This window comes from Agelaius tricolor, unplaced genomic scaffold (genome assembly GCF_023055355.1).
Source record: "Agelaius tricolor isolate 1412-34295 unplaced genomic scaffold, bAgeTri1.0.p SCAF_4, whole genome shotgun sequence".
Lineage (NCBI taxonomy): Eukaryota > Metazoa > Chordata > Aves > Passeriformes > Icteridae > Agelaius > Agelaius tricolor.
Genome location: NW_027269264.1, coordinates 52,075,849 through 52,147,937, shown reverse-complemented (window position 1 = coordinate 52,147,937; position 72,089 = coordinate 52,075,849).

The window sequence follows — 72,089 nt, the reverse complement described above, 5'->3', positions numbered from 1 at the left end:
TGCTTAATTATTTCCTTCTTGATATATTCTGGAGTTGATACCAAGACCTGCTTGTCACATATACATTGTGTCTTATATATAACAGGGTAAATGAGAGTTGCTTTTGGACTTTACAGTTCAACCAAAAAAACTACCCTTATACCACCCTGGAATCACAAAGTTTTCCATACCCCAGCTTCTGTGAGGCGTGTGTACCTCAAAAATTCAAATCCATTTATACTTTTCTCTTATATATTGACATTTTATTTGGCCTTTTTTTCCTTCTTATTTTAGGTGGGAAATGTTGAAAAATATAACTGTGTATTTTTTTTTTTTGCATTAAGAGGAAAAAATAAACACCGTATGCAAATTTCCTATCAATTTTTTTTTTTTTGACAGTGGGGTTGGTGATAAAATATTGACTTCTGAGGTTTTATTTTGGGTGTACATGTAAGTGGAATCCAAATAAGTGCTCATCACATTCTGTGCAGCTCAATAAGATGCTCAGTCAGTCTAGTAGGTCTCACGTCCTGCACTGCATTACCATCTCTATTAAACATACCATTTTGTTAAAGATATGTATCCAAAAGAATGATTCCAATTAGGTAGTGATCATTATGAACGAGTGCCTGCTATTTTTTCCAGCAGTATGCATTTGTGTCACCTGAAGAGAGAGTTCCATCTCCTATTAATTTTTATCCCTGATCTTATCCCTGCCACTGCATTCAGGTTCCCTCATCCATTTTAGGTCCTTCTTATTCACACCAATACCTCTAACCAAAGTATGCATGGCTGCTAATATCACACCTTAATTGGGGATATTAGCAAGATAGCCCAGCTTTAGTCTTTTAAGCACCCTGGGTGAAATTTCTATGGGAACAGATTTGCAAATCACCACACGCTTGCCAGAATATTCTTTCTGAAAAGCACAAGCGAGCCTGAGCACACACACTTTCACACACAACCCCACACAAACTCCTCCTCAAAACCTTTCTTTTAAGGGACTAGTAATTTTTATTCATTTCAATAGCAAGTGTGAAATACAAGCTTGTCATCTCCCTTTCGCAGTACTGCAACCCAAAATTATAAATGGGCTGACATTTATGTGAGACCAAAATTTAGTGTCGCATTGGTAGTGGGTATCGAAAATGTTTTGATATGACAGATGAAATACCTGCTGCAGAAACCTTTGTTAGACTTCAGCTAACTACATCTGGCTAGAGGGTAAAAAGACAGGGCTTCAGGCAACTAAATTTAATGGTATTTCATTAGCTCCCTCCCCCAATCCCACCCCAAAATACTGTAGGATTCATGCCTTCAGATCAAGGTTTTAAAAACTGTATCCACTTGACAAGTATGTGTGAAGTCACCTCCTCAGTCTCCTGATAATTTCTGGTGACCTGTGCAGAATATTCAGTGTTGACTGAACAAGACAAGACAGGACCACATGTGGTAGATTGGATCCTGAGACTTCATTATCTGTTTTTCAGAACAGTCATGGTACTTGGTCAAAATCTATATCTCTTCACATGGAAATTGCATTAGAAAGATGCTGCATGTAGTGAGCTTCAGTCAGAATATGTTTGTGTGAAAACTGTCTTAAACAAAATTTAGTTACAAAGCTCCTGTTTAGTGTCTGCTAAATTAGGACTGAAGTGCAATTTAGTCAGTCAGTAGCCCTTAGCCCAAGTTTTCTTATAGTCAGAAACAGAATGCAAATACTCTCAAAACTTTTTCAGGGATATTTTTTCAGTTCCCTCCAGAGAATCAATGCAGCAGTTATTTTCTGGTGATGGTCATTTATTCAGGTTCTTACCTGAGCTGCCTCTATACTAGGAATAAGACTAAAAGTCTCATGGGACCAGTCAGAATCAAGTAAGGAAGTAAGGAAGTAAATTAAAATAAATCATAGCAAACAGGCGAGCTTTGCTTTACATTTGAGACTAGCTCAAATTTACTTTGAATATTGACTGAGACCTCTGAATACTTTTTTTTTTTTTTTTAAATCTGAACTCTTCTGCCACTACATAATCTTATAAACATATTTCAGAACTCTCCATACAAGGAAACAAGAGAGAGTGGTGTACATATACAAAGGCTGCACTTCATTAAAGTTACCAAGTTAATTTTCCTTGGAATCAAGGCAAGCTGGACATCTTTTGAAGATTAAGTTTGATGGAAGTCCAAATTTGTCATTATTAGGATGTCAGCAAAGCTGTCCTCCCCTTTTCTTTATAAACCTTAGCTCTTTACTATAAGTCCTTTCTACCAAAGAATTTTTGGAAACATAGAACTATGCTAATTATGAAATCAACTCAAGTCCTGCTATTAGACAAACCTAATCTGTCGATCATAGAGACATGGGGAATAATGAAGTAAAATAAGTCAATTCTATCTAAATAGATTGCATGTCCTAGATAAGATAACTATGAACACAAACTTTCAGCTGTCTTTTTCTGTCGAATTTTGCTTCTCAGAGGATTTGAGGTTTGGCTTTCTTTTTACACTGTGCTGAATTTCCCTGTCATAAGTTGTGGCTTGGGAAAATCCTACATGAATAACTGAGTCCCATCCCTAGCCAGAATATTTACTAAGTGAATGCTTAATTTTTGGAACATGAAGATTTCTCCATGCTTGGAAAATGAATTAGTGCTGCAATGTAAAAGGAGTAACAGCAGTTTAATAGTAGTAGAAGTGCTAGAACATAGTGGTAGTGATAGTAGCACTACTACTACTACTACTACTACTACTGCTACAACTACTACTACTACTACTACTACTACTTGGAAAACTAGTAACACAGGAAAAGGGTTGGAATATATTTGAGAAATCTATCCACCTCCCCTGGAGAAGTCCTAACTATATGTTAGCAAATATAATATCTTTTCTAAATGAAAAATGCCACAATGTCATGTTTTTGACAATGTCAACTTGCTCTTTCATCAAAATATCTCAAAGTCAAATATTAATACAAACAATAATTAGGCAGACGTGTTTTTTATGCTCAATCTTTGTACTTTCATTACCAGACGCAGCTATCAAAGACACATGGTGTTGTAGCTGTGGCAAGGTTTTGGAATCTAACTTCATATATTTGCTACAATGAAACCTGCCATCCAGGTCAGTCCTCTTAAAAAAACCCCAAAAACTCATGCACCTAATTAACAATTATTTGTGGTAGGATAATTCATACATTAGAAAGCCTGATTTCTCCAGAAAAGAATATTTTGGATTCTCAAAATAAGAGCTCTGAACAATTGGATGGTAGTCTAAATCCAAGTGAAGGCAGTCACAACTTAGGTATCCCAGCATGGCTGTGCATCTTCCCCTGTGAGTCCTGGATCTGTTCATTTGAGTGTTGTTTTTTTACCAGCTTTGTGAAGCTGACAAACTGTGGTGCAAAGCAAAGGCCTGATTCTGCACCTCAGTCTGTGTGTTTAAACAAAACCCTCTTTGGTGCCCCAACCAAAGGACATAATTAAGCTTGGATCTCCTCTACTCATGGACAGATTCATTCTTCAAATATCCCACACAGTATCCAATAAGGACCAGGAGACTGAGCAAGTACAGACCTATTTATCAGAGGGCGAATTTGCACATTTCAACTTTTCCCAACATTCTGTATTTCAGCCTCACAACTGCAGACACCCATTAGTTTTCTTTCTATCATTTTAAAGTTAATTGAACAATTTCCTTACACATGCCCACACATACTCAGAGAAATGCATACCAAGAAACAAGTTCATGTTAAAGTGTCACTTCCCACAGACGCAAAAATGTCCCATTAGTAAAAAGAATGGATCTTAAAAGCTGATTTCTTTCAATAGAGCTGTACACTTCAGCTTGTGTACAAATTACACATCACTGGTTAAAAAGAAGATGCACATAATGTAGGGAATGAACTGTTTCAACTTTTTTTTCCCCTTTCCTTGCTGCTATAATTTTTATATCTCATTTTACCTCTGTAATTAAGACAGGTCTGGTAGGTATTTAAATTAGCCTGGCTTTCATCTCTATCACACATTCATTTCAAAACTTTTATGAATATTTAATAGAGGTTTTATAATTCATGGTGATGTGATGAACAGCCTTTTGGCCGTTAAGTCAATTGACAGAAAGGAAAAAAAAAAAGGAAAAAAAAAGAACCCCTCTCTTCAGGCAGAAATAATAACGATTCTATTTCTGTTCCTAGATTGGTGATTACACAGTCACCTGTTTTCACATTAAACTTTGATGATAAATTACTCAGCAACCATGATAATATCAGAAGTTTTACTGGCCAGAACAAATTGCCAGTAATTGCTTGTATGATAAAGGGAAAGAGCTGTTTCGTAGTCCTTCTGTCCTTCCCCTTAGGGAATATCTGAAACCCCACAATCAAACTGATTCTCTCCATATATATTTCTTTTTCTCTCTCTTTTTCCTTCCCCTCTCTGTTCTCTTTCTTTTCCTTCCAGACCACCCCCTCTTTTTTTTTTTCCTTTTTTTCTATTTTTTTTTTTTTAATTTCAAATCACTTCAAAGGCAACTCTCTCAGCATTTTAAGAATATATTAACATTCCATTAACACTGTCATGGTTTTTGCATGCCTATCAAGAACACAGGCCAAGGAGGCCAGTTAAATTTCATATAAGTCTGAGTTCAAAACATGTTCATTTATTTATTTATTCACTTTTATTCAGTGCAGTCTATATATACTGTAAAACCATATTTGGATGGGGTACTGGCAGTAGATTTTCAAGCCTAACAAAAGATGCAGTCATGAAGCATGCATTTTGTACAGAATTTTTCACAGAGAACTAGCTCTTATTATTATTACCCTCATCATCAGAGATAAATCACCACAGTAAATCACCACTGCTGTTCTTATTGCTGTTATTGTTATCATTACTGTAATTTTGCAATTATTATGATTATAATTTTTCTTATCAATGTCAAAACTAGGAACTTTGTCAAGTTCAGAGCTCTCTTTATGATAGATCTCCTAAAAACAGAGGGCAGTAGCATTTCCCCACTGTGAATCACAATCACTGCATTCACCGCACTGAGAGAATTTATCTCTGTGCTCTGGGCAATAGCATGACATGGTTCTGCTTTTTGGGAACCCATAGGAGTAAACTGCAACCCTGGCAGCAAGGGACCTTCACTAGTGCAATGGTGGTCTTCCAGATCTATCCAAGATTTCCAGAACCTGTGGGTCTCCATCAAATATCAGCAGATAGCTGGGTCCCCTGACCTTTTATGTGCCTAGACTGCAAAGCAAACTACACAAACAACAAAATTTAATGTATGTGTGTTGTTGTACGTACTTGTATTACAGGGGGTTTTTCAGAGGAAGAACAGGCTGTGGGGCAGAAACCTGTCTCTGTTAATTTGTTGAGGGGAGGTTGTGCTGTTTTGTATTTGGGTTTCTTCCCCTGAAAGATTGACAATGTTTTAAAAGGGCCCAGAAACAAAGATCTTGATCACATTCACAAAAATAAAAAAAAAAAATGAAAAAAGGAAAGAAAAGAAAAGAAGAAATAGTTTTAAGGTGTTGGTACTTATTACTGTGTTACAACTATTCACATGTTTAAAACCACACACATGCAATGCTGAGCCAGTATGCATAAAACCAGAGGGGGGCCTGGAGTGCTAAACATCAGTATATTGGGCAGGTTTGTGGAAGACACAGAGAGAGGACAGACAAAATAATAAATAAATCAATAGCAAATTCACTTTCCTGTTATCCTAGAATATGAATTTACTGAGTAAAAAAGCATAATGGAAAAATGTATTCATTATTATTATTCAAAACCTTTTTCAGAGGAAGTCTGGGTTGTGCCCAGACCTGAGAACAAAGATCTCACTGGATATCTGGGGTTTGTACCCCTTTTCTTCATAGGTTCTGTGAAGATAAATGTTGCTCAAAATTCAGTAGATGGTGACCTAGAGATGATTACTTTTAGCTTAAGGGGTTAAATTAATCATCAATATTTTTATCTTAAAAATCCTTTCTTCCTTTCTCTTCAAAGGAATCTTCAGAGCTTCAGCTCCAAATAAAAAGGGGGGAAAAAGGCCTTGTCATGCAAACGTGAGCACATAAACATGAAGCCTTATTTCTATTGCTTTTGATGTGTGAACACAATGCCATTCTCTAGCTGGCATGTACCCAGATGCTTTCTTCTTTATTGCTGGCTGGAGCGCCTAATAGGCATAAACTAACTGCAAACAGGACCCACATGTATTTTAGCACATTTAGATCTTGAATAATTTAAATAATTTGATTTCAGTGATGTGAGATTGATTCAAATAAGCAAATGTTTACAGGATTGTAGATGTGGAAGACTATCAATCTAAGAATTCAGATTATTTCTCCTCCAATATTCCCTATTTCTTTTGATATTATAATCTTGATCATTGGAAACTTCACAGCTATTCCTATCTTTAAGGACATGTGTTTTCACATGTAATACAATCTTAGAATCTTATCAAACTGTGGCTGTACAGGATCACAAGATCACAAGATGCCATCTAATTAATCTATCTGTCCTATGGTCAGATCAGATCTGCCTTCATCATTTTTAACAGGAGGCTGTTCAAATAATTCTTAAAGAATTCAGTGGTGATGTCTCCACAGCTTTCCCAGCAACAGATTTCAATGCTTCGCTTCTCTTTCCATTGGAAAGGCTTTTGCGATTTCGAGAGGGAATCCTCTTGCTGAGCTTTTAAGCCCAATCATTATCTTGTACAATATACAAATTATCCTCTTCCTTATTCCATTTTTAACTTGAAGCCATTTCCATTGCCCCTCTCTATCATCTGTACACAGACAAAGCATTCATTTCAATCCATTCATTTAAAAAAAAGTAAAATTGAAAACAATGGATACCATAAAATAGCAACACTAAATTGTAAGGAGGTTGAGGGATGAGTTTATATGTCTTCTTTGCAAAACTCTGTTCCATATTTAATGCCCGTAACTGACTGTTCCCTTTCTTGTGATTGAGAAAATCACATATTTCATTGTTTCCTATGCAATATTTATGTAGCTTAACATGCTTACTTCAATGCACATATCCTCCTTGGCTGAGCATTTCTCCCTCCACCTGGGAAGGAATAACCCCACGTAACAGTACTTTTACTATTTGGGGAATAACCAGCAGAGAAATCCTGGATGGTCATGATGGCACCAAGGTATTAGCCAGCAGCACACCTTGGAGCAAAGGCCAGCAGCCACCTGAACTGTGTTAAACAGAGCCTTGCAAGCAGGGAAAGGAGATAACCCTTCCCTTCTGTCAGTGTGTGTCACTGGTATGATATTCCTGTTGTGATATTTCTAGATTTCAGTACCCAGAACTGGGCTACCCAGTAAGGAGAGACATGGAACTAATACAGAGGGTCCAGTGAAGGGTCAGACACAAATAGAGGACTGGAACATGTGTCATATCAAGAGAGGCTGAGACAGCTGGGACTGTTCATCCTGGAGAAGTGTCATGGGAGATCTTACCTGTAGGTATAAATATCTGATCTGAAGGAGTGAACAAGGCAGACTCTTCCCAGCAGTACACAGGGACAGGACAAGAGGCATCACACAATGAACACAAGTAGCGATGTACTTGTACTTGTCAGCTATTCATTCTTTCCTGGTATTCCTCTTCTTACAGAACTGATTGAACAAGTACTGGTGGGAAGTAAATGAACTGTTCCTGGCAAACTCAGGTGGTTGTGTAACACTTCCATGAATGCCAGGCTTTTACAAATTGCTAAATATTGTATGATTTCTCTTTTTCTTGGAACTGAATATAGCCTGACTAGGTTATTAGTCTCATCCTTCTTACTCAGTTTTATTCCTCTAACTCAGTTTCTAGAAGTTATTTTGCATCAATGGCAGTGATTACTGAGAAGTGATTTCGGAAAGTGGACTTTTTTGTGGCAGATTCAAATACCTTGATTTTCAAAAGATGTACAGAACATACCAAAAACCATTTTATCTTTTTCAAATGAAATACCTTCAGAATCTTTCTGGTTTTGAACATCTTCTCATGTTGTACAAGGATTTATTTTTTTTTCCCCACAGTAAAATCTTTGTTCCAATTGAAGTTAAAGGATTTTTGCAAATATATAGAGGGAAAAGATCTGACCTTAAGACAGTCCATACAGCATGAATTGAAGAATATAATCTCTGAAATTATTTTTTAAAAAGGGATATAAATTCAATAGGACATATACTATGTATTATGCCTTACTTTATAGCTAAAAAGAAATATATTTTCTTAATGTGAATGGGCATAGACTGTTCTACAGAAACAAATAAATATCTTGTTCAGGAAGTCAAGTCTATATTGTAAGGATTACTTTCTTATTTGCAGTGTTATAAAGAAAGGCATGTGGACATGTGGGTGCATTAACCCATTTCTGAGCTCTTCAATGACATGTTTTATTACTCTGGGGGAAACTTTTAAGGTCTCCTTTCCATTATTTTTCCATGGTGATATATTTTGACTCTACAGTGTTATTATGTTTTTACTAAGGTACTACATGGATGTATAAAATAATTTTCACAAAATGTGCAGGCTGTATTGCTCATGCACAGTAGCAGAATTCTCCCTGAAACACATAGTACGGTCTCTTCATCTGTTTTTCTGTGTTCAGATTTTTCTCACATTTACATATACATCCAGAAAAAGAGCCAACAAACAGCCAAACAACCAAACAACGCCCCCCCGGCAAAAAAAAAAAAAAAAGCTTTTTTTTTTAACAGAGTGATACTGAGAAAAACTGGAATTCCTAGTTATAGGCTTTTATACTGTAGGGGAATAGGTTTTTCTTTTCTTGTTGCTCCTCCTTTTGTCGTTTTCCCCCTGAATTTGCACATAGACTTTGTCACTGTTAGCTGTGGTGTTCAGTTTTTCCCACTGACTGCATGAACAGCCTAAGAACCTGAGGCTCTGGGGTCATTTCACCAGCTCCAGCATCCCATTCTTTTGAAAATCCAGAGTCTCTACTGAGCTCCCAAATAAAGGGGTTACAGAGAGGGTCCATAGCAAATATTGCAGTAACAGCTGGGAGAACAGGACATTCAATGAGCCAAGCAGAGACATAAAAGCACCCCTGGAAAAGATGGCAGTACATCTCCAGAGGATGCTGTTCTCACCCTTCCTCTCCTCCAAGTATTACACAAGTGGCAGCACCTCACTACTTCAGGGGACCCTATTTATTAGACACTTGTTTGACACACTTACTGTTTTTTCATCATGCAGAGACTCTTTCATCCCCAGTCCAACATGTTCTGGATTGATTTTCCAAAGATTGATACAAGGTGAGGAAGACATTGCCCTACAATATTTGTGTTATTTTACAGTAGTCGCCTTGAGACAATGCATACTGGGGCTTGGGCACCATTAACAAATATGTTAACTTTATATGACAACTGATTAATTTTAGTTTAAGGTTATGAATACAAAAGAAAGCATGCTGGTATATAACGTGAATTTTAATGATGTCACTGCACTAGTAAAAGATGAGAAAGATAATTTAATTTGCTTTCTCTGAAAGGTCAGTTCTCTTGAGATGATATTTTCCCTGAGGGTGTCAATGCCCCTCACTCTTCTTTCTTGCTTTTTCTCTTTCTTTAGAAAGTCAGCATTTATATTTAAACAGAGGAGTATCTGAGCTTTTTCTTCTCGGAGTTTTTTTTTTTTTTTTTGTTCTTTTTCTTTTTGAAAAGTAGTGTCAAAGGGAAAAAAAAAACAAACAAAAAACCCAAAGAATCCCAGATGTTTCATTTTGAAACTCGAGCCCATAAATATTTAGACAATGTGCTTCTTGCTATTTTAGTTCCTTGTGTCTGTGCATGTTGCACCTAAGTAGTTAAGTGTGGCACGGAATCTGGAAGCATAAATACAATAAGTTCCTGGAGTCATTTTACATTTTCACCTTGGAATGTGGCAGAGGGGAAAAAAGGATAACAGGGAAGGGAATCATTCAATTTTCGTATTAGACATGAAATATTTCATTTGGGAAGCTATAACCACCTCTGGCAAGTGCTGAGCTCTTTTTGTTGCCAGGCAGGTTGACCCTAGAATTCACTGTTTTGCAGCAAACTGTGGACACTTCAAACCCTAGGAATCAAAATTGCAATTTTTTTAGCCAATCAACAACACAATAAATTAATACCTAGTTAGCTTTTTTTGCCACCATTTGAATTTTGTAACAATTTTTAAGTTATAAAAATAATTTACCAATATCTTGGGAAAAACTGGCACTGGTGATTGGGTTGACCACATGTAACTCTGAGAAATACTTTCTCCTAATGATTTGTATTCATGTCATCAAGATAATGCAATTTACCTTTGTTCTTCTTGGAGACAGCATTTACAGACTGTCCTGAGATTTTCCATTTTTCATCTCTTTGGAAAAATTGCAAAGATATGTAATATAAGTTAAATAAGAGTCTTAGAAATGTGATGGTGAAAAAACAAATAAAACTTGAATCACCAGAACGAAAGCTGATTCAGCTGAAGCTAAATCAGAACCTAAAGAAACCATGGTTTATTTCAATTTCTACAGGATAGTTTCTGACAGATGAAGGGAAGCTGGTGTGCTAAAGAGATCAGGATCTTGAAAGAAGAACAACTCTGGAATTTCTTTCAAGCTATGTGGTCTGAAAAAAACCAAGAATCTATCTCCCTAGTACAGGGGTAAGTGAGAAAAATAATGACAATAGGTAGAGGTGCATTGAAAAAATAAGGATGTGAATAAGTATTTCAAGGGCTACAAGATTAATTAGAGAATGTAAAAGAGAACACTTACAAAGGAAAATGAACTGAAGTTGGCCCAACAGTGGAACAGGTCTATTAGGGTGATCAAAGCAATGGAAAATCTGTCAATGGAGACAGACTGGGAAAACAAGGTTTGTTTACTCAAGAAAAATGAAGACTTAGAAGGGTAGATGGTTGTCTATAAATAAATGAAGGGAGAACTCACCAAGGAGAGACATGAGCTATTTAGCCTAACACTAGTGTTGGCATAAGAATAGATTGGGTTGACTAGGAACAAATATAAGCTAAATAAGAAAATGCAGAAGATTTTAAGTTGCTAGAGCAGTGAGGTTTCAGAGGCACCTTCTAGTGAGGGAGATGGTGGAGAACAGTGAAGACATCAGTAAATTTATGCATATAATTATAAATTATACTGTACAGTCACTATAGGCACTGAAGTCTGGCTTTCTTTACTTTTAGAGAAAGCTGATGCCTGTGTGCTCATATGTTGCTAAAGTAAAAAGTAATGATAATTGAATAAGCAAAGACTGTGTGTAAATAAAATAACACTGGTCATATAAAACAGCAAAATTTTTATTAGTTAATAATTCAGTAATAGCATCCTAAATTGAGGAATTTTTTTCACTTATATCTGCTTGACTTGCACCTTTCACAACCTCAGTTTTTCAGGGATCTTTCTTATGTTTGGTATTTAAGTAATAAAACATTTAAAAAATTGTATAAAACAAGAAAACAAAGCTCACTACCATAAACTTGTCTTCAGTTTTAACTGCAAAATATCTTGTGCATTATATATTGACCACTCTTGTATATTTTTTTGTAATCTGTTCCTTGTACATGTTTATTGTAGATTCTGAGTCATATAAGCCCAAGGATGCAGAGTCAGATCCTGAACTCCTTGAGAGCCTTGCCTATCCAAGGTCTTAGTGAGACTGACAGAGTAGCATGTAAAGCATATTTTAGATTTCAGGTTACTTCACTCTGGGAATTTAATATAGATGTCACTTTTTTTTCTTCATGTCATTTAATGACATCAACCCATCCTATAAAAGATGTCCCTGCCCATGGTCAGGTATTTGGACAAGATGATACTTAGGGTCCCTTCAAAACCAAATGATTTTATAATTCTATGAAAAAAATGGCTTTGAGAATTACGCAGTAGAATAGGGGAAAAACCTCTAAGTCTTGATCAAAATGCAATATGAAAATTCAACTGAAATGCTTGCAACAATTTATCAGAAATATAGTCTTTGAGACTTTGATGTGGGTTTTGGAGGTGTGTGTGTGTGGGTGTGTGTATGTGTGTTTAGGTTAATCAGTTTGGTTGAGTTTATTTTAAATTTTATTTTTTAATGTTCTAAGATTTTATTATACAGAATATTTTCTTAAGTTCCTTTGGGCATTTCCTTTTAACATGTGACAAACAACTTCTCCATATGAAAGATCTATTCTTAGTTTCACAATGTCATCACTGTTTTAAAGGCATAAATTAAATATTAGTAGCAGTCTGAGAAGTGCACAGCTAAGTGTACAGCAAATGTCTTACATGCTGCCAGTGAAATCCCTCACAGACACAGAAAAGCTATCCAAGTTTTATGAAGCCGAGAGGAAATAGAAATAAGATAGAAAAAAACCTGCTTCTGACCATTCCTGGTGTTCAGGAGCTTGAATTGAATATCACATTAAATCCCACACCTTTATTTATACATATTCAACTCAGCTTTTACATGCCATGGAGGCAGGGTAACAAAATGTCTGTATGGCAAGGCCCAGAGAGTGTTAGTAAATGGAATTATGTCCAGCTGGTAGACAGAAACCAGTGGTGTTCCCCAGGGCTCAGTACTGGGGCCAGTTTATCTTTGTTGAGGATCTGGAAAAGGGGATTGAGTGCACCCTCAATCTGTTTGCAGAAGACACCAAGTTGAGTGTGTTGATCTGCTGGAGGGCAGGAGGGCTCTGCAGAGGGACCTGGATCCAGGGGCTGAGGCAAATTGTGTGAGATTCAGCAAGGCCAAGGGCTGGTCCTGCCCTTGGGTCACAACCATGTCAGACAACATTTCAGGACTGGGACAGTGTCTGGTAAACTGCCCAGCAGAAAAACACCTCTGCATGTGGGTCAGCAGCAGCTGGACATGAGAATGGTGGGCCAAAGTGATAATGCTATCCTGGCTTGTGTCAGCAATAGTGTGAGCACCAGGGACTGTCCCCCTGTGCTGAGGGCACTGGTGAGGCCACACGTCCTGGGCCTCACGTGACAGGGAGGACACTGAGGTGCTGAGCATGTCCAGAGAAAGAAACAGACCTGGAATCTGATGAGGAACAGCTGAGGGAGCTTCTTGGGCTCAGCCTGGACAAAAGGAGGATCAGGAGGGACCTTCCTGCTCTCTACAGCTCCCTGACAAGGGGTCGTAGCCAGGTGGGGATTGGTCTCTTCTCTCAAGTAACAAACATTAGAGTGAGAGGAAATGGCATCAATTTGTGCCAGACATGTTTAGATTGGATGTTAGTAAAAATTTCTTCACTGAAAGCATGGTCAGGCTGTCCAGAGCTGTGGTAGAATCACCATCTTTGGAACTGTTCAAAAGACATGGAAATGTGGCCCTCAGGGACATGGACGGCCTAGTGGTAGACTTGGCACTGCTGGACTTGATGATCTCAGAGGTCTTTTGCAGCCCTAATGACTCTATCAAGAGGACAGCAAAAATAAAGAAGCAATGTCTGATAATGCTCAGGCTTCAGACATTTTCAAAATTCAACTTCCTCCCTCTACCATGCTGCAGAGGGTTAGCAGTGAGAGAGGACTCAGACTTGACTTTGAGTAGCAGAATGTAATTCTTCTTTTAACAAATATGAGAGGCAAAGAAGGGGGTAGAGTGGATCAGAGGAATGGTGGCATACTGCAGAACATTTGATTCTTATAATTTTTCTGTACATTAACTGCTCCACAGCCTTTTAAATGCATATTTTAAGTGCTTATTCTTCCAAACTCATTTCAGAAATCCAGCCTTTCTCCCTCATAGTTCGTGGGAAAAACAGAACTGCTGTATTTAGTTTGGTGAGGAAAAAAATCAGATTGACTACTTCACGTTTAATGGCTACAGAAAGCTTTAATAATGATGTGTCTTACAATCTTATACTTCTAAAATAATAATTACAGACTTACTCACTCATTCACCATATGGTGTATTTTATGATTTTTCACTTCCCTTGCTCTGCCTCCTCTCTCCTCATGTTGTTTTCCATGTGCCTATATATTTTAATTTGGCCTTGCAACAGTTTTGCATGTGTCAGTCTCAGGTTCCAGGCATCTGCAGACATGAGAAGTCTGAATAGCAGGAGGTAATTATCCTTAATTTACAGACCAAGGTTATCCAAGATACATACAGTCTTGAAGATAACAGGTCTACAGGGGTTTGTGAGACCTTCTGAGATTGTTAAAGTCAAGATTTTAAACACTGCTGATCTTTCTCCTCAATAATCAAGGATTTGGACAAGGAATTGGATCTTGAATTTAGAATTTTCTCTTAAAAGGTCTGCAAGCCAACATGGCTAAAATAAATAGCTTGCATATTCTCAAGAGCAGTTTGTTATTTATTTTCCTCTGAAGAAATAGAAGAGGAATTGTGTTTTTCAGTTACGGCGTCACTTTGCTTTGCAGTGGAACAGGTGGAAAGATACCATAGTAGCTTTTCATTCAAAGCATGGAAGAGCTCTAAACAATCAACTGACACTATGTTTATGCTAGCAGAATGTGCCAAAAATCCCTATTCTGGCACCAAAGCAAACTGGCACAAATCCCCATTGTGCCTACTATTTAATATTTTACTATGCCAAAGGAACAGAGTTATAAGCAACCAGCCCTTTCCTTATCCAGTCTGGCTTTTAAATTTGAAGACTAAGACAGTGAATTAGTTGTTTTCATTTCCTTTAGATTTGGGTTTTTTTTTTTTAATTATCCTAATTTTATTTTGCAGCATGGAAACAGGAAGGATGCTAGTCCTTGTGGCTCAAATCCCAATTAAATTCCTGTCTCTAATTCAAACTCTGCATAAATCTCAGTACAAGCTAGTTTATTTTCCACAGTTTTCAAATGCTATAATAAAATGCTGACATAGGAATCAGAGTTCTCTTAGGTTCCTGAAATTGTCAGTGGAAAGCGAAAAGTATTTTTGGGGGATGATTTAGACCACAGGTTCCAAGTAAAGCAGCTACAACAAATCCAGGCCTAAAGTTCATGATTACCTCAGCTTCCTGTATGGAAAATTGTGAAAGTTTGCTTTTTATCATCATTTTTAAAAGCAGGGTAGAATCTATAAAATGTAGAACAGGTATTTTGGCCCTACAACCAGTTTCCAATTTAGAATAGTATTCCTGTTGTGGACATGAAACAAAGCTACCAAAGAATCACTACATGTCAAAGACTAAAGGGTTTCAAAATACCAGCATCCTGATCATAGCTTTGTCTTTCAGCTTATGAAATTGATAAAAGCCACCTAAACCAGACAAAGCTTGCTGCAGGTTCTTAAATACAATTTTTCTTCTTTATATAACTTAAAAGTCCTTATCCCGTTTATAAATTATTTTTATAAGCACTCTATATGTAAATAAATTCTGTTTACTACTGTAACTGATATCTATATATACTTTAACCATGTATGAATAGTCCATCACAAAAAAGATCTCCATGAAGAATGTTTACAGTCACTGGAGGAGAGAGAATATGTACTTTTTTTTTTTGTTGCTCTGTTTCTCTTCTCTAATACAGCACTTGTTCAGAAAAAAAGTATGAAGAAAGAAATGTTGAATGTGTGGATTGCAGGCAGCCTGTTCCTGACTGAGGTGAAGAGAAGCTGCATCATCTTTTCAACCTCCATCCTTACCACCCGCAGAGTAAAAAATGAAATGTTGTCACGCATGACAAGGATAAATTCACGCTTACCTTTGTCCATGAAAGGGAGGCAAGAAAAGTAAGGCCGGGAGGGAGGGATGGGGGAAAGAAATAAAGGAAAGAAACCTTCAACTAAATTTCAATTCCAGACATTACACGCATCCATAAAAGAAATGCTACCTCCCAGCAAGACACAGAGAGTAAGAGTGAGCAGCTAAACTTCTTGGCCCCCAAAATAAATGGAGTAAACAAACCTTTTCTTCCTAAGGCTGAGGCTAAACTTTTGAGCAAAGAGAGGAAAGACAAACCCCATCCCAAGCAGCATAAAGGTCAGGAGGATTCAAATTAAATATAAACAATATAAGCATAGACATTTGAGCTAGTTATCCTTTGTTCCCATGAAAGGCAATGAAGGGAAACAGATATTCATACACCAAACCCATAGTAAAGAAGTTTATATAGTTCTGATCCACAGAAAATTAGAAGGGTCAACATCTTTACTCTCTCTGCTAACCACGAAACTAAATTATATTATTAATCTACCTTGCAGATAAGATAAGTGAGTAACTCCAGTCTAGGATGTCTTTGCAGAAGAGCGGACCTGGATATATGCATGTCAGATGGGTCTTGGCTTAGTCCCTGCTCACCAGAGCTCCAGACAGACCACCAGACAGGTCTGTGCCCTGTCACCACTGGGATGATGGCTCACATCTGGTCTGTGCCCAGGCAGACGTCCAGGCAGTGACAATATTACGAATAAATAAGTCTAAAGACAAGCTTATGCCTGTTGCATGCTTATGCCTCTGCAACACAGTTCTGTAAACAGCACATAAAATATCTATATTCTGTTTGGATTTAACTCTGCCATTTCACATTTTTGACCAGTAAGATCAGTATGTCGGGACTGTGGCTTTTCTACAATATCGTGATATTTTTACAATAACTGCATTTAATTGGCTCCCCAGTTCATTTATAGATGTAATATAGCTAAAACCTTTGAAATTTCTGGATACATTGTTCATAACCCTTGAAATATAAATTTTTTATGGAGGTTTGGAAAATATCTTAGAAATATTTCTGCACACTGAGTGGCTCTGTAAGGTGCAGGTCAGGACCACATTTTAATGACTTTGACCAATCTATTTTGAAGACTATAGTCTGCTATTGTTTCCTCTTAGCAGAGTTAACTCAAGTGGTGGGGATCAAAGATTTTGTGTTGTAGGTATGAGATTCAGCACAGGCTGATGCTCTGTGATTGGAAACATTGCCTTCAGCATTGTGGAAGTATGAGGTTTCTGTCTAGTTGCATAACAGTAACCCTGTTTCTGTCTTTTTTTAATGACATCTTAACAGCTGGACTGATGTAAGTGCTTTTAGGGTGTGTGTGTGTGTATGTCTGTGTGTCATCTTTTTTTTTCTTAATTTAGCTCAGACTGCTGATATCTCCATTATTTGTATCATTTGGGGTTTGTCTTCATTCATTGCTGTAGCCACAATTTCCATTTCAATAATAAATATTACAGAAATAATAGCAATCATATGACAAGAAAAAGAATCCTGAAAATGATGAATGAAAATTAGTTGGGGAAGTACAGTAAAATTGGGAAGGGAAATTCTGGGAAGGGAAGGGAAGGGAAGGGAAGGGAAGGGAAGGGAAGGGAAGGGAAGGGAAGGGAAGACTAAATCAAGGATTTCTGAGGCTTGGTTCAAAAAATTAGCACATGTTTGTTATAACAGAATAGTAGAGTTTTGGCAGTTTTTTTTAAAATGTCTAAATGCTTTCTTACTATACATAGGAGTCCTTTGTTGGTTTTTGCTTGTTTGTTTGTTTACTGGTTTTTTGTTTTTGTTTTGGTTTGATTTTTTTATTTTCTTTTTCTTTCTTTCTTTCTTTCTATTCCTCTCCCTTACCATGTACTTACCCATTTTGCTTCATGCCTCATTAGGGTGCCGAGTCTAAACAGCCAGCTGGATGTGCCTGGCCTGTGTATGAGCATCCCTGCACCATTGTTCTGTTTGCTAACACTGCTCCCTCTCTCCCCTTTGAAGCTGCTCCAAAGGAACTTTATCCCTCTGTTCCAGCTGCCATTTCATTAAGCCCTTGCTTCACAGGATTTTCCACAACCGTTGACACATCAGAGCAAGGATGTAGCCATTAAAATAATGAAGGGGGGGAAAAAAGAGAGAGGGAAAAAGAGGAGAGCAGTTCTGAAGTGAAAATTGAAAAGGAGTACAAGGTTACTTTAAAAAAAAAAGGGCAAGGTAAAACCTTCCTTCCTTCCTTCCTTCCTTCCTTCCTTCCTTCCTTCCTTCCTTCCTTCCTTCCTTCCGCCACTTCTGCCACTTCCGCCACTTCCGCCACTTCCGCCACTTCCTTCCGCCACTTCCTTCCTTTTCTTTCTTTCTTTCTTTCTTTCTTTCTTTCTTTCTTTCTTTCTTTCTTTCTTTCTTTCTTTCTTTCTTTCTTTCTTTCTTTCTTTCTTTCTTTCTTTCTTTCTTTCTTTCTTTCTTTCTTTCTTTCTTTCTTTTTCTTTCTCCTTTCCTTTCCTTTCCTTTCCTTTCCTTTCCTTTCCTTTCCTTTCCTTTCCTTTCCTTTCCTTTCCTTTCCTTTCCTTTCCTTTCCTTTCCTTTCCTTTCCTTTCCTTTCCTTTCTCTCTTTCTCCCTGTCTTTATTTTTATCTCTGTTTATCAGTCCTTTATTTCCTCATTATTTAACTCCTTTGCAGACTTTTGCTCTTGTAGAAACCTCACACACACCTGTGGGTATAAACAGAGACAATCACAACTTCATCTTCTCTAGCAGTTGTCTGCAGACCTCCTTCCAAACCCTGTCTTCACATCAGAGATGCAGAGATGTCCAGAAGCAGAACTTTTTTCTTCCTATGAAGCTCAGTCTTCCCAAGGGGAAGGTCACAGTCCAGGTGAGGGTTTTTTTTTTTTTTTGTCAGAACCCAAGGAAGTTAAAAACAAAACCTGTTGTTGTTTTCTTTGCTTCTCTCAATTTCTTTTATGTCCTTGGAGGAAAACAACACACCTTGTAATCCATTTTTGAAAAGGACTATAACTCTATATGGGATTTTATCAGTGGTGAAATGTATTTTTCAGAGGTGCACCATGACAATCAGCATTTGCAAAGGTTTGTACTGCATATTGAAGAAAATCAGTTTTTAACCCTGAGTTCAAATCACCTCATCACTATTCCTATTTTAAATAAAAGAAGTTAGGTGAGAGGCAACTCACAGTGAAAAGCATCAGACTGTTTTCCAGCTCCTCCAAATTATATTATTTTATTTAATAATATAATAAAATATTTAATAATATTTAATATATTCAGCCTGAATAATTTTGTCATAATTGCACCCAAAGATCAGATTTTTTTTTTTTGCCAGTTTCAGTATATATTACCTCTAGAATTCTTCCTTAATCATTAGAAAATATAGGCAGCTCTGAAAAGTACAACTTAGTCCATATAAAATCTGAACTAATTATGGAAGATACCTTTTTCCACCCAATGACTAGAAAGAAAGCCACCTCTGTTTAGTTCTCAACTTAGGCACCTCAGTTAATTGCCTAAATTTAGCTAGGAAAAATCTAGGCCAGAGCAGATCCTGCAAGGTCACACAGCATGATTATGACAGAGCTGGGATTCAGATCACAGGGGTCCTAGTCCCAGGCAATGCTTTTACAAGACAGTCTTTCCTCCAAGTAATTAATTCTCATTTTGAAGGTTTCAGCTGAGGTAGTGGTACAGAGCCACTATTTGTCTTGGGTAATTATTCATGTTGCTATCCATAAAAACCTTAAAAATAAATTATGAATATGTTTATGAGCCTTTTTATTCTTAAATGTTTTGAACTTCAGCTTCTTCACATTTTTATTCACATATATATATACACAGATGTATGAATATACATCTGTGAATATACATCCTCATGGATGTGTCAGAGTATTTCTATCAAACCAACAGTATTATACTTATAGTTTATTTTTTTTATTTTGAGTTTATAAGACTTAATTTGTTACAATGATGATAAAACTTTTCCAAGTATTTTTTTGTCTTTTTTCCCCATATCACTTTTTTTTTTTTTTCAGAAGCAGGCACATCTGCCCTATGGATGAATTTATTTCCTCAATCTCATGGTACAATATTGCATTTCAGTTGTCACTTTTGATTTATCGTTACTTTAAACATTAAATCTTCCTTTGCATTTTTATTGGTTTCATTAAAAACATTCTGCTCGGCTTTTCATTTATAACCTATATCAAGGGAAAAAAAAAAAAAAAAAGAAGAACAAAAAAACCATCCCAGCTTCTACCTCCTCTCCTTTCTCCTCCTCTGTCTCATTCAGGATGCTGCCTTTCAATTCAGCCATTTTTCCAGGTGATAAAGTCAAAGCAATCCACTAGCCACATGTGAATAAAATAAATACATTTTAAACTTAGATTTTTTGTTACAAACAGAGTTTGTGAAAACATTTATTAAACTTAATAACTTTTGTGTTTAATGAAGCACAGAGCATATGTCAGAAGTATGGTGTCCAAAAGGCAGAAGCACTGAATAGTTTATCTAGCAAATGTGTTACACAAGGTTTGACCCTTAAATTGAGCACTGGGAGAGATAAATAGGGTAATCAAAAGCACTCCCTTACAGTCACATGAACTTGGAGCCATCTGGTCAAAGCAAAAATAAATCAGTAATGCAACTGGAAATTATCTGTAAAGACCTTTGGGGATTGGTTGAAGCATTACTACAGTCTCTTTTATATCAGAGAATTAGGAAGAAAAGAAAAAGAGAAAAAAAAATTCAACAAAAAACCCAAAACAAGAAAACTGCATGTAAAGATGATGAAAGTGACCCTAATTAACACAAAGGCCAAGAAACCAACAATGCACTCCTTCTTTCTTTTTTTTTTTTTTCTCTCTCATTTTGTTTCTTGGGGTTTTTTTTAGCCTGGAATGAAAGATTTTGACCCGACAAGATGATTCACAATTCCAACCAAAAATAAATTTTTTTTTGTATTCTCATGTTTTAACATTTGTTTTTGCTTAACAAAATTATAGAGAAAGCATTTCTTAGCTTAAGATACACCCAAAAATAAAAAGTTAGCTATCTTTCTCTTCTTTCTTTTTTTTAAGTGTTGAGTTTGTAAGGAAATAATTATTTGGTTCTTGCTAGTAAATAAATAAATAAATATCTTAGGTATAAGACTTCATCTTTGCTCAAATGCATGAAGAATTAAACTATGTAAATCCAGCCACTGAGATTTGATAAAAGGTAAAATGTTGTCTTTTTAATTTCTTTCTTGTCCATATTTGTTTTTCCCTTTCACCATCTGTACTTAGAAATACACTCTGTCCTGTCTAAGAAACAACAACCTCACCTCACATTTACTCATTCAGATTAGAGTGGGTATGTAGGGAGCAGAAAACTTCCCTGGTTTTCCCCTGAAAGGAAAACTGAAGAAAAGACAACAGAAGCCTTGAGTTAACGAGAAATGTTTGCAGGAATTAAGTGAAGGTGTTGTGACTGTCCTTGAAGTCATTACCTGCATTAACTTGCAGATAGCAAGATTTAATCAGATGACTGATTATTTCCTTTCAATCACTGCGAATGTTTGGAGGCGTCAGCAATTACAAATTTGAACTCAGATTCTTAGTTTGCAGGATTTTGTGCGGTTTATTTTCTCAGTGGTGTTGTGCTGCTGGAGAGGAAATGTCCTGTAAGGTTGATAGACTAAACCAGCCCTTCAGACTGAAGAGAAGTTAATTCTAAATAGGTGTAACTGGGAAATCCTCAGCCCAGCTGGCTCAGGTATGGATAGCAGCACAGTCACAGCAGCCTGCAGCTCACTACAAACTCTCTAGGATATGGACTCCATCCCAGAAGGGTTTTGTGACTCACTCTGGCCACACAACTGCACCACATCAGCAAATATGCTCAAAGGTGATGTGTCTATACTGTCTTTGGAGACAAAAGGGCAGACATCTTCTGAAAGACAAAGCATGTCCCAGTTTCCACGGTGGATGTCCCATCCTTCTCCATAGTGGCCTATTGCTAGTAACCTCTTAGGGCACCATTTGTCCATGTAAACTGCAATTCCTTGGATGATGAGTGTCTCAGACTATGCTTCTGTACAGGTTCTAGGATAGTCACACCTTTGACTCCTTTCTGAGATATTAAAATTGTGGCAATAAAGCTATGGAAAAGAAAGTAGAAGGTACGACCATAAAAAAAAAAAAAAATCATATATCCTTCCTTCATGTATAATGAACAACAGCTTCTGTTGGGGATTTTCTTTCCATTACTCTGCAATACTTTATTCTTCTGAATAAGCTTATTATGTGAAGATTGAAACATTAGGATTAATTACACCAAATGCTGGTGTAAACCCTAATGAAAAACATACATCTCTTGCACAGCCTGAATTCCCTGGAGAAATCTTGAAAATATTGACTTTGACAGTTTTTGCTGTGTGACTGATTGCATCAGTTGTATAAAGCACTTTACTAAGCATCATTTTATATATGTGTCTAAGTGTGCATATGAGTGTGTGTATGCCTGGATATATGCCTTTCCAGATAAGACAAAAGGATTTGTTGAGGCTAAATTAGAGCTCATGTTTCCAAAGAGCTTGCCTCTTTCATCATGATGCTTTTGTCTCGATTATCTCTGGATTCTCTCCCTCCCTTCTGCCACCCCCTTTCCCTTTTTGCAATAATGCCTGTGTTTGATCTCTATGTAAATAAACCAAGCATCAGGAAGAAACTAATGGATCCATCATGGGAGCTTGAAAATAAAGTTGAAAAAATTGCTTACACAGTTCATTCACCCAGAGGGTCTGTGCATTTCATTGCTGAAGGTTATGGAAATTTAGCGGGTGATAGAGAAAACTTCATAGATTACAGCAGGAAATTTTCAAAGACACAAAGGGGAGAGAGGTGCCCTGTTCTCCTTGACTATCAATGGGGGTTGAATGCCTCATTTACATTTGTGACTTTGAAACTTGCCCCGTGGATTCAAGGCCTGTAGGAACCATTATGTTCAGCTTGCCTGATCTGATGCATGAAAAAAGCCTGAGGATTTCATCTAAAAATGCCTGCAAGGAGGAGAAAAAGTGTGGTGGAACAAGACAACCTGGAGTGCAGCTCACATTTCATACACAATCTTGTTAATTAGTAAACAGACATGGTAACTGTACCTTCATTCTCTATCCCACTCCCTGGCTGAAATATTCCTCATAATAATACGTTCAGCCTCTTTCTTTGACCAGGTCACAATGTCCAATGGCAAAATTTCTCAATATGTGTTCATCTCACATTACTTTCCAACAGCTACTGAGAGGTAAAAGCATCTACGTAATTTTAAAAGCTGGATGAATAATTCAATTTGTATCATAGGTGTCATAAGTATTTGTTGTCTTATTTACATTAATATCATATTCTAAATTGGTGAAGCAGCAAGAAACACTGATAAACTTAAGTCTGAATGTATACAATGAAGAACTGTAGAATAAGATATTTTCTGTCTTGGTATTCAGAGGCCCTAAGAGAACAGAGAGGATAAAAGAAATGTTTTGGAAAGTTCAGTTCATTTTGGGTCAATAGTATGCAAAACAAATCTCTGCCTACAATTTCCTATCTGCTATCATCACAGCATAGAAGTGCCCATATGCTTAGAATATTTTCTTTTCTGAATGATCAGCTGATTTACGTATCTACCTATCTATCTGTGTAGTACGACACTGACTGGTGTCACTGGGTATATACACCATTGTTTCTGGGTTTGGTTTTCTTTTGTTTTTATTTTAAAATATATTTCTGTGTTCCAGTATGTCTCTCTTTTATTTGGGTTTATTCAAAGGCATTTTTCTCCTGCCTCATTAGAGAATAATTTTTGGAAAGGTACCATTTTTAAGACAAAGAGTAATACCCTGGAGTCTAAAAATGGGGAAGAGGAAAAGAAGCTGATTTATATTAAGGCATACAAGACTTGAAAATATACCCCAGGGTGAAATAAATATTACAATACACAATAATATCCTTGCTTTGCCTTGATGTACATTACAGTAATATTATGAATGTCTCTGTATGGTTCTGTACTCATTGGAGAATTCTGCCAGGGACGGGTTCCCAGAGGCCTTGACACACTCAAAATGGGACAATCTCTGCCCTGGGGATGGGTGGGAAAGAAAGTAGAGTATCAATAACAGTTTAAGGTCATTCTAGAAAAACAATATTGTACTTCTAAGTGGGCAGTGTAGATCTTCTAAACCCCAATCATTTTGTTATGATATTTTACCCATGAGGCTGTTATTCAGACCACCAGGCTTATTCAAAAGACTCCTGAAATAAGCATTCAAACCCAGAAACATGGCCAAACATCAGGCTAGCTGTTGACACAGTTATCTTGTCTAATAACAGCTAATGAATGCTGCAAGCAAACTTGTGGGGCTGGGGGATGGTGAAGGAAGGGAAAAGAGGGAGTTACGTTATGAGAAGGAAGGACTTTCATGGGAGCAATATGTCTTACAATCTAATTGCTCTGTGTTTTATAGAACTTGATCATTAGGGTATCCTGCTTATGATACCGCAGAGATGTAATGGTGAAATAAAGCAAGAGGCTATTAAACAGAAAGTTTAAATATAGCTACAGGGACAGATACTTCATGACAACTTGACAGATGTCTTGGAGTGATCACTGGTTCCTTCATCACTAATTACAAAATCATTTGTCTTAAGGAAAGGACAAAAGAGAAGTAATTATGAAAAACATGATTCTTAAGGGATAAAAAAGATAACATCAGTTTAAAACATTGAAGCGATCATAACCATTTAGAATCATTATTAGTTTGCTTGAGCCAATGACAGCTTGGATTTCGAAGCCAGTGGGAACAGAGCTTCCTATGCCGAGGAGAAGAAAACATTCAATTTCTTGTTATGCTAAACTTATCCTCAGACTCCAGAGATTTCTTTGATGAACAGTTCATTAAAATTTCCTACCGCAGATGAATTTGAGCTAAAATACACAAATGTTTTAATTATACATTCCTTTTTAATTACACTAATGACTTGTAATGTGTTTATGTTGGTTTAGAGTTTAATTTCTTCTCTTAGATTAGGTGGTTGACTTAAGGATTGTGCTTTTCAGTAAAATACCATGATTCATCAATGTTTGATCATGAGTTAATCCAAAAATATTAAAGCGTTGCAACCCTTGGAGGAATAGTAATGCACACACATACACAAGCAAAATTGTGTTTTCCTTTCATGTGCTTAGGGGCAGTTAAACCTTTCCAACAGTACACACACAGCAAGGCACAAGTGTCAGGAGACAGAAGCAACACTGAGAGAGGACTGCTGCTGTTAAGACTGAAGTTGGGAAAGGCATGGGAAGATAAAAAACTGATTCCTGTGTCAGCCAGGGTTGATTGGATGATTGGTACTCTGGAAGGAGCAACATCAAGAAGGACAAGATTTGCTTTTCACACTGTTTTGTGCAATTGTTTTTCTTAATCACAGCCAGTCTGTGCAGTGTGTTTAGAGTACGAGAATGATCTATAGGGAATTGCTAAGAGATTTATGATGTTTAAATTTAGGAATCTAAGCTAAACTCTTCCTGTGCACTTCTTCTAGTCCCTGGAAGTTCCTGGCACCTCCAGAGGATGGTACCCATCTATTTCAGGAATCCATATGAATCATGGTTAATCTGTTGTGGATATGAATTTTATGTCATGTCTATAGAAGATGACAAAGTTACTGGTTTAGAGATCATACCCCACATGTGGATGACTAAATTTGGGTAATGCAATCTTAACCTTTACTGGACTTCATGAATGACTAACAAGAAACGGGCCAAAATCTGAAACTATTTTAAAGCACTACCAAAAAAGAATGTTTCAGAAACAGATCACTTAGTTCACAGCTCTAATTTGTACCATAGATAACTGAAATATAGAGTGGCATGACTGGATCCTTACAGGTTCCCTTTCAATTTTAGTGTGTCTCAGGACCAGTCCAGTGCCGAGGTATAGTGGTTTGTACTTTTAAAGACAGTCACCTTCCAATACCCACAGCCTGTTTCTCATTCCTGCCTCCTCCCTTACTTTTTCACTGAACAATTTTCCCATGTCCTGTGCACCTCTAGTCATTGTCTGTCTATGGCTTCTCTGTTTGTGAAACCTCATGAGGTCTTGCAATTCTGAGAAATGCATCATGAGTTTCAGGAAGGAAATGAAAAAGTGGTAGATTCTAAGAAAGGATTAGGGCAGGAATGGTAGGGAAATTTCTACTTGCTCTTATGGCCATGTAGCTGAATCAGACAGGATGCTTAGTTAGGATGAGGAGAAAACATAATGATCATGAGCAGGATCATAAGCAAGCCTACTGGAATATATGGATAGTCCTGTGATAAATGGAAAATGCACAAATCTCTGCACTATTGAGTCCATCCATGTATTGTTTAGATTCACCAGTCCATGCTTTCTCTTCACTGACACATCACATTCCCTCCTGATGCTTCACAGAAGGATCAGTGCCAGAAATATCTTAGTCCTGGGGTGTTTGTACTGGCTGAGTGTCCATGTCAAAAAGTAGGTTGCCACATTTAAGTGAGAGTTGGGCCCACCGGCTCAGCCAGAATTCACTATCTCAGATATTAGAATCTCATCTAAAAATGCTCACAGCTACTGGGACTTTCTTTGAAACAAGTCTGTCTCCTTATCCTCTTTTGAATCCTCCTTTATTTTTCTTCCTTGGCTTCAAGGCCAATAAATAAATAAGGAAGCATGACAATAGTCTCATTGCCCAAGGGCTGCAAGTACAAGTATATTGCCAATTATGGAAATTGCTATCCTCTCATCATTTTCTTACAGTTTTCTTGCCTGTCTGCTGTCTGTAATGTCTTACAAACTCTTTGAGACCGAGTGACTTGTTTGGGTTTTTTTAAATTTTTTTTTTTTATTATAAAGTCTTAAAGGTGGTGGGAATTTTGCCCGTGGCTATTGATCATAATAACTTTTTTAAATAATAAAGGCATAGTCTGGTCAAATCTGAGATGGATGGATTTCTAATTTTATGATGATCCTTCAAAATCAAGCAGTATTTCTCAGCAACAGCAAAAGCTGCTTCTCCCAGGTTTCATATCTGTCACACATTTTAAGCAGAAGGAAATATAAAAGTGCCTGAGAAGTGACTGTGGCAAAGGGAGGAAGAAGGAGAAAAAGTTCTGCTCTAGCAGAGACTGTCTTCATATAGAAGGAATATGTTAGTGTTCTGCTTTATAATAAGTTTTTCATACTTTCTGTAATTCAACCATACTGGGCTCTCTTCTGCCCAAAAAAACCATGCCATTCACTAGAAACTAAGAGTTGATACTGAGTTGATGTGTTTAGGTGCTTGCATGAGATCTGCCTGACATTTGGAGGTGCAGCAGCACAGATCCCACTGGAGAGCACCACAGTCCCCTTTCATGATAAAATGAGATTAGAGAAAAATAATTAGATAACTAGAGAAAAATCTCACAGCTGAATTAGTGACATGATCAGATGCTCACACTGAGACAATTGAGGAAGATGAAATTGTCTACTTGCCTTGTTTTGGTGGGTGGGACTCAGCTCTATAAATGTGGACACTGCAAAACTACCTATGAGAACTCCATCTGTGCTGTTTGTCATTAGAAAAATTAGACAGTGCTAGAATGCAATTAATTTATATCAGAATAGATCTTTAATAAGGGTCAAATGAATTATTCCTGAGAAAAATCCTTTGTCTTTGGAATCTAGGCTATGTCTACAATGTAACTCACAGAAGTTAGATGAGATGAAAGCCATCCAAGATGTTGTGCTGTTTTCAGATAATAAAAACAAAATATGTATTTTCTTGTGTTATAATTATCATTGATAAGTATGGTGATTTCAGAGATTTCTGTCTGCCTGTGTCAGTGCTGTGGTGGATGGACAGACAGATTGTTCTGCTGATCCTTCCAGATTGACCAAACTCACCTCAGTGAGCGCTCAGCTGTTGAGTTCTCCTAATTTAATCACAGCACTGAGCTAACATAACTGGTTACATTAAAGACTTAATTTTTTTATAAAGGGTGTATAAAAAGAAACACCCTCCATCTTAAAATCAGCAAACAAAAAATATTTTAAAATACCTCAAGTCCTCCTGTGCCATGTACAAAGTGCTCCTCTTTCTTTTCCTGCTTTGGATTTCTCGTGGGATCTTCACACACCAATTCATATCTACATATCCTATCAGTCAGTGCTTCTTCACAGCCACACTGTGAAGAGAAATACATGCAAGACTTTGAGTTTGCTGCAAGATCCAGAAATGAAACCTCTATGGCTTGACTAGGAATACTCACTAAAGGGCAAGTCCTGTATGCATTCATGTTTTACACCATGACAAACCAGGGTGGAAGGAGCAGCACCCATTGAATTCAGTTGAATTTAAATTCACTGTCAGTGAATTTAGTCAGTGGCTATCTGGTTTTGGTAGGACTGATATATTTTTTACACTTGTTTGTACCTCCCTCTTTCCTCTCTTTTAGGTGGGTTATTGGGTTGCTCCATGTGAAAGAATGTAAAGTGTGTTTCAGCATGTATATGAAGCATAGCATTCTAATATCCACTGTCACCTTTCCACGAAGCTACAGTAAGATAAATAGAGCAATATCCATATTTTACACTCTATAAAACCCAGATCCTCTTTAAGAAATGCCTTATGTGCAATGCATAGGCTTGCTAGCTTATTTATCAACATACACTTATGCAAAATCTATACAGATAGGACATTTTGGTTTAGTGATAAACCAATATTTACTTGTGGAAAGCACTCAAGTGTATGTCTGAAGAATGGAGGAGAGCCTGAAAAGGTTCAAACACTTTAAGAAACAGTGAGGTATAAAACCTCAACACAACAACCTTGTAATTAACCCTGTATCTCCCTGAAGAGAATATGGATTAGGGTCTGGTTTCCAATGCCCACTTGCAGAAGGGCATCTCCTGAAATTCTGTGTTCTAAGCCAAAGCTGACCACTCATGAAACATATTTCAGAGTAATCTTTCCTTTCTTTTATTGTGATTTTTTTTTTTTTTTTGGTGGCAGTTAATCCATTTTGGGGCTGCAATTTAGAAGGAATTAGCCAATAATTTATTTCACAATGAAAACAATCAGCCTTTGGAATAATCTCCCCAGGGAAATGGTGGATTCTCCAATGCTGGAGACTTTTAAGGTTCAGTTGGACACGGTGCTGGGCCATCCTGTCTAGACTCTGCTTTTTCCAAGATGGGCTGAATCAGATGATGTTTGAGTTCCCTTCCAACCACGGAATATTCTGTGATTCAATAGGGTCTTGTATTTTCATTCAGATTGGGAGCTAAGTTTGCATTATTATTGGAACTGCATTACTTTTGAAAGACTTTAAATACATGAAGATTCCTTAGACTACAACTTTCAACTCTCCTAAAGGCCTAAAGTAGATCTCAACTTCCTCACACACGAGAACTGCAAAGACAAAGGTCCTAGCTGTTTCTCTTTTCTGTCCCCAGTTTCAGACAATATAGATTGTAGATATAATATAGGAACTGAGAAAAAGGAACAGTTAATGAAGCCTGAACTTGAATTTATGAAGATATGGGTCATTAGGCAGGGCTTCAAAGTTTGTATGGTGAATCGGTATTCCACCAGAATTTTTGAGAACAGAACTTGACTTTGAATTTGACTTAAAGAAGTCAAAAAAAAAAAAAAAAAAAAAGAAAAGGTAAGGCAAAAAAAAATCTTAAAAATTCTTAAAAGTATATAGGATAAGTTTATAAATCCTGTCTTTTCTCCTTTTTTTTTTAATATTTCTTTCTGGAACTGATTGCACCACATAAAAGATCTGGGAATGCAGATAAAATTCACAAGTCCAAATTCAGTTTGGTTCTTCCCAGTGTTGATATGGTATACTTAGAGTACTAACTTTTACATTGGTAAGATCATTTTATATGACTCATCTCCAGTTGCTTTATAAAAGCTGTGGAGAAGTGCTTTAGAGTTCTTGGAAGAGCTGCAACATCTTCTATTTTGGGGTGAATTTCGCAGTTGTACTATGAAAAACTTTTCCAGTCATTCTCAAGACTTTTGTTATATCATGGGAGCTGAAAAATCCATTTTTCTGAGTGATTTATCAAAATTGGTGTCCTGTTTTTGTCTCTTCTGGGAATTTCATCAATCTGTTCTGGATCCCATCAATGTAACAAAACAAAAACAAAAAAACCAAAGCAAATAAAATTAACCCACCAGAACCATCCCCCCCCCTCCCCCCCAAAAAAATTGCATATTTTCTCAAATAGTGGTGAAACATTTCCCTTACTTTTTCCTCTCCTCAGGATCTCTTCTTCCTTTATTTCTGTATGTGGCCCCAACTGCTGGAGCTAACAGAGTGAGACACTGAGCTGAAAGTTGCCTATAGAAGACATTATGACACTGAGGATACATGGATTTAAAGATCTTTGTGAATTGGCAATGGCATGCATGTAATTTTCAAGGATTCTGAAAGTAGGTAGTATATGCAAGTGATTTATAAATTAGAACCTTAATCTCTCAGTTGATTGTACTAAACACCAGATTAGGCTGATTGTTATTTTGAATTAGTCTTGTTATGTGATTATAGCCCGGCTTAAGGATTCATATTAAAATAGCTTCAGCTTAGAAAGGATTCTCTATCACACTAGGAACAATGGAACCTCTTGACTAGTTCAAATTTGGGTTTATTTTGCAACACTGCATTCTCATCATCAGTGCTCCAAATTTGTCTTCGAGACTGTATATTCTGTTTTGCCACTAATTTGGACTTTCAACTGCACTGAACACTACTGCAGACTGTTCCTATCGTTCATATCCCACTGCATTATGCAAATTGCTGATTCCCAGGTGTAGTGGGTTGACCCTGGCTCGATGTCAGGCACCTCCCAAAGCTGCTGTGTCACTCCTCTGCTCAGCCGGAGAGGGGAGAAAAAAATATAACAAAGGGTTCATGAGCTGAGATAAGGACCCAGAGAGATCAATCAGACGTACAAGACAGACAGACAAGTTATGAAAAATTTTAAGTCAACTTCCAAACTGTACTTTGGAATTAAAGGGTAAAGTGGAAAAAGAGAAGCCTACAGATTTGGGAATTTTATCTAAACTCAGGATATTCCCTTATAATTTATTAGTTTAAAATAACCTGTAGACACAGGCAAAAAGAAAACTGCAGCAAAAACTTGTCTTGCTAATTAAAACACCCCTGAAGCATAGCCAGTAGGTGAGATATTTAACAAACATTAAAGAAATTGTAAAGGATTTATTTCTCAGATAAACTCTCCCGATGAGCTCTGAGGTTTTAAAATTGTTTTCTGGAAATCAGACATCAGACACAACTCAGGAGTTTCCAGGAAGTCTCTGGGCAATTATTTGCACTTACACCAAATATGCTGCCTCACAGATCACTGTGCTCAGCGGTCCCAGTGCCCTGAGAGTGCTCTCCTCCACTTTTACTTTGGATACCCACACTTAAGCACAGCTCTCTGATATGACTCAGATGTCTAATTTTGGTTGAGTCAGTTGTGTAAAAGTATTCGGGTGAAGCATCTTCAGGGGCTCCCTGTTCTTGAAATTTGCTTTACTTTAGTTCCTCTGAGCTGTAGGAGCTCTGTTGCACTGTGTGGCAGCCATGCCCATGCCTGGTTGCTCTCCCTGTTAATACAGGCCCTTTCCTGAATGCTGATTTACAAACCTGACTCCCCAGCTCAATGTCAGGCATGCCCCATTTTCTTGGACACTATTGGCTGTCATGGGACATGATTTTGACCCAGGTTACTGTCTCCAGCTCTCACCCTGATCTGGGATTGCTTATTTGCCTTGGATTTGTCTCAGCATTTGGAACCTGTTTGGAGACCACTGGATGATGACCTGGTTACCCTCCCTAGACCTTCTCCCTGGCTGGACACTAAACATCTCTCCTGCAATGGGAAACAGAAGAGATGGACTCTGGAACCCTGAACTTTTGCTTTTTGAGAGTGCTGTAATTATTGGCCCCTTCTTCTGCTCAGGGCCCAGAATGTGGATACTTCTGGTTGTTATGCCCAAATTTAAGATCACACTGATGTAGAACATGCAAACTTGGCTTGTCTGGGATTTCAGGACTTCTTTCTCTTTTGTAGGATGGTGATTTGTCTCAGTGTTTAGGGAGGTGCTGTTGTAACTTTGCATTTCAAAATTCAGATAGATTTAATTCATCTGGCTTCTGAATTAGGTGATTATTAACTAAGGGTTACCTGAAATCAGGTACCCTGTACCTTGCCTTCTGAGAGTTCAACTAACTGACTTTGGGAGCACCTTCTGGTTTAGGTAGCATAAGTAATCTAAAAGAAAAGTTGGTAACTACAACTCCATATTTGGACACAAATATTAACTTCTAAAATATAGCACCTTAGTTCTTCTCGAAGGTAGGGACAAACTCCCAAACATTTAATTTTAAATGAAGTGGCCTGAGTTTTAATTTTCAGATAAAAGCACAGACTATCCAAGGTTTAAGATTTCTAAAAGGCTGTTTCTCCCATTCCTTCTTCATGTTAAAGACCATGGACTTCAGCTGTTTTTGTGTTGGGTGTAAATTAAGGGCCAGATGGATTCAGGGAAAGCTTCTTCCTTACTGCAATATTGCCCAATTAGATGACATACTGCAATTGCAATTAAAAAGTCAACACTTGCCACAGCACAATATGAAAGACACAGCACAGAAAAATAAAGCAATACATCAGATACTATGGTTTAGTGACTGTAACTGATGGCATTTTAATGACACTTATATTGTTATTTTAAGTCTTTATTGGGAATATCTAGTAGAACCAGATTAAAGTAGCAGTCACAGTTATTCTGTGTATTATATTATTCTGACTTATTCATTTAGCTGTGTAATTATTGCTCAGTTTTGGATATGAAGCCAATCCATAAGATTTCAAAAAAATGTTCTGCAGGATGATGGTTTTTTGGGACGAAAACAATGCCATTAAAAAAAAAAAAAAGCTATACTGAACTCTCTCTGTTGATATATCAAGGTGTTTCATTTTGCTTGATGCTATGTACATAAACTATTTTTAATAGAGAAATAAAATCTGAAGAAAAAACATAATGTAAACCTCTCATTTGTATGGAGATAAAAATATTTTCCCTTCAAAGCCAAAGCTTCATCAGACCTAATATTGTCCCATGGGATATTTTTACTCTTGATAAGGGAAAATGTTTAGCTTATTATGTAGATTCAAATTTAATTCTATTTATTTTACGAGAGACAGAGGTGTAACAGCTTTTTAAAATTATTATTATTATTTTATTTTTATGATACTTCCCGTGGCTTCCTTTTAAGTCATTATGTGACAAGGAAAATTCTGCAAAGACTCTTTCACTCTATCATAAATAAGCCTTTTTAAAGTGGATGTATCTAATCTTGCAAGTTTCAGGATAGCTTCCATTGTCTCTTTTGCAAAGCTACAATTCATTACAAATATGGCAACTACCATGACTCATTTTTCATTATTTATTATGTCCAAACCCAGTGGTGAATTCTACATGCATTTTCAGGCATCCAGCCACAGAGATTTATGAGTCAGTGCAGCCCTATTTATGGGTGGAGTTTGGCTCAGAAGATATTCAGGATAATGAATGAGTTGCTATGTTTGGTATCAACCAAATATTGGGACAATGCTGCAGAAATAGAATAAGAGAGGAAAAGGAAAAATAAAAATCAACACTTTCTCAGTGATAAAATATAAGACTAAGTCCTTAAAACCTTCCTACTTTTATTTTTCTGATTATTTCACTTATCCTCAGGGACAAGCCTCTGGGAATACTAAGGTTTTCCACTTGTTTGTTTTTGTTTTGTTTTGTTTTGTTTTCTCAGGATGAATAAAAATTGAGTAAGAACTTAAGTTTATCTTATTATGCTATGATTTTTTACCACAAGATAAAAACTGGTACCATTCTCATGGAAAGAACTAGGAGTTAAATCTCCTAGAATTTCTGCATTTCTGCGCAAATGATTGTTGAATGCTTAAGTGTCTCAATTTTCCTTGACTTAAAGCAGACTCTTACCATAAAATTATTCATTGTGTTTGATTAATTTTCATTTGAAAATAACAGTAAGCAATTTAGATTAAAATAATTCCCCAAGGATTATAGGGGAATTCAGGTCCTGGCCCTTCACAGGACACCCCAATAATCACACCTTTTTATTTTTTTCTTGAGAGCATTGTCCAAATGCTTCTTGAACTCTTTCTGACTTAGAGTTGTGAACACTTCCCTGGGGAGCCTGTTCCAGTGCCCAACCAACCTTGGGTGAAGAGCCTTTTCTGGATATCCAACATAACCCTCCCTTGACACAAAATCAGGCCATTCCCTCAGGTCACCAGAGAGAAAAGATCAGTGCCTGCCCCTCCTCTTCCCCAAACTTCCACAGCAGGGTGGGAGAAGGGAGGATGAGCCTGCGGCTCTGCCCTCCATCTCACAGCTCTGAGCTCAACTTAAAGAAACACAACAGGCCTGTGGCACCTCCTGTGAAACCTGCAGTGGGTCTTGGTGCAGCCAGGAATTGACCACATCATCTGACTTTGCTCCTGGAGGGGTGCTCACTGGTGGAGAAAAGATGTGGAGGGCTAAATGGCAGCAGCATTTTTACATCTTCTGCTGTTTAGTCAATGGCTTTAACTCTGGTCCCCGTGTTTTGTCTGAAAAGGAGGACTTGGCACCAGATGAGGCTCTTTTTTGAGCTGCCTGAAGACACACAATGTCATTTGACTTTCCACATTTCAGTTTCTTCCCCACTGAACAGGGAGACCCGCAAAACCCTTCAAGTGAGTTAAACACCAAAGTACTTTTGATTCAAAAAGCATCTCATAGTCAACACGTTTTCCTTCTTCTACAATTCACATGGTACAATCTGCTTTTCTTTAGAAGGTTTTAGATAACAATAAAAAATCAAAACAGCTAATTAAATTTGATTGTAGGTCCACGTGGTGGGCAGAGGGGTAGATAGGGTGGGCCTGACTACAGATATGTCAACATCAATAGGAAATGAGGGCTCCTAGTTCGTCTCCTTTGTTCCCTCAAAATTAGTGAACACCCAGGGAGCTGGCAGGGTAAAGAGAGAAGATAAATCACCTGGCTACGGACCTTGTGAAATGCAAGCACATTCCACACTTCTCTTTCTTAATAAAATACACACCAGTCCCCAGGAGACACTGCTAGAGAGCTGGGGAGAAAGTCATTTTTAATGGGTTCATTTCATTTATGAATGGAACGCTTTCTCCATTCTGCCTCCCCCCTCTCTCTGACAAAACATTTGGCTTCTTGAGATGTGAAATAGGTGAAAGAAAATACAGTTTGGGACCATTAATTATGCTTTCTTATTGAGTATATAAATTTGATGTCAAGCAGGCCAGGCTGAATGGTATATATTTATTTCAAAAATATCTCTGTGAGGCATTGCTGCATCATCCTATTGATTTAGGTATTTTTGTTATTGTGCTTGATGCTTTTATGAAAGCAGGCTATTAACAAACTAAATTGAAAAACTAGTGAGTCAGACTTTTCTCAGATGATCCTGAGTGCTACTTGCAAGCAGCTTTAAATTGGAAAATACTGTAAAAGACTTTTTTTTTTTTAATGGGGCAGTCTCCTCTTTGCAATCCACATGCCTTATTTGTTGTAAAGAAAAAATAAAAGAAAGAAAAACAAGATAGAATTCTCATGCTCCACTGCAAGTTACCTATTTTCCTCTCCTATCTATAAAAATGTTAATCTTTCCATTTCAAAGGGTCACTATTTTCGACCTCGTTGGACGCTTGTATTAAAATCCTGTGTAAAACATGGTCGCCTTAAAAGAGCAACATTGAATATTTTGTGTTCATGCAAACAGGACCCAAGAAGCAGCAGATTGCTGCTTTCCTTTCAAACACAAATTTATGCAGTTAAACCTGGGTGGGCTGGTGTCAAAGGAACCGAAGGAATGAGGTTGACTCTTTTGGTGCCACTTGCAGCTGCTTCCTTCCTTTCTCCCCCACCCTCTTCCTTCTCACTGCTCATAGTGAGTTCTGAATTTCATAATCAAAGAATTGAAAAAAAAGTCTCAAAGGAAAATTAATGAAAACTCTAATATTTCACTTAGTTACTTTGGGAAACCAAGAATCACCACGTGGAAGTAGATCAGCTGAAAAAGTCTTGGGAACCTTTGTCACAGGGTAAGTCCAAATCTTGTTGCTCTTTCTTGTGTGAAAAAGAAAAATTGGTGAATAGTGCAACTGTAGGGACTCTATCAGTCTGTTATCACAAATCATGAGCAATGGGGAGTGGTCTTTGGCTTCGGTATCTGGTGGCAGTTTGAATATCAGGGTTAATTTTTTACCCAAACCTGTAAGCACAGAGGAGTAACTTATTTTCTTTCTCTCTCTTTTTTCCTTCCAGTATAGGAAAGACTTACTGGATCAGATTGAAGTTCTGCCCACGGCAGATAGCAATAAAGGATACTTATAAACCATATAACAAGTGAGGTGACACTACTGATGCTGATTCCATCACACTCTTTTATAAGCTGGAGCTCCAGGAGCTGTGCAGTCAAATATGGAATATTCATGTTTCAGCAAATTTTTCTTCCAATAGTTTTCCCAGTTACCCTTTCAAGTTACAAAACCTTTCAATGCCCACAATACCTTTTGGTATTAAGTATAACTCTGCTCTGTTGGAGAAACTCTCCTCTGCTCTTTGTTTTGAGTCTCTGTGCTCCAGCTATGATCATCAACTGGGGTCATGTTTGAGAGAAACAAGCAAGCAAAAAACACTGCTCCCCAAAACCTCAAAATGAGAAATTTGATTAGGCAGGACCACAGTGTGTTTTGGTTGCTAACTACCAGCTTGAACCAAAACAGCAAATAGTGAAAAGCATTGCAAAAAAAAAAAAAAAAATCAGAAGATTCCGAAGTCATGCTGGTCTTATTGTAAGATTATTTGCAAAATATTTGTAGATTTTTTGGTGATAAGCTCAGAAAACTTATTTCTGAAGGTTCTTGGATACTTCCAAATCAAATATATACTGAATCACCAGCCGTGTGGTTTGGATTTTTAGCTGCCCTTCAGCTCTTAGATGAGATACAGCATGAACCTAAACACTGAACCTTGGCCACAGGCTTGAATTCCTCCCAAATGCTTTGGAGTGTCCGTATCCAAATTGTACCCTGAGAAATCATTTTGATATGGCCAATGTTAACTTTCATTTTACTCTGAAGTTTCTAATGGCAGAACACCCTGAAGATCCTAATTCCAGTTTTTTTTTTTGGCACAGGATAGAGAGCCTTGAATTTTCTATGTCCCTGTTTCAGGTTCTCACTTGTAATTAAAGTATAACAAAACATAGCATACATAACAAAAGGAGAAGTGTATTTCTGATTTTAAGCAGTGTAAACTGCAGATGGGAGAGAAATGTTTTCTGTGTCTCAGGAAGAGTGACTTAACTCAGTGTTTAGTCTGTATTTTTACCTATCAGAACTAGTGGCTTTGCTAGCTGTAAGTCTGACCCCAGTTACATGTAAAATTGTACTGGCTGCATTGGTACTACCATGATGTCTTTGTAAATTGTAAACAGGACATCAAATTAAGCCTTCTTCCAGCTCACCCCTTTTCCCAAGGTTAATAGAAAAGCTGCAAGAAAGGAGGTAATGTACACAAGCAGGATTGCTGTTAGCTGGCAGCTATCAGAGAGTTCCAGCTGCAGTCAGGCTCCCCTGTCTCCAGCTGAGGGAGGGGAATGCCCATTATTGCACCCCCACTCTGGACAGCAAGGGCACCCATCACTGCCTGACTGTCTGGGGATAATCACAAGTTTATTGATATTATTGCTCCCATTACACAGACAAACAAGCTGACAGCAAGGGCATTCAGGATTTGGAAATCTGCCTTGTTTCCAGGTATGTCAGGTCTCAGAAGTGGTTCTTTCTTTTCTCCCAATCCTACATTGAAATGCTGCGAAAACACCTGATTTTTAGAGAGGTAGAAAGAAGGATAAGCAGTATGTTTTTTCCTTTTTGTCCTCTTCTCGATTTCTTAGCACAAGACTTCATGGTTTTGCAGTCATCTGTTCAAAATGTCAGGATTTCTGACCCTCCAGTTGAAAGAGTGTGTTGGCTGAACCAGTAAAAAAATAGTTGGTAGAAACAATAGAGTATAGAAAGCTGCTGTAATGAAATTTTTGAGGAAGAGAAATGCTGTCTCTGTCCCTCCTAAATAAAAAGGCTTTTGATTTTAATATGCCCATGCCAACATTAGAAAGAATCCTAACCAAAGAAAAGAGATGTTAACCCAAAGGAGACAAATTAGATGCACTTATCAGGGACATACAGATTAAAATATTTTCTCATTCAGAGTGTGGATGTTTCAGAAAATTTCCTTTTCCAACAGGTATTGAAACATAACAAAAGGTGATTATAGACACATTTTTTAATTTAGTCCCCAGCTCCTTCTGGGATGCAAGGAATTCAGGGTTGTTGCTTCCATACAAAAACTCTCCGACAACCTCAGATAGAACAAATCCTATTTCTGGCTGAACCCTGTCTCCCACCTCCTGACAGATCATACCCTCTCAGCCTCAAAAAGCAGTACCAGTGTTTGAAGATAGTTCTCACTAGCAAAAGCACTGGCAGAGATTGTGCTGTAGCAGCAGCAAAGTGGTTATCAGAGCAGGGAAGGTAAGGAAAAATGAAGCTGATACCAGCACAGTGGGGTATATGGTCTCCCTGTGTGTCTTTAAAGGGGCACCATCAACTCAAAAATCACTCTTCTGTCTGGAGCTTCCTTATCACCTGCTGTTAAAAGTAGCACTGTCAAGTGCCATAGCTGAGAGAAAGCATACGTGGAGTTTTCCGGTGTGTTTTTGTTTATTTGTTTGTTTGATTAGTGTCAGTTTGCTCCTTTCTTTCATTATCAGTGTAGGCTCTAAAAGCTCCTTAATTACGCCTCTGGCAGAGTCCAATCAGTCACCAGTTTGTGTGGGCTTTCATCTCAATGGAAGAGATGGGTTTGTGTGAAGGGGGGGGGTGGTGGTGAAAAGAAGGGAGAGAACATGATTCAAGAAAAGGTGAAGAAAAGTTAAAAATAACAGTCACCCTTATAGAAATTAACACCTTTTTTTGAGTACCTTTTTTTGAGCATGGAATTCAGACCAAAAGTGAGGGAGTTGGCAGCAGCTTCATGAGTATAATCTGTCAAGAGCTAGGACACTGAGGAAGTAGCTTTTGCTTCAGACTTCCAGGTTACCTTCTTCTGTAAGGCAGTATTGAGGACCCATTTTTCCCATAAAATAATCCTAAACTCTTTATACGAGGGGAGGTTTTTCATGTTAGTAAATGGAAATTTGAGCCCAGCTGTAGCAGATCTTTTTTTTTTTTTTTTTTTTGACCTATAGCACTGTATTAGGGGAATTATGCTGTACAAGTAAAAGAGAAGAAATAGCTTAAATGGCAGCCTACCCCCCAAGGGAAACCTGACTTCACTAGTAAACTTTAACTCAATTTCAGCTCCTTCGAGGTCAAATCTACTTCAGTTTTGCTTGGTTTCTTTTTTCCTTTTTTTTTCCCTATCCATATTCTTTAGTTTTCCCCTTTCCCACTGACATTTATTTTGAACAGCATCTTTATATCTTGTTTAATTTCTTTTCTCCTATCATTACAAAAATAAAAGATCACTCTCTTTCCATCCTCCCCATCTGCTTGAAGATGAAAGTCATGAGCCTCACTCGCCCTAGAAAGGAAATAATGATAATAATAATAACAACAATAATAATAATAGCATCTTCAATTTAAATAGTGCCTTTCATCCCAAAGCTGATTACATGTCGGGCCAATTTGTGCTTCCAGTTATATGGCTATGCCTCCAGAATAAATCTGTCAGAATCAGTAGTGTCTCTCTGGACTTATCCCAGAATTTATTTCTATAGGATTTAGGTATGTAGAGGTCACTGCATCATCTTTTTTTTCCTCCAGCAGATGCTCAGCATTCACCAGCAGCATATCAGGCCCCAGTCAGCCCATCCCTGTCTGTACATGTTCTCTGTCATGGCTTGAGCAGGAGCATAACAGATTCTTGCTGCACAAACCCTCAGTTTTAGTCTGTCAACTGATGTCAAGGATTCTGGATACCCCAGACAAATTTTCTTTGCTCTGATGGAAGGTGTAGCATGGTGGTAGTGTGTGTTTATTTAAAAAAATCCTTCTGCACTCCACTCTGGGTAGTCCCAGCCCTCATTGTTACACAGTAGTGCAGGTAGAAAAGAATAACAGAGACAATAGGTGCAAATGGAGCTGTTAAATAGCCTGGGCAACATGCCAAGGATAGGATTTCCAACCACTTCCCAGTGCTCTGCCTCCTTCTCGGAGTTACCTTTTTATGTCAAATTGAAGATCTGGAGTCACAGTTTTTCTTCCCATTGCTCTATAATGCCTGGCATGGGAATGATGCCCCTAAATGTTAGTACAAGAAGTTAAAAGTGATGTTCAAATGTTACTGCAATGTTTATATGAGTTGGAGGATGAAGGAACAACTGTACTGAGGTGCATGTTTTGATGGTTCACAGGCTGCTTGTCAGGGTGGGGCTTGGCCATGTGTCATGCCCCAGAGTGCCTCAGTTTCCATGCAACAAAACCCCAGCACAGGGCAGGAGCAGGCTGACATTACAAACCCAGCAACATTGTCACTCACTGTGAATGCTCAGGGACAGAGAGGCGTGGAGCATGGCAGAATGCCTGTGCTCAGCAATCATGCCACCATCTGAAATATTTCAAATTAGGTGATATCAGTCACACTTTGCTTAAGATGCCAATGATTTATGTTTTCTGGTGTAACCTCTTATTATTATATCTTGTTCAGTTCAAGTCTTTGTAGATACCACTTGAAATGCAGCCTTGCATTTGTGGGCTCTCCCAGGAATCTCACCTGAATTGCATTCTTATTTATCCAGACAAGCTTTCCTGGAGATCAGTCCAGTCGTGTGTTTCCTCTTGGTATTTCTGGTACTTTCTACTTCAATGCTTGGTTGAAAATACCATGAGAACAATCTATTTCACAGCATTTTTGCATGAAAATGAAACTTAAAACTGAATGAAGTTCTTTCTAAGTGGGAGAAAGTGGTGTTTGGATCAAGTTCAGTTTGAAGTTTGAAGGGTGAGGATAAGGAGGATTTATTCTATCCAGAGAAATTGGCTTGGTCACCTTCAGTTATAGACTGTACAAAACTCACAATATCAAGTAGCTGGTTCTTGTATAAATAGATTGTACACTTACAAAGAGAAGGATTAAAACCATCTTCCTTAATTACATCCTATAATACATACCAGGATAACCTTGTAAAAGATCAAACAGTAATGGGGGCAGAAAGGGCTTAGTGCACAGCACAGAAGAATAGCAAGAGTTTGCCCTTTCCAATATACAGTCTGCAAAGAATCATGTAGGACATGACCACTTAGAAACTTAGAGACAAGAGGAGGGAGAGGGGACAATAACTACTGCAGGGGCTGAAGCTGTAAATGTTTATTCATGCAGCAATCAATTTTAGCTAGCTACCTCTGATGCAGACACACACATATGTGAGCTCTCTGTATCACAACAGATCTCAATAATTTATAGACTTCTCTACACAACATCTTTATGAAGGAGGGTGTTTTTTCTTCTGCTGCTCTTCAGAGTAAGGGGCTGAGTGCAAGGACACTAGTACTGAAATATTTTCTATTACCAGGAAATCATTCATGTCCTCCAGATACAGAAAATAATTCAGATTTTTCCCTCAGTAGTTAATTTCTAGAATCTGAGATTCAGAGGGGTTAGAAACCTTGCATGATAAAATAAGATTAGTCTCACTCTAAATTGTATTTTGGTACATCCAAGTTAATTTTTTTAACTGTAGTGAGAGTGTATCTACCCCTCCACCCCAGAATTTACTTGATCCCATATTATACTGTTGATGTGATTCTCCACAGAGCGGATGATGTAAATTTGCTTCATTTTGCCTAAGGATCCCTTACTCCATGATTGCATTTTAGTCAAAAGGTGAGCATGCAAAAGTTTTGTTGTTGTCACCTTGAAAAGCTACTCAGTTTCAGAATAGTAGTTCTGCTGTCCTTAGTGCCTGTACTTCTTTGTGAAGCAGTAGGTCTGGTTAAGGGCACACAGCTGGTTTGTTTCAACTTCAAATACACAACTGATAGATTTATATTTTAGGGCTGTTCTCTCCCACCTCTAAAAGACCACAGACCTGCCCCAAAATTAACATTAAAATCAACAGTTCAACCAGCATAAGGCATAAGAGTGCAAAGTTAATCCATCAGCCCCATTTAGCAGGATCTATCAGAAGTTTCTTTAGGTCTGTGATCAGCAATCTGCCCACAAAGAGCTGCCAGGAGATATCCCAGTCTTCATGGTGACTAGCTCTCCTCTGCTGCCTGCTCTGCACATGGCTTTGCTGATTTACTGCATTTACTGGAAGACAGCAGACCTCACACTTGGCTTACAAATCACTTTCCTGGAAAGAGTCTTGAAATTTACCAGAGACAGCCCAATGTTGGATCTGAAGGATCCAATGTGTCCACTGTGGGCCTCACCTCCAGCTGCCTGTCTGAAGTCATACAGTAAATCTGAAAAGAATGATGAGTTTATGTGTTTGACTAGCTTTTTATCCCAGAAAAGGTTATAGTCTGAATACACTAGCACTGCTATTATGCCCTGGGGTAAAAATTATGCAAACCTTTATTTGTTCTTTTTTTTTTAATCTCAGTTTTATATGATTTTTCTTTTTCATCCCCTGCAACTTCTACGGCATTTGAATGTATCTCAGTTTTGTGTCTCAGCTTCTCCATTTTATGTTTTTTCTTTCAGCTTGTGACAATGATTCAAACCTAATGTACTTTTCTTGTGATTTCATTGCTTCAGTGGAGAGCAGAGGGAAAGACTCCAGCTGTTTATATGCAGTATGTAACAATTAAAAATTTAATTTCCAGAACCTTTCTGCAGGTGTGGTAGAAGTGCCAAGAGAGTGAAGACAGATAGTTACAATTTCACTGAGTAAATTGTCATCTTTGAACCCATATAGTCAGCTTCCAGAAGAAGCACTGACCATATACTAATAATGGTAATGTGCTTCTATCCAGCTTCTTTCCTGCAAGAGCCCAGTAACTGCCAAACATGGAAGGTGTAATCTACCAGCATAGAAATTACAGGTAAGGGAAAAATCATTTATTATCAGATTTATCTGGGCTGTTCACATTTTTGAGGTAGAAAACTCCACTTTCATGATCCCAACTTTCTGAGGCCACTGATGATGGGCAATCATTTTTCTTTCCGAAATCTGATTTTCAGCCATACTCTCTGTGAAGTAATTAATATAATCATTTTCTTGCAGCAACACTGGCTCTGTCTTGCATAACTTCTCCTTAACTGCCCCAATAGTCTGACCTCAATGTACATATAGAGAAAAAATATATTTTTACTCAGCCCTTATTTCCCCAGGTTAAACCTTACTTTCTCTCAAGGAATGGATCCTTCACAGTCAAATCATTGCTCTAGTCCAACTTAGACTGATTTTTCCAAATACCTTCATTCAAATCAGAATAAGAGAACTGCATGAAGTCAACATCAGACTTGTAAAATTGTAGTAATTTCTTCTTTGAATAGATTGTTATTATTATTATTATTATTATTATTATTATTATTATTATTATTACTACTACTACTACTACTGCTACCACTTCATGTTGGTGATCCATAGCTGCTGATGGATAAAACATGCAGGTTTTTACCCCTCATTACTTCTCTCTTCTGTATTCCTTATAACTTTGAACATAGAGCACAAATGAAATTATTTGTGCCTCAACACAAGACTGCTTTACTAAAAATGTTTCTTTCTAGTTCTAGTTTCTTCCTCTTCTTCCATCTCAAACTTAACTCTGATTCCACTGTGTGCTGACAGTCTCTGGCTTTGTGTCACTAGCAGTCTGAAATAACATACTCTTGGTTTCCAAGTAAAGAAAAGGGAGCAGTGGTTCTAGCCTATCTGATCATGAACTCTGTTGCCCTTCCCTAATAATTCACCAGCCAGCTCCTTACATATTTATAGCTCCTCATCTAACTCCTCAACTAATCCCCATCCCCTCTAGCTTTGATAAAAATTTCTAGCATGGACCATATTAAATGTTTTCTTGAAGTCCAGGTAGATTAGATCTATTAAATTTCACTTGTCTAGAAAAATCAGTTATCTTATCATAGAATGGTATCAGTTCAGTTTGGAAGTCTATCACTGGTAAACCCATCTATTTTTTCTTTCTTATCTTTCCATCTTTAATATTTTCTTTCAGAGTATGTCCTAAAACCTTGCTTACTATAAAGCCTAAACCCAGTGGTCTATATTTCCCCAGGCCAGAGATCTGGTTTTAAAAAAACCAGGATGATCTTTTCTTTCAGAAAAGTTTCAAGAAATTTCTCCCAACCTGGCCTAACTGAGGAGAAACAATCTGTGCAGAGAATGTGATATGTTTCTTCCTGAGACAAGTGACGACCTTCTCAAGCACAGCTGGTCTTGAAAAGCAGACTTTTGAGTGTCTGTTGAGCATCCTTGGCTTATGCAGTTCATGAACTCATTCCAGAGTGCTCCTCTTCTCACTGTTTCTGGCTTCTGCAGAGGACTGCTACTGTCATGCCTAATTCTGCCCTGTCTGATTTCAGACAGAGGAAGGAACAAAAGAAAAGGAAAGGAAATTATAACAGGAAAAAAAAAAGAAAAAAAAAGAAAATAAAAGCACAGCGGAGGAGAGGAAAGAGGGGATTGTAAAAAAAAAAAAAAAAAAAAAGGAGTGGGAGGAAAGAAAGAAGAGAAGGATGATGGAAAAGGGGACAAAGTGTTTAATTGAAGTGTACTTTTCACTTTCAGGGAGCTTTATGATCTGTACACACGAGAAATCTCTCAATTCTGCTCCTCAGGATGTCTCCTAAATAGCACAAATTGTTATGTTAGCTTTCCTCCTGGGAGTTTTCACTTCTCATATCTGCAGCCACCCCAGTTTAAGCAGACTTTTATCTTGAGACTCACTCAAAGACAACATCCCAAAAGATGTTTTCCCCTGTCCAAAAGATGGCTTGGTCTTCACTGCATCAGTCAAGACTCCTTGTCTGCATCAAATTGCAAGGCTCTTTACTCCCTCTTGCTTTACTTTTTTTTTTTCTTTAAATACAGCAGCTTTCTAAGTTTCCCCGTTCCCATGACACTATGATGAGTTTTGGATCATTCACTGTGTTTAAACCTTTCAAGAACATTTTCCACATGGAGAATCCTCTTAAAGTGAATACATCATTGTACATGATTATCCATGCTTAAAGGAACAATCAGCAGAACAATATGTCCTGTTCTCAGTACTGCCTGTGAACTGCGCTTTCTTCTTCCTATTTCTCACCCCTCGTAGCTTGTTGCAATTTGCTCATCTACATAGTTGCTGGGTTGGAAAGCAGCTGTTGGTAAATTTTCCATCAACAGGCCATAAAATTTTACTTTCATGAGAGACAGCACGCTTCAAAAAATTTCAGCCTGAGTTTGGTGCTCTTTCTACCCCTCAAATCATCATAGAATCACAGTATCACAGTATCATTTGGGCTGGAAAAGACTTCTGAGATCACTGAGCCAAACACCACCATCAACAAGATCAGCTAGAAGGCAACACTTGTCAATGAGAGCCAAGCATTGAGTGCCATGACCAGTCATTTTTTAACATTTCTGGTGGGTGACTCCACCACTTCCCTGGACAGTCCATTGCAATGTTTGCTCACCTTTTCTGAGATGTCCAACTTGATCCTGCCCCAAGGCTTTATCCTCTTGTCCTGCCACTCGTTGCTGGGAGCAGAGGCCAAACCCTACCTGGCTGCTCCTTCTGCCAGGGAGTTCTAGAGAGCCAAAAGGTCCCCCCTGAGCCTCCTTTTCTCCAGGCTGAGGGCCCTGCAGCTCCCTCAGCTGCTCCTCACCAGTCTTGTCCTCCAGACCCTTCCCCAGCTCTGTTGCTCTCCTCTGGACACACTCCAGCCCCTCAATGTCTTTCCTCTAGTGAGGAGCAAACAAAGCTGAGTGCACATTCCAGGTGTGGCCTCAGCCGTGCCCCCAGCCCAGGGGGACGGGCCCTGCCCTGCTCCTGCCGGCCCCTCCATGGCTGACACAGGCCCGGGGCCTTTGGCCTTTTGGGTCATTTGGGCACTTTCCAGCTCATATTCAGCCACTGCAGCTCCAGGTCTTTTTCTGCTGCCTCTTTTTCCAATCACTCTGCCCTCAGCCCATAAGTGCTCTCTGTGGTTGTTGTGGTTAATAATGACGTGAGCTGATCAGCAAATGCCCCACCTGGCAAAAAACTTCTTCAAATGAGTTTCCTGCTTTCTATAGTTTCTTCATTTCTTGTTTGTTTCACCCTTCTCCTTTTCAGCTTTCTCTGGACACCAAAAAAGTGCTGAAGCTCCAAGCCTCCATTTTTCTTCATCTTCTACATATCCTTAATCACAATGATCTGCACGTACTGTGGAGAAGTCTGTTAGAAAAGGGATGAATCTCTGGAAGCTGTGGGACTCTATCACTTCCCCTGCAATATGAATTATTTCTCATTCCAAATCACACATAAAGGCTTTTTCTCGAGTGGTTTGGTCCAGGTCATGATGAAGCCATGAGTTCTTCCCACTTCTGTTGTTATTAGTAGAACAGTTCTGAATTCTAAGCCAGCTATAGTAAATTAAACAGTGGCAGATGCACAAACATGTGAATTTAATTTGATGTTTATGGGACAGTTTTCTCCACAGAATTCCCTCTCAGTAAGCAGTGTTATCATTGCACCCTGCTCTGTCATGTGATGGTTGTTCCATTCCCACTGACCAAAGAGCCATCCTGGATGTACTTGCATTGGTAGTACAGGTATATTACAAAAATGTTTTGAACTGTTGGTCTGTTTGGATTCCTGTGGGCTCACAGTGGAGATTCAGGCAGACTACTCACGGTAGCCTCAAATAAGGCTGTGTCAGTTTTATTATACAAATATACCCATAATTGCCATCCTGAATCTCACTTTAGCCTCACTGTTCCCAACTCCTTTCCCCAACCTTGCTGTGGGTGATGTTTTCATTAAAAACAAAAAAGTAGTTTTTAATTCCAAACAATTAAAAACTACTTGTATAGGAATTGTCTACTGATCTACATTGTGTTAGAAAAACTTTAGGAGACAATTATTAATTTAATCAGTTACTTATTTTTTCTACTTTGATGCTAAAGTTGTGTGCTTCTATATCTAACTGTATATATAGCCATAAAATAAATCTCCAAATTAGAAATATACATTGGAATTTTTTTCTAATAGTAACATATCCAGAAGGTTCAGCTTTCTGTTTTATATTGTATGCTATTTTAGCAGAATACATACTTTTACTTCTGTTTATGCTTTATTTTATTTTTTTCTCCAAAGAGACCAAACTTGCATGTATCTTGCCCTCTTCCTTCAGGCACAGAGGTTTTCAGTGTTTCTTCCTGTGTTCTAATATTTCTAGAAAATGGGGTGTTCATGTGACCACTACAGTCATGTCAGTGTTAAACTTCAAGTTCAGAGTTCAATGGAAACAACACTCACTTTCAAGTTCCTTATTGTGCTGGAGTTTTCCTTTTGTAAAGTACATACTTTTCCTTGAGCAATGGCAACCACCCTTATACAGACAGCAATAAAAAAAAAAAAAAACCAAAAAAAAAACCTTTATTATAAAATATAAGTTCTGAAAAGGTTACACATTCACTTCAGCTGTTTGTGCTTAATACCTCAGCCAGTTATACCTGACTAACAAATGGATATCTGTAAGTAAAAATATTTGTTTTCCTTGTCACTTTATGGTTTGTTTTGTTGTTTGTTGTTCTTTTTTTTTTTTTCATTTGTTCTTCTTTTTTTCTTTTTCCTTCCATTTTTTTCTCATTAATCAATTGTTTGCATATATTTTTCACCATACAGGAAACTTGTCCCAAGTTTCAGGTTCTACAAATTTAGTCATCTTTGTGAAGCAGTCTTCTGAAGTATTTTCCTAAATATCTTAGGCACAGCTATTTATAACCACTGTAAATATTTGCATAAATAGATATATGCCCACTCAGGGGCATGTATGCATGTGTGGGTATCCATGTAAAGTGCCCTGTATATATGATCTACAGTCATTAAAACAGGGATTTTGAACATCATGTTGCTGACTGAGGTAAGTTGCAGTTCACCTGATTTTATAGTGTTAAAAGCTGTGTGAATAATTAATTTTGTTTGCTTTCCTATACATTCAGTAGAGACTGTAGGGGGCTGTTCATGCCAGCTCTCATAAATATTTGCCTTAGGCTAACTCTTCCCTCATTCCAATACATGGGGAGGACACATGAATGACTCATCAGCTCAATTTTTCATAATAAGACTCAGCCTAGGTAGATGTATATTTAAGTGCATATATTTAGCTTTTTATCAGGGAAGATTCATCGTTGCTACCATGAAGTTTCTGTACTCCAAGTTAGGCTGTGCTGTTCTACTCTGTACAAAAGCTTGAAACTGAAGACTTTGCTCACACAAGCAAATTGAATTGCACAAGATGCTTTAGTATTCATGAGATTTGTCTCCTTGTTTGCTGTGCAGAATCACAGGTCAAAGATAAAAATCAAGGCTGCATCTCCATGATTAGGGAAGTGATTTTTGGTGTCCAGGCACTGGGACCTTCTGAGAGAAAAGGCACTGTTTAAATGTGAAGATATCACTGATAGTTATTATCAATAATAATAATAATAATACTAAATAACAGTCTGAAAGAATACTAGCTTTCTCATGATGAAAAAAATATTTAGCCACTGGTCTTTTCATATTAATGAGATTCGATTTTTCAATCAGTATGAAGGACATCACCTGTGCTCCTTGCCTCCAGGTTTATCTACATGGGTGGAATAGATTCTGAAAACTAGCACTTAGAGAACTTTCTCAGAAAGATATTTCCAAATGTCAGCATTTTCTATTACTTTGTCATTGACTTCTAATGTGTTTTCAGAATGATTTGGTCCTTTCTTGGGTAAGGAAGAAAAATGGAAATCGAAAAAAACTTATATCATTCATTATTATGCAGCTTTCATATTGCAAAACACAATTTATAGCAAAGCACTCACCTTCCTTTCTGCTGTGCCACTTCAAATGTCCAATGCTAAACAGAAAGTGCTATAAAAATGTCTGCCCTCACTCTATGAGATTCAAATAATTGACAATAAAGTGGAAAACTGTTAAACATGTAACCTTGGCACAAGTTCCATGGGATATTTATTATCCCACTGTTGTATTCTTCAGTTTGTTTTGTTGTTTTATTGGATTGTATTCTATCCAGTTGTGCCTTGCAGCGTCTATGCATGAGTCGAACGCCTGCAGAGGGGCACACGACAGAGATAAAGCAACAGGAGGCAGCTCACAGAGACTGAACCTGGGTACCATGGGCTGCCTCAAAACTTCAGGGACCTGTAACTCTCTACTGTGAGGGGCAGCATTCATTCCACACTGCCTGGGAAGGAGCTGCAGAAATCCTGGCAAGTTGGATGGGCATGATCATTTCCTGTTGCCTGCCACTCTGAGGCAGAAAGTTACCTCATGGAGTTTAGTGGCTAGTTTGTGCTTGAACAACTTTCTTTGGGTGATGAGCAAGTTTAGGCTGGCACCTTGGGGCTGCTCACTGGTGTAATGCTGGCTGAGTAGCTGCTCCAATCCCATAGGCAAGTGCAGCAATCCTCAGTAGGAGAACTGGGAATGTTTACTCTTCCTTCCCCCTGCACGCACTTTTCTGTCTGTTCAAATACTGCTTTTTCAGCCTAGTCCTATATACCTTAAAAAACCAGAGGTGACAATAAATTAAATCTGAAAGAATTCTTATGCTTGAGAAGGTACTTAAACATCCACTGTACTGATTGCAGCCTATTGTTTCTCTACCTTTGTAGGAATTTTTTTCCTCTTTCCAGGGTAAAATTATGAGTTATGATTTTTCCCAGAAAATAACTTCAAAATGTATCTACCTCAAAAATAATATGTGAAATATGATATTTCCAGAGAATGTTGTTGGTTTTGTTTTGGGTTGGTTTGTTTTTTTTTTTTTCCAATGGTTATTGTAAAAGGCCAATGGGATTCAGTGTGAAGGAGATAAAAAACAAGTAATGAACAATGACAACAGTCATGACTCTAATGTACAAATATCAAAATAATAATAAAATAAGGAATATAAAGTAATCTTCCGTGTCCAGTTATGATAAATAAAAAATGTAATGCACTGACTTCACTGATGCTGAGTGCATTAAGATTTGATGGAGATGCAAAACAGATGAGATTTTTCACCTTGGAAAAAATGGAGGGTTCCCATGTAAAAGGCTAAAACACTCTTAATAATTCCTTGATAAATCCATGCTGGTGCACTGTTATTTCCATGACAGGGATAATCCTTTGGCTGTGAGTAAGACATCTGTGAGTAAGACAGCTTTCCATTGATAGTTCATTTTCTCAGTGACCATTGTGTGTGGTGTCACTGCGTCCTGAGCTATGGTCCTCAGAACTAAAGAGAAATTCACTTTAGCCAGAATATGTCCTAGTTCCTCAGGTGGTCCTAGAAAATCCAACTCTTCACTGCTACAAGAACTAGTTCAGTTAGTTAAATCATCTAGAGATGATCTATGTCAGGAATTTACTCCTGTTTAAGTGCTTGACTTTGTAATCCAAGTATCTTTGAACATAAGGCATAAGGAGAAGGATTGCTGTATCCTATGAGGCACAGGGAACCGGTGAGTTTTGCTCTTTAGGCTGTTTTCCTCAATTATGTTTTCCTATTCTTATCCTTTTTCTTTCTTTTCCTCCCCATTTCTGGGGATGACACAGGCTATTCACATAGACTAGCAATGTTAATTCCTAGTCTTCTTATATGATGATGGTGAGAGCTACATCTCCCTGCGGGACAATTCAGAGTCCAGACAGCATTCCAAATCACCCTCTGGAGGTTCTTTTTCAATAGGCTTTTCCATTGCCTATTGAACAGAGACTGATACCCATAAGATTAACATTAACCTTTGTGTATTTTATGTTTCCCAGCATGAAGGCTTTGTATCTTATTTAAACAATGGTTTAAACAAATTATTTTGGTAAACTGCCTCAAGAAGAATGGTAAGCATGTTGCTTGGCAAAAGGTTTCCTGTTGAAGAAAATCTTTGCTTCTGTTTAAAGGATACAACTCAAGTTTCCTGTTGGAGGCAAAGGAGCATAACTCCTTTTCCGCAAACAAGGGAAATAACAAAGTAGAGAATAACAAGGAAAAAAATAAAGTAGGAGCAAGTTAATAATGGGAAGAGTTTAATACATGATAAAAATGCCCAATGCAACACTGTCACTTTCAGAAGTTTGTTCTTTCAGCTCCCTACAACTTTTCAAGTGCTACATTCCCAGGAAAATATTAATCCTAAATTCCTTGTTACAGGAAAAGTTCAGTTAAGTAAGTCCATTTGTTTGTGTGTTCTTATTTATTTCTCTGACCACCACATTGGTGTCTAAGTACATGAATATAAGTTCTATAAAGATCTTGAAAGACCAACAGCTAAAAAGTAACAGGAGATTTTCCACAAGTAGGGCAGTGCATTTGAATGCTCTGAATGTTAATTTTCTGGTTTAGACACAAAGTTTTTCAGAGACTCCATGGTAAGGAGAACCACCACAGCACAATGAGCTTTAATATAGGGCAGATTTTCAAAGGTGGGCTTAACATCTTCCTTCTGCTAAGACTGTCCCATGCTACCTGTTTGTTTTTGTATTTTTTTCTCTTACAGTGTAGCACAATTCTATCAGCATAAAAAAACCTTATGGCACTAAAAAAATTTCTGGCTACCTTTGACTCATGTTATGCCTTGCCCCATGTTCCATTCCTTTTCTCTTGCTAGGTGAATATCAGAGGAAAAATAATGTGGCAGAGTCACAGATAAAAACACATTAGCCACTACACATTCCACAGTGCAGCTAAGCTAGACCTCAGTAACCAAATCATTCAATACAGCTCCATCACAGAATGGAATTATTTCTTGGCACACTGTCTTCATTTTTAAAAGCTGCCTCCTATTGTGTTTGTGCATGGGTTCTTCTTCTTGGGATTCAGCATGAGATATTTTTTACTGAATATCTTGCATATATAATGCTCTGAGCTTGTTTAGCCATATTGATCAGTGAATCACAGTGTTCCAATTGAAATATAAAGCCTAATTTAATGTCATTTTGTTTAAAAATGGATGGTATATAGTTTATGAAAAGGAATGCTAAAAAATGAAGTGATAATAGTGATGATAATAATAATAATAATAATAATAGTAATAAACAATTTCTAAAATTCTGCTTCTTTTCACTGGCTTCTGACTCAATTAGGAAGTGGTGTTTCCTTAATAAGATGGAGAAGCCAGTAATATGATAGGAAGTCATTAATACAATATAATCACAGCCCAAGATCAAACTCATCTCCTGTCTCTTTACCTTGTCAAGTGTTTCAATATTTTATGTTGTAATGTGATGACCAGAACTGATCACTGTAATCTAAGTGTGGATCTGACTAATGCAATGTATAATCAAAGATTTTCATCTGACTTAAATTCATTTGCATTTTCTTGCTCTTATTGTAAAAAGGCAGCCCTAAGACTTAGTGTGGTTAAAGATCATATTTCATCACAGTTTCTGTTCTGAAAGGCTATTAAATTCCTTTTTGGCCTTGAAAGTCTGCATCAAATGTTTAGGTATATTTGCTTTTTTCTCCCTCTTTCATTTTCTCACTGTCTTGGATTTTCTTCTCGTCTCCATCTCATATTTCTCTTACATATTATTTAAAATTTGCCCATTTATTTCCAGAAGGACAAGAGGAAAATATAATCATGTGCTTTTCATCTCTTTCTTTTGGTCTATTTTTCAAATACCTTCATTTTTTATTAATTTCATTTGTTTTATATATTATTATTATTTATTGCTTCATTTTGATTGGTAAGAAAAAAAAAAGTATTAATTTCAACTCATGATAAGGAGAAACAAAAGAATTGTGACCTGTACTATCTTCCCTCTTTCCAGATGACATATGAGGCCTTTAGACAAATTGGTGCTCAGAACAAGCCCAAGTAGAACAAGCCCCAGTCCTTCATACTGGTAGTGCCCTAGAGATCAGCAAAGGAATCTGTTCATAACACTGAGGCTGATCCATCCTACTCCAATAAATGCCTCAGACACCTAAAATCCTTTTATAAAATGGAAGATGACTTTTTTACCCTCTCTTGGAATAATTTTCTGGTCATGTCTGAGTTAAACATTGTTATGATACTCATTAAATAATTCTAGTGGCAATGGTACTCAGGCTTCTTTTATTTATATTTTTTCAGGCTTTCATATGCATAAGAAATAGCCTTGCAAATATTTTGAAGCTGTCATTCACAATTTTTTTCCATGCTAAGAAAAAGAAAAGGTGGAGCTCATTATTCACTGCTTTTAGAATTAATCTAAACATTTAACTGGATGATTTGAAGCTGTTAATTTTCTATACCAAGGGGTTTTATTTGATGCTTTTCCTGTTCTTATAATTTTTGGGTTTTAAACATGCATCTACAGAAAAATATGCCCCTCTTCAGATAAAAATAAAGAAAATGTTGTGGTTTCTCAGCTCCAAAGTTTTTGAAAGAATTATATAGTTCTGTTACTTCAAGTGAAGTAACATCTAGTTGGCTCAGCAAAAGGCAGCTCCAAAGGGAATCTGCCTTTTGTTTGGGGAATCTACAGCGCTATTCCTAAGATATGTGCTTTTGAATTTTTATCATCATACAAAAGATGAAAGGTCGAATGGTTTTATAACAATCTTGGTGGGAGATTTAAATTTCCATAGGTGAATTTCAGAATATTGACAGAAATTGCAGGTCAGAATTGTCAACTGACTTGAGCTGTAGCTCTGAGTTATCGGTTTGAGTGGAACAGCTAAGAGCATATAAAGTTGAACACAAGCATAAGGACCTACAGTAGGACCACAGCCACAAAACTTAGCAGAAGGCATTTATATAAGTCCTCAAGGGAAATTTGAAAATACTAACTGGGTACATTAAATCAGCAATACTTTAAGGTTTCCAGAGTCAACACAAAAGACAAAGTTTCACTCATTGTAAGAACTTCCTGACAAGGATATAACAATACAGGAATAATATAAGTTTTATACAAGGTCTAGAAAACACATAAATGTGTAAGAAATTATCACTAAATATTTATAGCATTTAATTGAAAATTATAGCCTTTCTATTGTTTTTATCCATCTTTCTGAGTTTTATAGAAAAGATAAAATTTTCTATTTAGTGTTCTAAAGCAGTGCAAAAAAAGCCAAATGAAATGTTTTCATTCCCTGTTATATTCTCTAAGACTTTTTGTTCTGAAGTGGCAGTTTCTGTGTTTCTCACTGCTAACCTAGTGGACTTAATAGCTGAGCTTCAACGAAATGACCAAGAACCCTGATATTTCTCTACTTAGTCACAATGGCACTTTAGGTTAAACAATCATTGGCTCAGTTGTGAAAAATGAGATAAATTAAAATAATTTTCTTCGCGAGGACCAAAGACTTGGTAAGTAATGTATTGAAGAAATTTCCTGGACATAATGGGTTACATTAATTTTCAACTGCAAAACAATTCCTTCAGCATTATTTTTCAAGCAAGAAAAAAAACCCACACAACTTGCTATTTGCTGTATTTATTTCTTATTGAAAAGTGAAAATACATTTCAAAGAACAAATTAAGTGTATCAGGAAATATTAAAAAAAAATTACTGTAAAATATTTGAGCTAATTGGTCACTCATTTTCCTTCATCCAAATGTAGTCATTCTTAGCTATGATGGAATACAAAAAAAAAGGTCTGTTAGTTATTTTCATCTTAATATAATTTGCTTGTTTATTTTAAACAAAGCTTTACAGAAATCCATCTATTCTTCATGAAACTCCTTCTTCACTCCCATCATGGCTCTTTGTCATTTGAATAAGTTGAAGAGAATGTCATTTCTGCTCAAGGCTTCAGCTCTCAACCTCCTCCTGCAAAACAACTGATAACAAATGTTGTTGTTCTCTGATCTCAATGGCCTCTCACTGCCCTATTTTAAATGAATGCAGTGATTACAGACCTGTTTCAATAACTCTGGGCTTTATTCACTTCTGGTCTAAATTGGCATTGCTTGTTGCAGTTAATGGAGCTGTGATGACTTTGATCTGTAGAGAATTCAGCCATCAGGGAGCCCATCACTCAAATTATCCCTGAAATTGCTGTTAATTGGGACCTCTGTGGGCAGTCGCAGCAGAGGGGCCAAGGTGTGAATGAGCAGAGGTCTGATCTCTGATCCCTTCAAGCAGTGAGCAGAAGAATGAGCAGAGGAGAAGCCAGAGCACGTCACACCAAGACATGACCAGCCATGTCTAGCCCAGTGTCCTGCTCCCGTCAATGACCAATTGCAGATGCCTGGAGGGGCAAATAATATTAGGACAAACATTTTCCTGATATGTTCTCACACTCACCAGTTGTTCATGTGCACAGCAACTTTCTGAGCCATAACTGGCATCTCTGTAGCACAGGACTCCTTAGAATTTTCTTCCTTCAGTTTCTTTTTGTCTTCATTTTCTGTTTATGCATGCACTTTTCATACACTACATTTTACAGCTTAACTCTGGACTATGGACAAAATCATTATATAATCTATATGCATTTATGTGGAGCTTGCCACAGCTTCTTATATCATTTTTTTTGTGGCTAAACTGAAACTAAGTGCTTAATTTTGCACCTAAAGGATCAAAATGTTCTTTTAAGTGGAAAAAAAACCAAAACAAACAACATCAGTGCACAGGTATATCAGTAATTTATATCAGTAATATTAAAAAATATTGAAGTTTTCCAATGTCCACATTAATTGTCCAAAATGAATCCATCACCTCTGATATACTTCAATAGTGAATAAATACCCATATTTCTTTGAGCTGCTAAAATTAATCCCAGAAATCCTTTGATATAATGGGCTTCAGGAGCAGTTCTGATTCCTTAGCAATTATGTTATTTAAAAATAAAATAAAATAAAAAATTGAAACTGTCATGAGAACATGTCTATTGATAGTGTTAATATTAGAATTCGTGGCCTGCATGATCAATATCAAAACCAACCATTACTGTGATAAAATATACTTCAACTCTCAATAGTTTGTCAAGATATAAGAGAAACCCTTGTTTCCTTTACATAACTTAGCCTCCTGATTCAATCATTTCTCCTTTAAACATACTTCCTCCCCCAAAAAATGAAAAAGTTGTTTGTCTTTTCTTCTTTTATGCAAAAATGCCAACACTGAAAAATGATTCTCCATTCCAAGACATGGCACAACTTAAATATTATCACTGAATGAATAAACATCGAATATTCAGAGAGGAACTGTAAAAATAAAAATGTCAAAAAAATCCTTAAAATTAAACAATCCAAGGGGAATATATGTCAACATTTTTACAACTATTTTTATTGTATTTGAAAAATGTATGGCTTTTCTTGAAGGTCATTTTGAAATGGAAATATCAGTTTAAGTTGACTACTTCATTTCAGTTTATCAAATAAGAGGCATTATTTAAAATAAATAATATTCATCAAAAGACATTTCCATCAAGAAAAATATTCCTTTAGAATTTTTAGTATGTTGATTGTTATCCCTTTTTTGGTATATATATTCATGTTAATATTTGTACAACATCACTCTCTACCACTTCCTAATAGATTTTTAATATGGATATATTTATTGAATTTATTCTAAAAAATGGAGATAAAAATGTATTGAAGATGTTCATTTGTTTTTGATTTATTTATGGAGCTATGTTGTGGACTATTATGGGATGTCTCAAAGCAGACAATATCATATGGGAAAACTGTCTTCATTGCTTTAAATACTGTCCAGTTTAATACAACTTAAAAAATAAACACAGACTGAATAGAATAGTGTGGGAATAGGAAACTAGAGCAGAAGATAACAAACACACAAAGTGTTAGATGGGGTTATTTTCACCTTGACCTGTGCCATGCGTTTCTTAGGCATGTCATCTCGGCCCAGAAAAATCTGCCCTATTGCACAATTACAATTACCATTGTAATTAGTAGCTGATGGAGACAAAAAGGCAAGTCCAGAGAGAGATTTACCCCATCTCTGAGGTACGGAACTCTCTGGAAACACCTGTTCTTGCTCTGTACTGAAGATGGAGCCCAAGATGTCTACACTTTTATATTAGCGTCTTGACTAAATTCATAGGCTCACAAGGATGGTGAAGGACCTTAAGGGGAAGCCATAGGAGGAGCAGCTTGGTTTTTTCCAGCCTGAAGAAGAAGAGACTGAGGGGAGATCTCATTCTGGTCTTCAACAGCTTCACAAGGAGAAGCAAATAGGCAGGCACGGATCTTTTTCCTGTGGTGACCAGTGACAGGACTTCAGGAGACAGCCTGAGTCTGAGTCAGGGGAGGTTTAGGTTGGGTATCAGGAAAAGGTTCTGTACCCAGGGGGTGTTTGGGCACTGGAACAGGCTCTCCAGGGACGTGATTGCAGCACCAAGCCTGCTGGAATTCAAGAAGGGTTTGGACAATGCTCCCAGGCACAGGATATGACTCTTGGGATGTCCTGTGCAGGGACAGGAGCTGGGCTCAATGATCTTGATTGGTACCTTCCAAGTCAGCATATTCTATGATTCCATGATTCCATAAAATCAGGTAGACTAAATCTCGGCCACAGCTTTTTGGAGTGTCTTAGAAATGTTGTAGAGATAAATATCTAAATCTATCCACTAATAGAAGCTATATAAATACTTAAGATGATAGCTAAATGCCATCTGAATAAGTTAATTGGTGGCTGTGACAAAGCAAGTTCTTTAATTTTTTGATGCTTGACATGCAAGACATCATTGCCTTACCCAAGTTATTGAAATTCAGATATAATTAAACATCCAGGTGCATTCTGATCCCAGGGAGTGCATAGGAAGCGGATAAATTAGAATTTGCACAATAAAAATTTGGTGAAGCCAAGGTGTAATGTGATTAATGTTTTAAGGAAATACACCCTGACACCTTCAAGAATGAGCCATGATTAAGTTAATTTGGTGTAAATTAATTTGGTGTAAATGTTTCAGATACCTGAATAGAGGTTCAGGAAGTCCTTGTGAGACAAATAATAGAACAAAAAGTAAGTGTGGATGGGTTCAAGTACCATACCATGTTCTAGAACATCAAAAATGTATGTATTCTGCAGAACAGGAATGTTTGATTTACAGCAAGTTAATGGCTTCAAATTCAGTGAATTTTTTATAACATTTAGGAATTTTGCAAGATACAAATAAAAAGCCATGGGACAGTTTGGCTGGATTTTTCATCCTGTCAACAGAGAATTTAAACTCAATCATTTTGGGGTCATTGTGGCCAAAACAGCCACCAATCTCCACCTTGCTTACATAAGATTAAGGCTCAAGAACATACAGAGGTAAATGGCTGAACCAAAATCAGATATTTGCACAAGAAAAGTCCTTTCTGTGCAAAAAGAAGGTTGATAGTTTCAATATTTTTTTTCCTCTGAAATCTGCTATTTATATAATTTGGGGATGTTTCACTGATGCTCTTGAAAGAAAAAAGTTTTGCAATCAGTTTGAAAAGTTTTAAAATAAATTTTTGTTTATTTTCACTAAAACCAATACTTAATATAAAAAGACACTTGCATTCTTATCTGATTAACTATCATTATTTGAAAGGTCTTAATATCAGGAGAAAAAAACATATTTTTTACATGTTGACATCATGCCTGAACCATGACAAATAGAAAAAAAAAAAAAAATCCAGACTGGATTGTAACTTTATCTAAGTAAAACTTGAGTTGTTATTTTTTGTTACTTTATTTCCATTAATAAATTTATACTTTTTATTTTATATTTTATTTTAATTTTTTAAACTATGTGTATAGTTTGTCACTTGCATAATATTTAAATAATTTCTGGTTATTGTCTTTATTCAAATACAGTTTTTCTATGTTCCTCATATATTTTTTTTCTCTTTTTACAAGCAAGTGGTGAAAATGGTATTTTTAACACTGTGTCCAACACCAAATATCCTCAGAGAGGCAGGATTTGATGCAGTTTGGGGGCGATATCTCAAGCTTCAATATTTCTAATCTCAGCTAAAAGGACTTTGATCTTAATTCATTGATGTAAAATTAACCAACCTGAATGTGTTTTTGGTTGAGCTGAAGAATCTCTTTGAGATGTGGGACTTTCAAAGAGTTTTAAGGTCACTTCACATGCAGATACCACTGACATACAAGTTTCTAGGTTTGGGTAAACGTGGGTTTCCTTTGCTTTGTTCCCCTAAGCTTTATTGGAGTTCTGGCCTCCCTTTCTCCTGGTACTAACAGCACTTCCCTTTCTCTCAGGTTTTGAAGATTAAAAGACAACAAAAGGTTTAAAATTTATGCTGTATTGCACAGCAGAATCATCACAAATGGGCTGACTGTGTATCTAAACTTCAACCTCATCCCAGTACAAGTTACAACCGCAGGGATGGGACTTGTACAGAAAATCTGTGCTCCTTCTTTCAAAGGCTGTGTGATCCAGTCACTGACCCTGCAGTGCATCACCAGCAGATATTTATCTCTGAAGTCCTGAAGATGCGTCCATTCCATATTTTCCTGCTGACATAATTTTGACATTTGCTTTATTGGGTCTGACCTCGTGTTAGCCTTCATTTTATTACTATGGCCCAACTTGGAGAGAGAGCCTAATTTACAGTGGGGTCTATCAACCTCTTCTGGAGCAGTTTTCATAAGCGTAGAAGGCCATTGGGATTTATAGAACTAAATGGCTTGGTGAAATACAAGGATCCATGCCACATGAGCTGGGAAAGAGTGATTCCTCATCCGTGAGCGGAGCCTGCATTCTGTGAAACCCAAAATCCATCGCTGGAGCTGTGGCTCCAGCACAAGTTAACATCTGTGAAAGGATATGGAGTAAAGTATGGCCCCTTATGTCACTGCCGCAGCTGGGCTTCCTGCAGCTTAATTTGCCCTCTCAGCATGTTGCACTGATTATAAATACAATGCTGATCTTGTTGCCAGAGGCCATGACATATCGCTTGGCACTTTGCAACCCTCAGAACAAATTTTTCCCTTTCCCTGTTCACCTCAGTCAATCACGGCTTCAGAAAGCAGCCCTCTGCCACCCAGCATAGGATTACATGTCATTTATAATTTTACTCGCTTCAAAAAGCTAATGCTTAAGTTAATAAAGTGGAAAGATAGCGAGTACAGTGTCCCAACCAGGGAGAGCCAGATTGAAGTTGTTGTTGTTATTATTTGGGTTGTGGGGCACGGTAGGGGTCAGGAAAAGGGAGACATAAAAATAAAAATCTAATAGCCTCTCTGGTGTCAAGAAGAAAGAGAAAAGGAAGCAGCTCTTCAGCAAGACATAAAATATTAATAGCTCTCATTGGGAAAAAAAAAAAGCTGCTCCTCTTTTTCTTTTATTCATTTAAAAATATACATGCATTTCTAAGCATAAAGTTTATGCAAGTGAAAGCTTTCTGCTGGGTGTTTTATTCACGTGAGAATTCAGAGAATTTCCTGAACTTCTTGTAATTTACTTAATGGGAAAACTGGTTGTATAAAGTTTGAAAAGAATAGATACTTTTCTAACTTAAATCTGACTCACCTTATAAATCATTGTGCCTGTGTTGTAGGGATTGGAGGTTTGTTGAAATATGTTTTCTTCAAAACTAAGTTTAAAAGAGATGCTGTAACTCAATCACTGACAATACTTTAAATTCAAATACTTGGTGACAAGGGGAATTACTTTCAGTTGTGCAGGGGAAAAAACGATTTTTTTTTCCAAACCCAACTGATTTAAATATCATTGGATCAGGTTCATAATGAGCTAAGAATTAACAAAACTAGTAATCATATATGTAGACAAATTGAAACAGTAAACTTTATTGAGCAAGTTAGACAGGATTTAAAATACAACAGTAGATGTTGAAAATAAGATTTATAAGCAAACAAACCAAAATCAAAACATATTAATACTTGAAATAAGTACTCATTTTGCCAGATAGTCAGAAATACATAAGAACTGACTTGCTTTTTATGATTTTAAAGAATATTGTTTGTGTATATCCTTTAATTCAGTGGGTCTAAAATATCTTAATGCCAATGGACTGTAAAGATGCAGTTAGAGTAGTGTGCACTTCAGAGTTTTTAACTTCAAGATCAATGATTAAGTGCATTGCTCATCTGACTAACCAGATCAGGTCAACATTTCATTTATTTGCTGATACAGACCCAGCAAACACATGAAACAAACTGCAGTCTCACTAACTTACCAAAAGAACAGATAGCAAATTACTTCATACTTTTTTACAGTTCCTCTCCTTATTCATCCATGTTGCTTTTGACTAATGGATTAAAGATATGTGAACATATGCTCAGAAATTTGGTTGATAAGTGTTGTACAAAAGGTTGATTCAATGGCAAAATCTATCCAGATTTAAATAAATATCCTTATATGCAACACTTAGTATCAGGTTTTTATTTCTACTGCACACCTACTGACAAAGAACAATAGGCCAAAATGGAGCCGTGTCCATGGTGTTTTCTAGAAAAAAATAATATTCAACATATGGGTTTGCAAAGCAAGAAAAAAAAAGTGTGTATATCAATTGCATTGAACATCTTCAACAAGAAGAAAAGTGATTTGTGCCAGTGACAAGAAACCATCAGGAGAATTTGATCAAAAAAGTTCCATGTCTTCCATGTATGCAACTGTCCTTAGTCCTGAGCTATTGGATAATTCAGGGTGGTATATTTCATCTTTTTTTTCTGTTTGATTGCTTTTTGGTGGTTTGTTTGTTGTGGGTTTGATTTTTTTTTAGGGGGAGGGGGGTTAGTTATAAATCAAGGAGTTTTGTTTTACAGTAGAATAAAAATGAATTTCACATGTTTTCTCTCTTTTTTTTTCCTTTCTCTTTTTAAATCATAATTCTTGTCTTTAAATACTTCTATCAGGGCCTGATTATTCTCTTATTTGACCAAGTCCTATACTGGGGCAAATCTTTACCTTATGCTAATTGTGCAAGTTTTGTTTATTTTGTCTTGGGCTATCCCAAATGATTGGAAGTTGTGATGTCCTTTAAAGCATCTGAAATAGAAAATAAAACCAGATTTTGAATATGAATTTCACTGATATTTACTACTGTATTTTTATTTTCTGAAGTAAAGACTGTCACAGTTTAAACAGTCTTGTGTACTGTACTTTTGGCACCTCAGTCAATCAAAAATTAGTTTTATCTTCTGGTTCCCAGTGATGAAGGATAGAGGAAGTACTTTTGCTTTCTCAAACTCATGTAAAAACCACTGGCCTATGAGTTCTAATTTAAAATTATTAGCACTACTTTAACCTTACCTGAACTTAAAATATACAAATTGGAACAGACCAAGCAACTGCTTTAGCTTAGTTTCCCTTCTCACTCATGCAGTCAGGTCCCAAGAAAGACCCTAATTAGAAGGTAAGTATATTTTTATATTGTGCAGAAGTTTCTTATCACTGAAATGATTTTTAGAAAAAAAAATCAAAACAAAACAAAACAAACAAACAAAAAACCCCATCTACAAACAAACAACCAACTAAACAAAAAAGCAAAACAAAAGAAAAAAAAATAACCAAAAAATCCCAAACAAAGCCCCCTCCATTTTCTTCCCTAGAGCTTGTTTCCTTGCATCTAACAGATTTCATTGAATTTCTCTTCCATGACCATATCCAATCATTTCTGTAATACATATAAAATTGCAATAACTGCTGCATCCTGAAGCAAGGAGTTTCACAATGTAATTATTTGATGCACTTTCATACTCTTAGGCATATATGTTTCAATAGAGGAAAAGAATTGCATTATGTTATTAGGAAAGCCATAATTGTCGGAGATGGCGTTGATCTTATCTAGTTTAACTGTCCAAAAATAAGGAGTGCTCCAAACTAGCTGTTTAAGTTCTGAACAATTATGAGAATGACAGAAATGTACAGGACAGCTCTTTTGAGTGAACTCTCACAGAGTGAATCACCCTGTACATATGTCACTTTATCTCCATTAGCTAAACCTGGAGCCAGGACAACTAATTCTGAGGTGCCAGAAATTTTTATCCACTGAATGTGAATGAGGTGAATCATTCCCCATATGGCTTTGGAGAGGACAAGTCTTCACTTGAAGATACTCAAAAGTATCTAAAACTCCAAACATTAAATTAACATTTTTTGTGCTGCACAGTCTTTGTATGCCTTCTAAAGCATGAATGTATTCCCAGGTATTTCAGAATGGATCAGGAAAACACAATGTCTTTTTGCTAGGGGAGTAAACAGGAGCTTCATTATTGCCAATGGACAGACTTAGTATTTGAATCTTAGTAGATGGAGATATCTTAATCTTTAATTCATCATGGAAGAGGGAGATATTGATGCAACAAAATTAGTTTAACTGAAGATTGCCCTATGTTAGCCAAAACTGTCCTGATTAACTTGAATTGAGGAAATCTTAAATTTATTGGCACAGGTTTGGAACAACCTTCTGAGATATATTTTTGAAAGCCTTTTTGCTGCCTCTTATTCTTTCAAAACACTTCTTAGGGTAATCTCATTACACAGGATAGCATTAGCAATTAATAGATTTTCTAGGATTATCAAGAGGGTTTTAAAGCAACATAAATGAGGGAAAATGGTGCTATGACAATCAAGTGGCACATACTTAAAAATTAAAGCCAGCCTGTAGGCTCCTTATTATGACAAATCCCTTTACAAAAAGTTATAAAGGAACACAACCTTTAGCTGTGCATCCATTAAGGGAAGCATCTGAGAACAGTACTTAGGATACCTAATTCAGGTATTTAATTTGCACCTAAATTTTAAAAATCTTAAAACAGTCATTGTTACTATAGATCTCTTGCTCAAATGTCTGAAAAAATGTACAATGAAGAACCCAAGACAAAGCTGTTTTACAATAGAAGAAAATGTTTTTCTTCTATTAATTTAATGGAGGATCATAACAAAACTGATTATAAGAACTATGATTTGTCAACCTTGGCATTTGCAGCCTTCTGGGCACTAAAGCTTATGATCTTTCTACATTGATTTTTTTTTTTTTTGGTGTTACCTTTCTAGTTATTTTTAAAACTACCCCAATACTGGGGTAGTTTCAAAAGTTTTAAAATAATTATTGCCAAAATTTCAAATCTGAAATATAAATAAAAACATTGTAGCTATTTAAGCATATTCCACGTTGTCCATTAGTAGTCAAACTTCAAAGATTTATGATGTTTTCATCTTATTTAAAACGGGATTTGAAAGTCTGAATTTTAATAGTCATTGTAAGGTTGCAATATAAAAGGGAAATAGGGAAATATATGGTAAAAAATAAGGATCACCAGTTTAATAATATAGACATCAGATTAGAAAAGTAAAAATAATAACCCAGTTGACTAATGGCAATTATGAAAGAAAAAATTATTTTAAAATATGATATGAACAAAAAGGAACGTCTGCTAGTTGCAGATGGTAAAAATATAAATAGGGACTTATAAAAAAGCACAAATACTTGGTATATGTTTCTGTTCTATATTTGTAACTAAGGAGGAGGATGTATCTATGTCATATGATACTGAGGATAAAATACAACATTTACCATCTGTAACAAAGAGAGATGTGAGACAGCACTTCTGGGCTGAGAAAGTTTTTCAGACTGAGGAATTAACAGTTCTCTTTGACCACCTTGGCAAAACCAAGATAGAGGCTTCACCTTTGTCTGAAATCCTTTACACAAATAAAAGTGTAAGCTACTCAGGGACCTTTCTTACCAACCAAAGCATTACACAGAAACCAACAAATAGACACAGAAATTAATGCATTTCAGCCCTGGAAAATAATTTAGTTAAGTTATAATAATAGTAAGACATGAGAATAATTAAATGTGCAATTGGATGAAGAGTCCTTAAAAGGCACAGAATGTAATTCTAACATGAGCAGTTTAATTCTTGATGTCCTGGACCTTGTGCTCTGGGATAAAGGATAGGTGCAAACCTGGGCTGTTCTGGTACAACTTCCTGGTTTTGCATCTCTCAAGTCTCCTTCTTTCAGAGGTTTGGCTGCCCATAAGTGACTGTTAAGTGTAAGTTAACAATTCCTTACTTGAGGGCTGAAGTTCAATGTGGAAGTGCAAGATACATTGGACACTTTTTATTGGTGACCTCTTAATCCCTTTTTTCGCAAAACAGAGGATGCAAGTCTTATTTCTTGCTCAGAAACTTGCCAGAGGGGCTAAGCAGAAAACAAAATCCCCCTTTCTAGAGCAGGAGGATGTACCTAGGGATGCTTCTCAGGGGTTTGCAGAGAAGGAGTTATGCTTTTTTCTAGATATTTCTTCACATCCAGACCAGCTACAAAGTTATATGCAACCATAAACCTCTTTAGAGAGACTCTCTAATACATAGACACCCCCAAGGGTCACTATTGAAAATAGGACTTACGGACAAGCATTTATTGCCTATGTTAATGTTAAGAGAATTGCTGTAATGTTATAAGATATTCATCATTTTATTTCTAAAATAAGGAGGAAAAAAGAAATAAATGAAAATGAAAAAAAAAAAAAGCAAGCCACAAAGCACTTATCAAAGTCACCGTGCTGGTTGGATTCTTTCAAATCCCTTAAGGGTTTGGATGTATTAGTCTTGTGGTGGCGTTGTTTTCTGGGCTTGCATTAATTTGATCCATTCTTTTAGAACATGTGTATAACACTACAAAAAAGTATTATTGGTTTATAAATTACACTTGTTGTTTCAGGGCGATAAACAGAATGATGAATGCAGTCTTTGTTCAATCACCTTTTTATTCATGAAAGGCAAAACCATGGATTCTAAAAACATTTATCTACATCAGTAGTAAGCCATAAACCTTTCAAAAATGCTCCCAGTAATCCAGGAAGGAGCTGCTGATTACTGTCATAACAAAGAGGATTCAATAATGCTAATGACTTTTCTTATGATAATCAATAACCTGGTGAAGGCGGCTTGAATCTTAACAAACCTTCCAGATGTAGCCCACTTCTTAAGAAAATAGAAAGGGTTAGCGTGTGTGCATGATAATACTTGAGACTATCAGATTAATCATAGAAAGATGGACATGTTTCCACAAATGAGAACTTCATGCTAGTGGCAGATGAGCCTGAAAGAAGTTTCTAATTTCAAAGTTGGGAAGTCAGCCTACTGTTTACGTAAGCAGCTTCTGCTTGCTGTCTCTTGAACCTCTGAAGACAGACTCAGAAATAAATCACAGCCAGAAAAATATAAGTTTAGGCATCTGATCTTCAGACCCTGATGAAGTATGGTACTACCTGTCCTTACTTTAGAGTTTTTGCTGTATATTTTTAGTATGATTTGTAATTTAGCCTTTTCTTATCTGAGATCTTCTTCCTTGGCTGCATGATCAGGGCAAGATAGATTTTGGTTAACTTCACTTGTATTTATATATATATATATATATATATATATATATATATATATATATATACACATACATACACACACACAAGGCCATTCAACACCATGAAAAGGGAGGGAAATATTTCCCTTCCAGAGGCCCTGTGTCCATCTCTCTTCGACAAATATTTTAGGAAGTACTAAGTAATCTTCTTGAGGGTCATGCCAATGAAAGGTGTAACAAATTACAAGTTTATGAGCAGTATCCTTTAGACAGTGAAAGTTATGCAGTATCAAGCTTGCTTATGGTATACGTGCTGTAGCCTCAAGAGTACACAGAGATAAAAATCAATCAGTTTGGGGGAAAATATACACTGAAATACTGAAATTTCCATTGCATTTTGAAACTTTCACTTTCTCTCTTATATAACCAATTATACAAACTAGTATCTTTTGAGACATGATGTGTATCCTTGTATTTATCTTCTCTCTTTCATTTGTTTCATTCAAGGTTTGGGGGCTTTTTAACATTATTTATTATTTTTATTTTCCTTATTTTTCTTTATTATGATTGTAAATCTAAGCCGTGAAATTTTGATGAAACCACACAAAATCTGAAACACACAACATTTTCCGAGGTAGTATATGTGGGATAAATAAATGTCCCTGGCCAGCCTAATATATGTTACCATCATAAATGCTATCATCATGAGTGAAATTAATCAAAGTCCAAGGGCAAGATTTTTTTTTTCAATTTTTTTTCCCTCCTTCAATCTTTCTATCTTCTTTTCTTTGCTTCAAATAATGCTATTTAGCCATGCAGAGTTTGCCTAAATATAAGCAGATAGATCCTCAGTTTGCAAAGCATGTGCTGCAGCTAATGCCTGGAATCCTGATCCTGTGTGGTGATTGCCATGTTCTTAAACATTTAGTTTAATGTGCATAAATCATCGGCTGTCAAAAGGATGCAAAAAAGTTGAAGACTCGAATTCACGTCTATTTTACATACAGGGATAAATCATCGGCATGAGGGAGACTAACCTTGAGAAATAATCCTGGGTTTAGCATTTCTCTGCAGAGTTACATCTTGACTGATTAATTGATTAATTGGTTGGTTTGTTTTGCTTTGTTTTATAAGAAAGGTGTCAGGCCTGACGGTGTCTTTTCCACCTCCACGCCTCAGGTCTCTCTCTGCAAGTTTTCTGCTTGTTTTTGAATATTTGAAGAGAGTAGCCTCCTCTGTTCTTAATTTAATGGTTTTGTTTTTCCTATTAGCTACATGGCTACTAGCTGATTGGACAGCCAAGGATCATTACACAGTTCTTGCCATGTCTGAAAATCTGTAATTACCTTACAACATTTGTAGAAGTAGAGAACTGTTGCTAATGCTACACTACACATGTGGAACAGAACAGATATAAAGGCCTTATCAATGTCCACTGAGTCATGAAGACTAAATTAAACATATGTGACTACAAAAGCCAGCCATTAATAAACATCCTCAAAATCCCCATATCAATAAAATAAAAAAAACAGCGACCAAATGAACAATCACCCTGCCACAACTGGAAGTTAAGTTTGGCTAGGATCTTGGTTTTATTTCAGTAAAACCATACCTATCTTCCTTTAAAAAAATCATTTAAAAATTACAGATTCTACAATCCTTAGGAATTATTAAGAAATAGTGAGATTGACATTAATATTAATTTTGCAGAGAAATAGAGGGGCAAATTCAGGATTGCATCTTCAGAATAAGCCTTACAGAAAGGCAAGCAGGATTCCAAATCCAAAATATTTTAGGTACATAAAGCAATTTTGTCAACAATATTTTTTTTTAACAAGATCTTGGTGAAATGATGCTGATTCCTCTGAAATCTGTGGTTAAAAGCCTAATTCATATATAAGAATTACTGAAGTCAGAGTCCATCTGGAGTTTCTGCATCTCTTGACAAATCTCATAATGTGATATAAGCCACAACCTTATATGTGTAACCCTTTCATGTACAGGAGCAGCTGCCATACACATGGTACAGAGCTGGCAGTAAGAGCTTGCTTTTTTATTCTCCATTAAATTTCCCATGAGACTTCTGCAAAAGTAGCAAACAAATAAATAAATAAATGAGGCCTTGTAGTAGGCCATTAAACCAAGTCTGATTGGAATGCCAAACATACCTTTCCCTTCCATTTTTCTAGAAAGGTTTGTATAGCTTTAGTGTAAGCAACTTAAATGGTCTCATTACTTACCCTTTCCTGGTAAATAAATTAACAATAATATGAAACTGAATGCTAGACTGATTAGTTATTCCATCCTGTCTGTCATGTATCTAATAATGCCTACTCAATGTACCTTGTGCAGAAAACATTTTCTGTGCCCTTAAAGGTGAGAGTATAATAATAAATTGGATGGTATTCTGAACTAAGCTGTCTTTGAAATTAGCAGTTTCATCCACTTGAATGTACCAAAGCAAATTTATGATGATTAATTGTATTACAATGAACACCAAAGCACGTAATAATGATTTGCTACTTATTATAAAGCTTTGCCAATATTTTGTAAACCCAAGCGACATGATACGCAAGAAATCCAATGAAACCTTCTTAAACAAACAAAGGAGAAAGGGAAGAAAGGACAGGTCTTGCAACACTAAATATTTCTGAGGACAAACAGAGGCCACAGGAACTTTTTTTTTCTATGCCAAAACTTTGCTAGGTTATCTTCCCTTAAACTGAAGGAAGGGAGAAGAGGAGAACTGACAATAATTGATATAAACTTTTAGTCAATAATAAAACTCTTATTCAAACAGAGTCTTAGTGAATTAGGACACTACTCCATTTTTTTCATATGTTATTAGTTTTAATCTTGTCATCATTAGGGCTATTCTCTTTGTACTTTTTTCTACTTTTTTCAGACTTCTGTTCAAGAAGCCAAAGTGGCATCTACTTCAGCATCTAACATTAGATTCAGTGAATTACTCTTGTATCTACCTCAATAATTATTACATAACTGGAAAAAAACATCACCTAAATGTATGTTGTCCTCAAGTGGGGACTACTCAGCTGAGTAGTCACCTACCTGGATTTAATACTGAAAAATATCTGTTCGTGATTTGGCAGCCATGAAGCTTTTTTAGTGCAGTGAAACTCCTTTCCTGTTCTTATTGAATTGTTCTAGTTTTGCCTGGGGTAGAGTTAATGTTTTTCCCAGTGGCTGACATGGGGCTGTGTTTTGGATTTGTGCTGAACAAAGCATGCATAACACAGAGATGTTTTTGTACTGTCAGGTTAGGGAGGAGACTGGGGGTGTTTGGGAGGTTGGAAGGAGACACAGACAGGACAGGTGACCCAAAATGATCAAAAGAATGTTCCAGACCATGTGACATCATGCTCAGTAGGTAAAGTGAGAAGAAGAGGGAGGAGGAAAGAACATTTGAAGTGGTGAAGTTTATCTTCATTATTTTTGATGGTGCCCTGCTCTCCTGGACATGGCTGAACACCTGCCTGCTCATGGGAAGACTGAATTAATCTCTTTTGTGTGAGTCTTTTGCTTTCCATAGTAAACTGTTTTTATCTTTACCCATGAGTTTTCCAGCTTTTACCTATCCAATTGTCTCCTGCATTCTGCTGGTGGGGGAATGAGCAAATGGCTCTGTGGGTCTTGATGGCTGGCTAGGGTGAAACCTCAACATAAAGAGATATGTAATAGAAAGCAGTTTGGATAGATTTTAATCCCAGGCTTTAAAAAAATTACAGTTTGGAAGGCAATTTGTTAGAGATCTGCTTTTCTGGCCAAGAACCCATACCACTTAAAAAATCACTTAGTCAGAATATGTCATCAGAAAGGACACATTGCAATTCTTTAGGTAAATTTCAGGGGATTAAGGGGGGGAAGGAAGTGGTGGCAGTGGCAGCAGTGATGGAAGGAAGGAAGTGGTGGAAGGAAGTGGCAGAAGAAAGTGGCGGAAGTGGCGGAAGGAAGTGGCGGAAGGAAGGAAGGAAGGAAGGAAGGAAGTGACGGAAGTGGTGGAAGGAAGGAAGTGACGGAAGTGGTGGAAGGAAGGAAGTGGCAGAAAGAAGGAAGGAAGGAAGGAAGGAAGGAAGGAAGGAAGGAAGGAAGGAAGGAAGGAAGGAAGGAAGGAAGGAAGGAAGGAAGGAAGGAAGTGGCGGAAGGAAGGAAGGAAGGAAGGAAGGAAGGAAGGAAGGAAGGAAGAGAAAGAAAGAAAGAAAGAAAGAAAGAAAGAAAGAAAGAAAGAAAGAAAGAAAGAAAGAAAGAAAGAAAGAAAGAAAGAGAGTATGAGATTGCTTGTCAATGAAGTAGAATGAATTGTACATTCATGACCTTCCCTGTAATATTATTTCTAGGAACAATAAAACAATCCCATAATTATGAAGAGTGTCCAGTCATGCCTGGAACACTCACCTGAGGAGTTCTCTAGCCTACTGGTCTCTGATCCATGCATTTGTGTTATAATATTGGCTTCAGAAATGTCACACTGTTCTTTATTCTGACATTTGTCAGGTTACTTTCTCATTCAGAATACTTCCATTCACAAATAAAAAAATAAATGACCATGTTTTATTTTAAACTGTATACCTCCTCTAGTTTAAATAAAGATGACAAAATGCTGAAATGAAACAGAAAATATCTGTATTTTTTTTGAAAGATTAAATACACAATGAATTATCTCTTTTCAAATTAAGAAACCTCCATTCCCCCTCTGTCTTTTCCTAAGTAATCTATACTGTGTTTTTTCTCTGCCTTAGTAATAAAGAATTCAACTTATAAAAGAGATAAATATTTTGGGTTTTCTTTTCTCAGAAATTGTCTGCATTGTGTTAGACACACCATTTATGCATGCTTCTCTTTCACTTTATATGTATTGACATTATCCAGCTTAAAAACCATGTGTCAATATCAATTCTTTAATCATTGTAAACTACTTTGAGAAACTACTTCTAATGCTTTTAGAGTGAGGAAAAGGTTAAGACTGTGGAGGAGAAAAAAACCCAAAAAATTATGAGAGGCTAGAACAACATTAGAACTACAATTTTACTAAAAAAGAGAGAAAAGCAATAAACACAACAGAAAAAATATTTTACAAAAGGAGGAATGGTTTGACCAACAAAAGCAAGGTGTCACCCTGGAACTAAGACAAAGTCACTGCCACTCATAGGTAGTTCCTTGTAACCCAGGAGAACAAAGAAAGGACTGAGGCAAATAAAACTCTGTGGCTTAATGCTCTTTTCCAGACAGAAAAAACAGTGGGGAACTGGGCAAAACAAAGCCCAAAGCTATTTTGTTTGAAAGGATTCACTTTGCCAAGGTGCCAGTGTGGATCCATGTGGCAGCGGCCAGCAAGAGCTGCAAACATTGCCCTGGTGGCCAGCAAAAAGGGCAGGGGGTACCAGGCAGTGTCTGTGGCAGCTGGTGGTGGGGGTACCAGAGGCTCTCCCTCTCCAAGCCCACAGTTTGGGATTGTTAAAGAAAATCCAGCTTCCCAGGCTATGATGACCTCAGGTCACCATGTCCACTTATGAAGTACAACTTCCCACAGTGTGAGTCAAGGACCTCCCTTGGGAATAGTGGAGAGAGAACAAGCCCTGCATTCCCATTCCCTGACTTTAAAGGGGTTCAGCATTACTTCTCTTCCACAAATGGGGTAAGAAATAACATTCCACTTCCAATGCCAGCTAACCCTGCTAGAAACTTCAGAACCTTCCCCCACCACACAAACATGGCTGTGACATAAAACGGTATTTTATAAACAGCACTTAAAACGCTTTCCCTTCACTCTGTATCTGGAACACCACTCTAAAATTTTG